This window comes from Poromitra crassiceps (genome assembly GCF_964638095.1).
Source record: "Poromitra crassiceps genome assembly, chromosome: 18".
Lineage (NCBI taxonomy): Eukaryota > Metazoa > Chordata > Actinopteri > Beryciformes > Melamphaidae > Poromitra > Poromitra crassiceps.
Window position 1 is genome coordinate 16155362 of NC_139636.1, and position 72089 is coordinate 16227450.

Here is a 72089-nt window from a genome sequence, read left to right on the forward strand (position 1 = left end):
TGCGTGTGCGTGTGCGTGTGCGTGTGTGTGTGTGTGTGTTGGAGAAGAGTATGGGGGAGGTCGGTCTGCAACCCCGTGTGTGATAGCTGCGGCAGTCGACAGAGGCGGTGTGGTCAACGCGAGGCGGTGACTGAAGCACATTTGTCAGCCTCCTCAATGTATTCACACTGCTAGAGGAGACCACTCTCTCTGTCTTGTATTTTGGAGGATGTGGAAATGAACGACATGCAGCAGCATGGCACACATGAACATCGCTCCCTATAACGGAGACTCCTACATCGCTAATTCTCACTAATTGCAGTATGGAGATAATAAGATCAGGAATTGAGTGAGAGGGGATCGACACAAGAAATACAATAACGCTGTCAGAGTGAGCATGTTCATGTGCCATTAAGCTGCTTGAGAGTATTTGAATTTGGAGTTTTTCTCTCCAAATCGTCTGTGATCGGGACTGGCTGGACGGGGAGGTCAGAGGTCGAGACTCTGTCAGGAGCATTTACGGTCCTAATGTCCCCACAATAGAGCTAGCTCGAGTAGTGGGATCTTAGTCTGAGGATGAACTTGAATAGCCATTCATCAATTTCCTGTACATGACATGACCAACATAGTGATGACGAGCTTCATGCTTCTTCTTCTTTCTGGGCTGAAGCAGTTTGGATGAGTGCTATTCATGATTCACTATTTCACTATATATACAGCGTTTAGTGTGATAGATGTTCAGTGTGACATGAGGAAGTGACAGTAGCCTCTGTTCCGTTCCCATTCTGCGTGAGTGAAGCGGCGTAGCCATAGTAGCGATAAAATGTTAATACGTATGGCTCCTGGGTTACCTCTTTGGATTCTCCTCACTCTGTGTGGACACTATGAATGTTTTAACTGACATATATATAAAGGCCGGCCCGTAGTCTTGGATGAGGTCCAACGTGGGTCAAGCAAGCCTCATCGGGGCTCTTTAATGCAACTTTGGCCAAGACTAATCTAGCGCAAAGCCCAACGTTAAGTATCTGAGAGGAGAAGTTTCTACATCCCGGGCTTTTCAGATTAGGTCTGTTGGCGGTGGCATCCCTGAGCAGGGGGTCCTGCGATGTCCTCCAATGAAAGTAGGGGGAGAATTAGCTGCCTGAGCCTTTAATACAGCAGTCCTTTGTCATATCAGGAGGAGATGAGGTTTTAGGGTGAGGAGAATCAGGTGGGGAATCCTTGGTGTGACCTTTTTTTTTCCCAGTTTTTTTTTTTTTACGGCACAGTAGACGTATTCAGCACTCGGTTATAGTATATACTCTTTGTGCTGGTTATAGTATATACTCTTTGTGCTGGTTGTCCTCGAACAACAGCTTTTTGAGACGAGAAATGGTGATTAGAAGCAAGAGAAAGAGAAGTTCAGAGGGGAAAACGAAAGGTTCCGACGTGATCCTGATCTTATCCTTATTATCACACACCGGCTCTGTGTCAGGAATCAGTCAAGTTCAAGTTCATGGCTGCAGCCGCTCTGTCTGTCTGTCTGTCTGTCTGTCTGTCTGTCTGTCTGTCTGTCTGTCTGTGTGTGTGTGTGTGTGTGTGTGTGTGTGTGTGTGTGTGTGTGTGTGTGTGTGTGTGTGTGTGTGTGTGTGCGTGTGCATGCATGTGTGTGCGTGTGTGTGCGTGTGCATGTGTGTGTCTGCGTGTGCGCGTGTGTGTGTGTGTGTATGTGTGCGTGTGTGTGCGTGTGTGTGTATTTGTGTGTGTGTCTGTCTGTGTGTCTGTGTGTCTGTCTGTCTGTCTGTCTGTCTGTCTCTCTGTCTGTCTGTCTGTCTGCCCGCGTCCGGGGAGCGGAGAGCGGCAAGCTGTGGCTGCCTCGGTGTACAGGAGGGGGGCACGTTACGTAGCCTTTGACCTCTGTTAGGGTTGCTAGGGGAAGGAGGCCGGCCCGCTCAGTAATGTACGAGTGAAAAGGCCGAACTGTCAGAGCTGTCCAACAGACATCAACCCCCCACCACACACACACACACAGTCTCGCACGCGCACGCACACACACACACACACACACACACACACACACACACACACACACACACACACACACACACACACACACACACACACACACACACACACACACACACACACACACATTCACAGATGGCACGGGCCAGGTTGGGAATGTTAGCACTGAGCATGCTTTATGTTCATCAGACCTATTTAATGTAACTCTCTAACCAGAGTTACATATAACCAGTCTACACACCACATATAACATATACCCTCTTCACAAAGAATACACCCCTCCTCAGTCTACCTACCCCCCCCCCCCGCGCCCCCCCACTACCCTTTTGGGCCATGTCTAGACTCCTTCTCAACCCAAGTCTATACCACAAAATGATACATTGTTATGTCTGTTGTCTGTTATATGAACTACCCGGCGCCCAGAGTTACTTACACCATATAGTTTGTTCATTGTACATGTGGCTGTGTTCGCTATTTTGCGTCATTGTTTGCCAGAGTGGGCATGCAAATCAACTGATTGTAATATGTGCATGTTTCCATGCCCCCCTCTGTAAATGTGTGCAAGTGTGGCCTCAGTTAAGGTTGCATTCATTCAGGGGCGGGGTCTTAAGAATGAAAGAGTGCGTATTTGCATACGCTGCGTGGCGTCTGCAGGGAGGGAGCAGTCCAAAAAAGATATCAGAGGTGGACAAAGGAGAACGGGGACAAATCCTTCATTGTGGGCTTGGTGGGAGAAAGGGCTGGTGTGAATTGGGGAGTGGGTGAAAATTGACAGAGAAAGAGGTTGGGCTGGTTCCCCGTGGGGATAAAAGCCTCGAGATCCCTCCATGCATACAACATGCAGAGCATAGGGGCCTGTCTCTACCGAGCATGAAAAGGAAGTTTGTATTTTGCAACATTGTCTCAAATGTTTTTTGTTGTTGTTTTTTTTGGATGTGTAAAGCTGAAACTTACTGCACGTCAAAATGTGTTGTACTTTTTACTCTCACCAACACACAGTTTACTCATCATCAGCATTGCACGGATGTTTGATCTATATACTTTTTGACACGTAAGACTAATTTACTTTTGCGCCATAAAGTCTAGTCTCCCTCAACTCCAAATATAATGAAAATGTCTTCAGAATAAATGTATATGAATGCAATGCAGTAACATGAAATGATCTGTCAGTTTACAGTAGACGGTGATATATGTTATCCTCCATGTATCCTCTTTCTATTTCTTTCTTTCTTTCTTTCTTTTTCTTTCTTTCTTTCTTTCTTTCTTTCTTTCTTTCTTTCTTTCTTTCTTTCTTTCTTTCTTTCTTTCTTTTTTCTTTAAATGTGAAATATTACAACTCTCCTGGGTGGAAGAGTTTATAGAGCCAAGCTTAATTCTCATGCTAATGATTCCCTCCCATCTTTTACCCTCAGGTCTGGATGGGACAGGGTCTGGATGGGACAGGGTCTGCACTCTTTAGGAACCCGCTTGGCACCAGGAGCGGATGTGGACTGCACCCAACAAAATGCCACATCAGACCGTTGAGACTCTTATGCGAACACAGGAGATTTCCATCCAGAATTTTCTCAACAAAACACTGCAGGAGAGGATTATATTATAAAAAATCCACAATGAGATATAAAATGTATGATTCAAGATGTATGTCTTTTATCTATGAAAATACTGTATCAGTGACGAACCCAGAGCATTTATGATTAAACCTGTTTCATGAATCTAAGTTTTTCTAAGGACAAAAAAAACAAGGCTTTTGTTTTCACTAAATACAGTAATGTGTGTTTTAATAATTTGCAAAAGAACAAATGTATGACTTGATCACTTCATTCTCATTGCAGTTATTTAACAATATCTTTGCCCCTCCCAGCTCTAAAGTGAAATATTGGCTATGATGCCAATGCATTACCTATACTGTACTGGAAAAGTTGCACTTGTGCTTTTATAAATTTGTCATTTACTGAAGTGAGACACTTTCTTTTGAATAAAAAAATAAATAAAAATATCTTCTTTGTATTTTTTCCCTGCTTGTGCAACTAGAGAAATAGAGTAGGCTATTTAAGTTTGTAATTCAAGAGTTAGGCAGATGAATGATGAACAGATTGTGACATTGGTCGTGTTTACTGCATCAGGACCTTGGACAGACCATCATAAGATGTTTAATAAAAGCATTGACTTTTTTTCTGGAAAATAATATAAAATATATTCAGACATTTGAGTCTCAGCGGTGTTTTGCCTTTGACCTAGACGGAATTAAAATAAGAAAAAAGTCATGGCTGTGTTTATAACCCAGAGCCTGCAGGCCAGTCTGGGTTTCTTGATAGATTCACATGCAGATGTGTGAGAAAGTGTATCGGTGACCCAGCATTAAGTTTTAATTAGGAGGAGCAGACGGAGGAACGTGTGTTGAATCAGTGTGAGAAAGTTCATCTTCCACACGGCTCAGTGAAGAAAATGACCCTTCTCACTATTAAAAAAATCTGAAAGGTTTTGTCCCTGAGCCTTCATATAATTAGCAGTGAAATGAAAATTGGGCGATTTAGTTTATTTTTGCATTTATTGTTACCGTATGTTCATGCAGACTTTTTGGTGTGCTTTGCAAATTTAAATAAAATAGACATACAAATAAAATAAAAAAACTATCATCAAATAAACGGATTGAAACAAAGAGATAGGTATTTGGAGATAATATAGCCTACCTACTTTTTTATACTGTTGTTTACCCCAAACTGAAGGCCTGCTTGACATTCAATCATGTTTCAAGATTACAATAAACTATCTGTCACCCTGGACCTCAATCAGTGTCTGTCTGATCTGCTGTCCGGAGTCAAACAACAGATGGACACGAGCAAGGTCGAGGGGATTATTCAGACTCTTTATATCGATGCAATCACAATGTTTAAGTGACAGGGAAACAGATATGATACTGATAGCCATAATATAGCCATAACAGACTGCTCATAATAGAGCTGGGTGCTGACCCATTCTACGCCTTGAATTTTATTTGCAATGGACTAAATAAAAGGAACAAACAATTCTAGTCTAAATTTAATTACAACCATTTATATTTAATGCTCAGATGGGTTCAGTTAGGCTATAACATTTGACCTTAATTCAGCATGAAAAACCCTTCATGCCTAGTATTATAGGCCTTGTGTTTTTTTAACCTTTTATTTATACAGGGGGAGTTTCACTGAGAGCAATGCTCTCTTTTTCAGGAGTGCCCTGTTCACATTCACACACACATTCATACCTGGAAGCTGCCCAGTACAACCACAGTCTGATCTGTTGGCCACTGAGCAGTTCCACTGGAGCGGTTGGGGTTAAGGGCCTTGCTCAAGGGCACCTCAGTGGTGGTAATGAGGGAGGGGGCAAGCGCTGCCTTTTCACTTTCCCCACCCAGATTTATCCTGCCGGTCCCGGGGATTGAACCGACGACCTTCTGGTCACAAGCTCGCTTCTCTAACCGTTGGGCCACCACTGCCAACCACTGCTAACTGTGTTAAGGTATGATAATAAACTTCTTAATACATAAGAAAACAGGCTGATAAATAATGATAACGTTGATTTTTTTTGTTTAAAATGTACAGTATTTTGTTCCATTTGAAATGAGTTAAATGCAAAAGCTTGGCCCTGTCCTCATGCGAGAGACATGATTCACTTAAATGTGAATGGAGTGTAAAATTGGTTGCACATTTCAAACAAAAATGAGACTTTACAGGACAGCAGTGGTTCTCCATCATCAGATCCTGCATGTTTTTATTCACACTACACCTGCTGATTCCACTGATTAGTCCCGCCTTCCTGCCTGAATGGGAGCCAATTAGTGAAATCAGCTTCTAGCTATAGTGGTTGGTTGGAAGTTGTTATGTTTTATAGCTACTGGAGTCTAGTTTTTAAATGTTTCAATTAATGTGTAAAAACGGAACTTCCACAGTGACGATATGACATTGATCATTAAAGAAAGTATTATAATTTATAGGCTGTATAATTATATGGTCTACAAGTGCCTATCTGTTTTTATGTTTTCATTTAAAAAAAAAGTCAAAGAGCACTAGACCTAATCATGACCTGACTTATACACGTGACAGCATGGTAAACTCACTAAGCCGTGGCTTCAGTGTGTTCAGTATCCTCTCATCCTCCCTCAGAAGTAATTGCCTGATGGGTTAGTTATGTGTGTGTTTTGAGGCGGGGCAGCTGGTCAGGGACCTGTTGGTCTAGCCCCTAGGTCAGGCGGGGTCAGAGAGGTCACGGTGCGGACAGTCCCCCAGAGGACAATAAACAGCCAGAGAGATGCCGAGGTCACGAGCCTTCTGAGCCAAAGGTCAAGGGCCACTAATTAAGTGGCTATTTCCTGCTATTCCCCGGTGACCAGTGGACTCAGAGATGGACGGGCAGAGGCATGGAGCAGTCTTTTTATGGCAGGTTAACACAGACTGGCTGCTAATAAAAAAGTACAAGTGGGTATTCAACACTATCAATAGACAATATGAGGGAAAAGGGTTACAGGCCGGTGTTTTCTATAAGAGGAAATGGTTAAAAAAAACAGATTGTAAAATGGCACAAGACAGTTTTTGTAGGATCATGCTTATAAAAAATAACCTATTGCCTGATTATTTATTTATTTATTTATTTATTTATTCATTTATTTATTTATTGCAAGGTTGGCTTTAGCAGGATAGGCCTATTTTCTAAACTTCCTCAGAATAATATATTACATACACAAATTGTCATTTTGGAGTCTGAGTGAAACGGAGAGGCAGAGCCTTTCTCCTGCATCTCAGCCGTGAAACCTAAATGTTTTGGAGGGAAAGTCAGAAGGAGCTGTTTATGCCTTTGCAGCCGTGTGTGTGTGTGTGTGTGTGTGTGTGTGTGTGTGTGTGTGTGTGTGTGTGTGTGTGTGTGTGTGCGTGCGCGCGCGCGTGTGTGTGTGTGTGTGATTTTGATCCTTAGCATAAGAATGGAGATGGGGCCTGTGAACTTCTCTGACACTGACCTTTCTCCCGGGATGTGAATAGTATCACTCAAGAGCTGCCCGGACGCCTTTCAGTCAGACCTGAGCCCTGGCCTTGCCTAAACTTCTAATCAGGCTGATTTAATGTATCCTATGGGCCCCTCCTCATCACCCACCCTTCAGCCATTTACTGAAGGCACACACACTCCACACACCCCTGCCACTGGGCCCCCACTCAGGGAAGTTAGAGGAGCTGGTCTAAAACAACAGGGGCCCCCCTTCTCTCTCCAAAGAGTCTGGGGTCTCTTTATAATCAATTGGTTCCTCCTCCAAGGAGCTGATGCTTAATCTAAACTATTTTGGTCAGATTTCTGAGATAGTAAGTCTAGGCTGAAGAGAGGGGGGAAAGGCTAATGTCTAAATGTTGGCATCAATTTAACTGACTCCCAAAGACAATATAGCCCATGGACATATGCAGAGAGAAATTTAAGGAGAGAAATATGCTTCTCAAGTGAGTGAATTGTTTGAAAGCGGTTTCACTTGTTATATAACTCATGATGGAGCTGGCTTTAGCAAAGTTATGGCCCAACGATGAAGTCAGCAGGACAAAGAAAGCAGTGCTGAAAGGACAGCGCCACGGGCACACTGACCCTGGGAGAAGTGGAAGAGAGTTTACAGCCAGGAGTTGAGGGGAAACACCTAAACTCACACCTAAACACACACACACACACACACACACACACACACACACACACACACACACACACACACACACACACACACACACACACACACACACACACACTCACACACGCACGCACGCACGCACGCACGCACGTATGGGACACGCACGCACGCACACGTACGCACGCACGCACGCACGCACGCACACACACACACAAACTTAAAATACAATAGTTTTTTGTTTAAATTGCGGTGGTTGTTTTTCTTAATATGTTCATTGGTCATATAGTTTACCAACCTTTTATTCTTTTTCTTTTTACCACTGTGTTTACAACAAAGCTATGCCTCCTTGATTGGTGCAATGCCAACAGTGTAGCCAATCCCGCCTGTGCCCCGCCTCTTATGGAGCTCGTTCTCTGGCTGTAACAGACAGCTGGTGGCGACCAGCTTTCTCTATTAAATCCTATAGCCTATTATATTATAGCCTATTATTAGCCTATAGGCTATATAGCACATGAATACATCACTGTCAGTTTATTCTGGTATAGCAATCTGAAATGAAAATAAAGAGAGATGTTTAAATGTTCCAACAAGAGTCTATTAGATTTCATTTTGCAACATTGACATGACATCTGCAGAAAAGACGTTGTATAAGCTTTCTAATAACTTTAAAATAATTGATCATTTGTAGCCTATCTTATATGACAAAGTAAGCTATATTGCCACAGATATTCGAGCATAGCTACTCAGCGGAAAAGAAGAAATTGGTGAGTGTGACAGACAGGCGGGCATATGTGACTGAGGCTTTCACGACAGCCCACTTCCCTTTGCATCTCGTTATACTGTAGCAACAGTTTTGAGAAAATCTAACATGCTTAATTGTTTATTAATTCGCCATCTGTTTCAATCCACATTCGTGAAATGTTCAAACTCAAACGAAAACTGTGGCGCAAACTTGCACGCTCCGTGTTGGAGACGACCCGCTGTGTGCCCAATTCCGCACATTATAAAAGACTAGCTCACATTATGGTAAGAATGACGGTGAGCTATTATCTTATCGGAATTAGCGGGGACATCATCTGCATCTGACTTTGTTTCTTCTAATAAAAAAAAGCAAGAAGCAGCGAAATAAAATAATAAATCAATAGGCCTACACTACAGTAGGCTAGGCTATACATGCATGTAGACAGTTATAGGAAAATATTCTCTATTCTCTTGTCTTGACATCTATTTCAATAAGAGCTGTTTCAGTTTCGAGCAAGGAGAAAATGTAGAAATTCTGAACAGAATTGTTCTCCACGCCAAAAGAACAGGTCGTTTTTGTTCAGAATCAGTAGGCTATATATAGGCCAAGAGAGGAATACAAAGATAATGTAAACGGGTGATATAAGCTGCATGCAGGTTTGGGTTATATAACCCAGTGATTCTCAAAGTGAGGTCCGGGGAGTCCCAGGGGTCCTTAAGGGGGTTCCAGGGGGTCCAAACAGTTTCAGGGGAGGTGCATTGAATGGAAGTGTAGCCTAATGTAAATCCTGTGTTAGTGAGACATGGTCCAAAATTAGCACGAGCCAAATGCACAGTCCTCTGAAAATGTGAAGGTGAGTGCCTTAATAACGGAGGTGATAGCCAGTCAAACTTATTGCTGGCATGCTGTGATAGGCTATATGTTGTTTTCCTAAACAGATCCATCAATTGTATTTTGATCATTTAAATGCACACAGCGGCATTTGCCAGTGCAGCTATTACCTCTGAATTATTTCAATAAAGGTTGTTCCTGAATATAATGTTTACTGATTTGTTTAGTGACCTTGAGGGGTAAATGTCAAATAATGAGATGTCAAACTCTTGCGACATATACATGTACAGTTTATAATTGGAAAACACTTTTTTGGAGGGGGAATCTGGGATGATGCACCAGAAACATTGGATTTGACCCCAAAATGACCTTTATGCTAACTTTGAGGGGTAAACCTGACCTCAAATCATTAGAATAATGATCGGAATCAGATTACCCGCCCCAGAAAACCCCATGGTATAATTTATGATTCTAGCCTTTTGAGTATTTTGGGGGTGTTACAGCCATGTTACATTTTGCCAATATGGCCACCCCATGGGGCGCCTATTTTGGTGCCCGTCAAAAATTGATAAAGTATGGACAGTATCTATGCCAAATCTGGTGCTTTTGGAAGTATCTGAACCAAAATATCGCTACCACCCTTCACTATGGACTATTAACAGCCCAGAGAGGATGTCCTGTAAATATCAATAGGACTAATTGTAATTCTTCTCACAAGGTCACTGAATTCACCATTATCTATTCACCTGGACATTTTATGATGCTGTATATGGTATCATTGTAGTCCATGACCATGAAAACATAGGGGTAGACATCACCTTTGATGTGTTATCATGTTTCCTTCAGCAAATATGATGCAAATCCATAATTATGTTATGGTGGAAAGTAAAATGGCTGCCATGGCATCCACGAGGCCTTTTTGTGATGCCTCCCGATCTGAAAATGTTCAGAACCCCAAACTGTACGAAAAAGTGAACCATTCACCACAGATTTGGCACATATCACCACTAAGCAATATTGGCACAGGAAGGCGCCTTGGTATCTGGACTAGTGGAAGCATTACTCTGCTTGTGTGGTCTTCTGTGTGTGTGTGTGTGTGTGTGTGTGTGTGTGTGTGTGTGTGTGTGTGTGTGTGTGTGTGTGATTGTTAACGACGTGCTGTTTGCCAGTGTGCATATGTTTGCCAGTGTGTCTGTGCATCACTGTCCATGCCTCTATCTGAGGACAGGACGTACAACAAAATAATCCTTTAATTCTACTGCGACTGCTGGCTTTGTCCCTGCCATCACCCTTCCCTTCCTGTGGTGCGGCGCCTTGCTCTGCTCATGTAGGCTGTGTGGTGGAGGAGCTCCAGAATATCATAGCAGCCACATAAGGACTCTTATGATGCAAAATGTCAGACAGTGGCTGCTTTGACATAGCTGCATATATGAGCAAACAGAATGATGAAGGCTTCAGCGAGAGAAAACCAGCAAGTTTATTTCAATAAGGAATTAATGCACACATGCAGTCTGTCCATTGGTGCAAACACAAAGGGGTAAAGAGAAAAGAGGGAAGGAGAGACAGAAGAAAGACAGATAGAGACAGCGAGAGAGAGAGAGAGAGAGAGAGAGAGAGGGAGATGGACTCATATTGAGACACAATCAAACCCATGCGCATGCCCAGAGTCAGGCGTAGAGCTGCACACTCTGTGGGCTGGCATTTTTCAAAAAGCCCATGTGAGGCTGAAGCCAGTCCCCTCTCTCACAGATCTGTCACGACACGCTGGCAGCTCCGCTGTGATTGGCTGAACGCCGTGAATCAGCGGTCAAAGGTAAAAGGTGAAATGTTTAGCATGGCTGCTCAGAAATAGGCATTGATTGTGACTTAGCTGGCAGCTCATTCTCTATAAGAACAGCTAAGGTCAAAGTAGGAGTTTGTGCTTTTGTGCATTTGTGCTTTAAACGTGAAATACAGGAAAACTATGGTAATTGTCGCTACCAAATTGCACACGGTACAAATTGCAAATGCATTATTATTTGTGACCTGCTCTGACAAAATCAGGCACATGTAGCACTTGGCCCCTTTCTGTAGAAATGTGATTTTATGAGAAAATATTGATTTTGGATGTTCTGGATTTGAGTAAAGTAAAGCCGTGGCTTTCATTCTGTGTAAAGATTCTTGTGAAATTCGAACATTAAATATAGTTTTGAAGCTCATAAGGGTAGGGTGACAAGCAGCAATTGCTTTGTCAAACTTTGACGCCTTTTTTCTCAGAAACATAGAGGTGCATCTCACCCAACTTTTGTGGTACAAATATAATGTTGATATCTTCAGAAAGCTTACATTCCCCTCGTTCCAACAGTGTATACAACTCAAAAGGTGGTTTGTCCGAGCAGGTCACATTTCTTTAACCAGGTTAGTCTGACTGAGATTACATTAAAAATCTCTTGTGAACCTTCATAATAGTAGAGAATTCATCAAATCATTATGTAGTGCACGTGGCAACCATTGACAAAGGGATTTTTTTATACTATATTTATTACATTTGACATCATGTCCATATTCTGGAAGCGGAATCTAAACAGTTGATTTGATCGTTTTCAGAGCTACTAACCACGCTCGCTAGCCGCCTCCCCGGGGTCTTTGGGTCCATCCCTACAGGAATTCAAAAAGCCACATTCCAACAGGCTGATTTTTAGGGTGATTTACCATTCAGCATTCACACACACAGACACACACACAGACACAGACACAGGGGACTCGAACCGTGTCTGATGTGTGGCTGCTGTGTTAGCCTTTGACCCCAGCCTGTCTGGAGGGCCACGATGACAGAGAGTCAAGGTCAAGGGGAAGGGGAAGGGGGGAAGGGCGCGGGCCACATCTGAGGCCTCCTGTCTGGGAGAGCAGAACTCAGACAGTCCCAGACGTCTAACCGAGGGGGAGACGGCGCTGTGTGTTGTACCCCTCAGATCCCCACCCGGTCCCCTGTCTGTCCCCGCTCACCTCCATGGCCTGGAGGGTTGGCGCAGACGAGTGGGTGGGTGGGGATCAGGGTGCACTGATGTCTGGGACTGGCAGGGCGTTGGTTCCCAGACACGAGGCATAGACGAGAGAGACACAAAGAATCAGAAATATCACAAATCCATCCCAATGGTTTGACTGATGATGAACCTGCAGCCTTAAATTCCCTTTATTATAATGCACTCTCTCTTTGCTTTGTTCATCCTAAAGCTCTAACCCTTACCCATATAGCACAGTATGGAAATAGACTGCTATGTTCATTTGAAATGTCAAAATATTGTCATGTAGCAGATGCTTGTGCCCGTTTATAATAAGTACATGTTGTCAACAGTAGTCAAACCGACTGCATATCACAGTCTTCATCAGCTAAGCCTTCAATAGGAATACATATTTTCAAGTGCTTTTTTTTTTTACAGTAAAAAGGGAAGAAGATAGATAGGTTAATTCAAGTAATAAGGTTATAAAGAGTATAAAAGATGGGAAAAGATCCAGCTGTTCTGACAGAAGGGGGGAGCTCGTTCCACCATTGTGGTGCCATTCCCCCCCAATTAAATTCAAAATGTACAACACATTGTTCAAGTTTATTGAGAAAAAACCCAAGGTGCATTCTGAGCTCAGGCCCAGAGAGAGACACACAGAGGGAGCTCTGTGAGGGCACCGGGTTACGGGGGGCACAGAGGGAGCTCTGTGAGGGCACCGGGTTACAGGGGGCACAGAGGGAGCTCTGTGAGGGCACCGGGTTACAGGGGGCACAGAGGGAGCTTTGTGAGGGCACCGGGTTACAGGGGGCACAGAGGGAGCTCTGTGAAGGCACCGGGTTACAGGGGGCACAGAGGGAGCTCTGTGAGGGCACCGGGTTACGGGGGACACAGAGGGAGCTCTGTGAGGGCACCAGGTTACAGCGGGCACAGAGGGAGCTCTGTGAAGGCACCGGGTTACAGGGGGCACAGAGGGAGCTCTGTGAGGGCACCAGGTTACAGCGGGCACAGAGGGAGCTCTGTGAGGGCACCGGGTTACAGCGGGCACAGAGGGAGCTCTGTGAGGGCACCGGGTTACGGCGGGCACAGAGGGAGCTCTGTGAGGGCACCAGGTTACGGGGGGCACAGAGGGAGCTCTGTGAGGGCACCGGGTTACGGGGGGCACAGAGGGAGCTCTGTGAGGGCACCGGGTTACGGGGGGCACAGAGGAAGCTCTGTGAGGGCACCGGGTTACGGGGGGCACAGAGGGAGCTCTGTGAGGGCACCGGGTTACGGCGGGCACAGAGGGAGCTCTGTGAGGGCACCAGGTTACGGGGGGCACAGAGGGAGCTCTGTGAAGGCACAGAGCGGTGCTGATGGTGATGGATGTCCTGGTCGGGGGCCCAGGCATGCAGGCAGACACATCAACACAGGAGTCCATCTGCAAATATGAAGCAGAGGGAGCTCCCCCTGCAGGTGATACACGGCACCAGCTCTCCAGCCTATACTGTATGTCCCCAACCCCTCCATTCACCCTGCTAACCCACATAACCTGCCGGCTACTCTTGCCGTTCTCCTCACACACACACACACACACACACACACACACACACACACACACACACACACACACACACACACACACACACACACACACACACACACACACACACACACACACACACACACAGACACACACACACACACACACACACACACACACACACACACACACACACACACACACACACACACACACACGGTCACAGATATAAGGCCCCTCAGACCTCCCGGGCGATCCGCACTGGAGCGTGTAGCCACCTGTCAGTCACCAGAGCCCGCCCGCCTTAAGAGAGACATTTCGTCTGGGACAACGGCAGCCCGTCCCTCCCCATACATTCGGCCTCCCCTAGCAACCGTGGCTGGATGACTGAGAGGCTTTGTCCCCATCACAACGGGAGTCCGCCATTGAACCCGGGAGCCCGTAGCAACCAGCAGAATTAGAGGGTGCCAGAAAGGGTCTTTTCTGTGAAACGGGTGAAAGCCCTGTTCTTGTCCCCTACGTCTGGGATTCATATCATGGGGCCTGAATGGCGTTCCCCTCCTCCTTTTAAACGCTGGTGTAACGGAGCGTATGAAGGGGCTAGCGGCGAGCGGATAGGATCATGGCTAATCTGCTGTTCCTCTCCACTGTGGTCCGATAGGGACACTTAAGCAGCCTCTGTGGACAGTTAGTGGCATGGGGAGGCCCAAGGATACCTGGGGTGGGCAGAGACGTGAGGCTCATCGTCCATGGGTTGCAAACATCGACATATAATAAAGATATATATATATCATATATCATATCTATATATATAGATATGATATCATATCATATATCTCAGTGGTTGCAAACAGAGCAGAAAAGGGACGCACTCATGAGTGCAAGGATTGGACCCACATTACCACAAAATATAGGCCAGATCTGAACTACGTGAAATGTTTCGGACGCCAGATGAACCTGCTATAAGAAATAACCTTTACATGTGCAGGACGTACAGAGGGAGAAGAGTCTGGCGCTTGAATAGTTTATGAACAGTTTTATGGACTTGTGGATGCTTTCAGGAGCAGCTTTTACAAGTCTCTTTATAAGGGAACGAACATGCGCCCCTGAATACTTTGTTAACCCCCGTGGATCCTCAAACACTCTCGGATACTTGTGAAGTGAACTCAGTGGAGTTTTATACAGGTTGTGTTACTCCCCTTGGTGCCCTAGGCGGGGTTTAGTAGTCGTAATTGACAAATACTGTATCAGTGAGTTTAGCAAGGTCTTATGAATAGGGAAGTCCTAGATCAGAAGCACTGTCAGACATATTATTTTGTTTCTTCTGACCAATTATGGTCAATAAATGGTTCCATCATAAATTGAGTTCTGTACAAATATTACAGACAAAAATCCAGATCCAGATCAACCAAGAGGTGCCAAAACACGACCTCCCAAGTAGCCGTTGGTCTTGCAGTGCTCTGTATATGCTGCTACCTCACGATGTACAGCAGATTACAAACTAATCTCAACTCACAAGCAGCATCACTGGCATGCAGAGAAAACATACAGTGGTCTGGTCTGTTCTTTATCATTAATGAGCGTCTCTCCGGCCCCCCTGTATGGCCGTATGTTTTCTATAGCTTCCATTCTGAGCTCTCATCCTGAAGCCTCGTTCCCAGCCTCTCCTTCCCTGAAGCTGTCAATCACCGGCCTTGATTGGGCCTGGATGGCAGGCAGTCAGTCATCAGCAAATGGAAGTGTGAGGCCTCACTCTGTGTCTGGCCCCTCCCTCTTTCATGCCCCCTTGCCTCCTCAAGTTCTCCGTCTCACCTTCTCCTCTTCGCTGTGGACTCTGTGCGCTCCACTCTGCTCTTTCTGTCGCACTAGAGCTGATCTCCCTCGAAATCCTGACCGCCACTTTGTTTTGGTTTTTTTCCTATGGAAGCCATAGCTGTGGTGCGTTCAAACACTTGCTCCTGAACCCAAGGTGTCATGTGTCATCATGTGTCATGTGTCTGGCTCCCTTGACTTCCAAGGGGAAGGAAGGCCTGCTATCATAAAAAAAAAGTCTGATTTAGTTTTAACAGGCCTCTGCATATGCCCTTTAAGTGGCTGATGAATAAACATGAGTAGAGTTGGGGCGGGAACTGGGGGGTTGGGTTGAGAAGGGGCCCGGTGTGTGTGTGTGTGTGTGTGTGTTGGGGGGGGGGGGGGGGGGGGGGTGGCAGGGAGGGGGACCCTTTCTTCCCAGCAGGGCTGCATCTCGTTTAATTGGAGCACTTGTGGCACCATTACCTCCTTTACTCAAACACGTTACTGATGACAAAAGAAAACAGCACTAAGCCTGCCTTTGTTAGACAGGAGACTAGATGAGGAGACGGATTCCTCGCTGCGACCCATGTGTGGGAATCACCCACACTCCCGCCATGAGCTGCCCTCTTAAACCAATGAAATGCCACGACCAGGTGAACTGGTGGTGCAGCCATCATCAGAAAATGATGGCTGGACTTAAGATATACAGAAATAAACCACATAATGAGATGGCATATTTATGGACAATTGGTTAATCCATCCTATCTGTTGGAGGGTTGTTTCACTTAAAATAATTATACTCTTCCATGTTTCTACCAATCCCTTCAAAGAAATCAAGTAGCCCAGTATATGTGAATGCACAGGAATTGATCATATCAGACAGTCTTCTCTCTCTCCGTGTGTGTTTTTGAAATGACAGACTGCAGCGTACGTGTGCAGCCCTGACAGTGACCTTGCTCTCTTCCTCCCCTTTGACCTGAGGTCATGATGATGAGGCCGGGCTGGAGTTTGCTTTTGGCCACACTGGTGTCCCGAGAGAGCCATGAGGCATGACCCTTCCCCTCGCTCTGACCCCTCTGGAGAGCGCACTGCGGAGGATTCTCAGCTGAACCAAATATGAAACTCTTTATTGCTTCTTATTTTGATTTGAATAAATCTTGTATTTGTGGTCCATCCCCCCCCTTTTCTTTTTTACAAAATTGTCATTATTCGCAATTAGACTTAATTAGGCAAAATAGACCTATAAATATTAAGAGAATCGAAAGAAAATGAACATAACAAATTCTGTAATAATTGCAATTTATTAATTTTCACAATTACATGCTCAACATTAATAAACTGATCAAGATCAATTTTCAAAATATTCCAAAAACATTCAGAATTTACAGATCCACTATTGACAAAATTATTAATTTTCAGATTGATCCGTCATATCTGGATAAAAAAATCTATTTTATGGCATAGCATAACGTAGTTTCAAACATCACAGTCCCCCCCTCCCCCCCATTCACATTCGTCTTAATGTAAAGGTTATCTTTGTTTCTCCATGAAGACACAAAATTAAATCACTGAAGTTGTTTTTCTCAATGTTTCACAATATGAGGAAAAGACAAACCAAACAAAAGTATGCAAATATACAGATAACAAAGGAAGTCAACATCTTATCATAATAATGTAGTTCATAATGGTAGAATTCACTTTTAACTTCACCTGCAGGTTAATTACTCCACACACACATTTTGACAGACACAAATCAAACAAGGTGGAAACAAACTATGCTCCATCAAAGCTCCATCTGAACATCCTTAAAGTGCAATTCAGATCAAATTAACACAAGCAAGTCTAAAACACAGTAAAACACAACCAGGGATCTAAATATTGTCTCTGACAACAAGTACGGTAAAAAGAATGTTGTTCTTGGTCTGACAATTACAATGAGACTGACTTTTTCCCCCTAACAGAATGTCATTTTTGTTATGTTATGGTGGATTCATTATGATTTTGTCTGATGAGTCTACACTGCACAAGATCCATCTGAACAAAATGTAGTTTTTCTATTCCAACAAGTGAAAAATTCTTCAAATGGGGTGAAATAATTTCCTACGCAGTTTCACCTGTATCACACAGAGGACAGTATGTTAAAATAAAGCAGATTACTATAGTATTAAAATAATGTCACTTGATTTTAAGAAAGTCTCTGCTAACATGGAGATTATCTAATTCTATTGTCAGATTATTTCACTTGAGTTAAGAAAAGAAAGATTTTAAGACTCAGCACTATAGACACACAACTTAACAGTGACCCCCCCCCCCCCCCCCCCATTCCTCCCCAGGTAGATACCATTTTTGATGGGTGTAGAATAATTGTAATGAATGGATATTTGTGTCCAGCAGGAGAATATACAAAACAGGGCCATGGGATTACAGAGGAAGATCCGTCAGGATCAGGACCTATAGCGTCAATTCTGCTCCACAGTGAAATTTGATTCCGCGCTGCCGGGGGGGGAGAGAAAAAAAATGAATACAAACAATGACACTGACACAACCATTAAATTGATAGACTAGAGGAAATTAGAAACATTCCAATATGTATACATTAAACATCTCTCAATAAACAGTGTGATGCCATGGTATAACTAAATTAACTTCAAATGTTGGTGGATAGGAGCCTGTGTTGATTCTGTGATAGCCTAGGTAGATAGCACTGAACACATTCTCTCATTGATTACACAATAAAGTATTGTGGAATCCCTCAATAAATGCATGAAATTCCCTTTTTCTAATAGTAACATTTCCATTTCCAGACCAAGCATGGTGTGTTGCTTAAGTCCAAGGTCACTTTGAATAGCCGCACATGCAGATCGGTGAAAACCCCCTATCAACAAACAGCACATGTGAGCTTCACGTGGAAACACGTTTCACCCTGGACGCTCACAGGCGTCCGTGACATTTCTGCCATGCTGACCGCAACCTCTTCTTCACAGTCAGTTCACACTGAATTCAACACTAGGAATGCATACATACATTCCCAACCAGCTACAAGAATGACAATGAGTCACATGCTGTCACACTGCAAATTGGCATCTGCTGCCACCTTGAGGACATTTATCAGAATACATATCATTTCATAACAACAAAAGGTCAGTCGCGTGGTGTGAGAAAATCATACCACCATGACCAGTTCCTGTTTTCACTATAGATCAGATAAGAAGAAGGGACACTTACACGTCTTTGTTCCGCATGTGGTTATTGTATTCCAGGATGGGAGGAATGCTCTCTTCATCCTCCGGTAGCTGTGAACAATTAAAATTCAACCCTCTTCATTGAGGAAAAAACACAGAACCAACAACAAAATGAAAGCATTGTGCTAAAATGTATTATAATTTGTGGTAACGTTACATATGATATAACATTCTATTCCCTAAAATAAATACAGGGAATCAGATGTTTCCTGTCTTGGATGGTGGTACAGCTTCCTGGCAGAAAGCCATACCACCATCCAAGACAGGAAAATTATGAACTGTTTCTTTGTAAATAGTGGTTGGCTGACGTGTGACTGTATGTCATTCAGTATTTTTCAAAATGTCATCCTTTTTGACAGGGCATTTCAGATGAAGTGGAAATGCTCCATTCTGTACGTTTACCTCATTTGAATTGAAATATTGAACTATTGTGATTGTTCTGCCTGTGAGGACTTAATGTCATAAATACCCTTCATGAACTAAAGTAATTTGCAAAACATCATGAAGAAAAGTATTCTATCTTGAGCCATTTTAAATTTGAAAGCAAAATGAGGAAAACAGAATAATCTGAGACCTTTAAGCAATCTACTAGTATTAATATAATTTTACAATGTTTCTGGGATGAAATAATGAAAGAAGGGTGAATTAATATTGATATTCCTTTTTCAAACTGTGTCTCACCTCCCAGTAGGGCTCATCATCAAAGCAATTATCATCAGCAGCATCTCCCCAGATAGGTAATCTTAGGATACAACCTGAGAAGAGTACAAACAAATCATAATGCCGTCAACCTAGTCTCTCCCCAGACTCAAATATTACGTTGAATCATGCAGTAACGTAGTGTATCAGCGTAAGAACTCTCATGGGTCTGGCGTTGAGACTACCCTCAACCCTACAGACAGACAGACGCACGCGCATACACACACACACACACACACACACGCACACGCACACATTCACGCACACGCGCACGCACACGCACACACACACACACACACACACACACACACACACACACACACACACACACACACACACACACACACAGAGAGAGAGTATTTATATGTATATCCTGTACATCCGTTGCCAGACACCAGATTCGACCCCAGGGCATCACATTCACCACACACGTTATGATAATTTACATGAGCAAACTGAATTGACAAGTACTTCATCAAAGCCGTTTTTAAACTTGTGTTTCTCACCGACCAAGATGCCTCCTCCGATACCAAAGCAGATGGCCACACAGAGCCCCGCGGCCTGGTGACCGCCCTGCTTCGTGGGCACCATGTTTTTCCAATCACCCTCAAAGTCAAAGGTGTTGATCAGCCTTCAAATCAAAGATTTGGCTCTTGTTAAAAAAAGGAAAGTACACAGTAGAAGAAAAGTTCACATTTGGCCACAAGAATACAAATATCACTAATTTAATCTTCTATCCACCATGTTTAGAACTTAAAAGCTATAATTAATTTAAATTTAATTAAGCTGTATTTAAAGGATAAGTTCACCCAAAAATGAAAATTCAGTCATAATCTACTCACTCCAATGCCGGTGGAAGGTTGGGCGAAGTTTTTTAGTTCACAAAACATTTGTGGAGTTCTCCAGGGAAATAGAGTTACAGCATTCTCCTAAACAATTGAATTGAATGGTGACCAACTGTCAAACATAAAAAAAAGAAAAAGAAAAGGGGAAAAAAGAAACATAAAATGCCTCCATACTGCATGTCTGGCATAATCCAAGTCTCCAGAAGCCCCGAGATGCGAAGTTGACTTGAAAAGATGCCATTTACACCCCGTTTTGAGCTGAAATCTTCACTGTAGCTGTGAGCTTAAACTTAAAGTGAAAACAGGACTTTCAGCTGGAAAACTCCACAAATGTTTTGTGGACTAAAAAACTTCACCCGACATAGGGGTGAGTAGACTGAATTTTCATTTTTGGGTGAACTTCACCTTTAAGATCTATTTAAGCTTACAGACCATCTACTGGAGGCCAGGTCATGCTGTGACCTCTGCGTCACTCACCCCTCACGGCCATAAACGGACTCAGAGGCAGCTGCCGCAGTGATGGCTCCCACGATGCCACCTATGACTCCTGGCATTGCATGTAGGTTATGGATCCCACATGTGTCCTGGATCTTCAGATACTTTTCCATGAATGGCTAAGAGACAACAGACACATGAACCAGCTTACTAACATTTTAATTGCACTTTTTTGATATACTCACTACTAGTGAGTATATCAAAAAAGTGCAATTAAAATGTTAGTAAGCTGACAGAACAGGAACAACAGAGAGAGACAAAAGGTTTGAATCAAGTGATGACTACGGTTGTAAACATGATACTTTCTTCCAGACAAGGGTCCATTTCAATTACCTTAACCCGGGTCAGGTAACCCAGGTTAACCCTTTTTATACTCAAAATCAACCTGGGAAGAATAACCCTGGAGGGACCCTTGGTGTGAAAGGGGTATTAGGTTGATAGCTGAATGTAAAAATTGAAGAGAAAAAAGGTTTAGCCTTTAATAGACCCTTCTCATGGGTAAACACAGGTCCAAGCAAAACACTAATATTTTGCTTGGACCTGTGTTTATTCTGCCTTTTCGACACAAAATGGCCCCCGTGAGAAGGGTCTACACTGGAACGGAAAAAGGGCAACGCTACCATACCGTGAGGTAGATGTATCCCAACGTGGAAATGATGCCACAGCAGAACCCGACTATCAGAGAGCCGTAAGGCATCAGCATGAACTCTGCTGCCGTTCCCACTGCAACTCCACCAGCCAACGTCGAATTCTGAATGTGAACCTGCGGCACAACATGTTTGTCAATAAGAGAAGAAATCCAGTGTATCAGTTTGATCTTTCTGAAGCATTGATTTGGTGAAGGATGTGTACATATCAGGTGAAATAGAAAAAGTACAGCTTCATATTGTAGTAGGAACACGTTGTGTTCATGTTAAAGGCGACATTCCCTCTGAGCTCTTGAATGCACCCCTATAGCATTAGGTTGACTCCTCCCTAGTCTCGCTGGCCAGCCTCCTCTCCCTTCCGTCCGAGGAGTCTGGCGCCACAGGTCTCCATAGGGGGATTGCGATGGGTGGCGCTTAGCGGCAGTGCCCTTGGAAAATAGTTTCAAACAATCCAACTTGCCGTTTTCAGCGTGTAGCAACGAGCTAGCGTGTAGGTTTCTGCCGTTAGCTTGCTAGCTAGTTAGGGTTGTTGTTTTCCCTGAGGCGGCAGGGGACTATTTACAGCAACACACAGGGAAGAGGGAGCGGAAGCCACTCTGATTGACATGGTCGGAGCCAATGACAGAGCTTCTTAAGCGGGGAGCGGACATCCGGCTGCCACTGAAACCGACGCCTCCAATGGGAGAGCAGAGTAGAGCAGGGGAGGGTTTATCCCAGTTATGGAGCCCCGCGGCGCCAGACTCCTCGGACGGAAGGGAGAGGAGGCTGGCCAGCGAGACTAACTCCTCCCTAGTCCAACCCCCTAATTAGCGTGAGGGTTGGCTAGCTGCGGTGGAGGCTAGGTACTCTAGTGTGGTTCCCTTCACCGGTTGTAGTGTTAAGAGCACTGGGACACCCTATTATTCACCTGTTTGCAGTGATTGCTGTTTGCAGTGTTGTGAGTACACAAGTGGTAGGTAAGTTGTGGCACTCTTGGAACACACCTTTATGTATGTTGCCTCCCCACTGCTGGTCTTCGCCCACATTCCCCCTCCCTTTTTATAGTTGGCTGTTTTAAGCACTGGAAGTGTTTTATTAAAAAAGTACATTTACTGTGTTAATTAAACTGAACCATTGTAATAAATATTTTGCTACAAATTCATAAACATTGGATTTTCTCTGCTTTAACATATTCCCTCCACAGACACGTCCAGTCATCATTTATTCAATAAATTTACATTTGCTTTTGTACCACGTCTCAATTGTTTAAGGTGTTGAACTTGTGTAGCCTATGTGGCAAAAGTGTTTCATTTAGCCTGGGTTTCTATGGTATAGTTCCTAGGGTGAAATTCCCCAGGTTCCCAATCTCAAGGCAAAATGATTAACAACACTACTGTCCAGTACCATGTCTAGTTTCCCATGCTTCTGGAAGAGGCTGGAGATGGCCACAGTGGTGAGCACAGTGGAGGCCAGAGCTAGGTAGGTGTTGATGGCGGCTCTGTGCTGGCCGTCCCCATGGTCTGTGATGGCTGAGTTGAAACTTGGCCAGAACATCCACAGGAAGAGGGTTCCTACACAGACAGGTGGGGGAGGGAGTGGCGAAAGGGCTTCATAAACATTATTTCATAATCACACAATTTGAAGCATTGAATTTTTGCCAAGAGCAGTTAATCAAAAGTGATTACTATAAATAACCAATGTGTAATTCTATATTCTTTAGTGTGAACCAGGCCCACCGATCATAGCAAAGACATCCGAGTGGTAGACCGAGGCCTGCAGGCGACTGCTCTGGTCCAGGTTAGGCCGATAAAGCATCCACGAGATGGAAAGCCCATAATAACCACCAAATGTGTGGATAATCATGGAGCCTCCAGCATCTTTGGCCTAAAGGAACAAAACATTTGTGGAGAAAACATGTGGGCTAGCTGTAAGCTAGCTACTGGAGATACTAGCAGTTGTAGTAGCAGCAGCAGCAGAATTAGTAATAGTGTAGTGTTAGTAGTAAAGGTTGCTAGGTGATTGAAACTACATGTTTACTAGTGGTTGCTAGGGTGTTACTAGCTAGTTTGTTACTACATGGTTGCTAAGTAGCTAGGTTATGACTACACTGGTGGCTGCTGGTTACTCAGTTGTATAAGGCAGTGATTCTCAACCTTGTTAATTTCAAGGACCCCTAATTTAGTCCACATAAGGCCATGGATCCCCTTTGTCTCTCGCGTGCAAATCTGAAAATATTTGTATTGTTGGATATGATTTTGTCCAGAATTCCATGACTATTTGTATTGTAGGTAGTTAGATAACAGTGAAGATATGACCAAAATAGTCATTCTTCTACATGCTTTAATCGTAAACTCGTAAACTAAGTGAAATAATTGTGAAGTTTAAAGGGATACTCCGCCAATTTTCAATGCTGATTTATTTTGCACATAATCTCACACATATCTGAAAAGTGTAAACCGTTTTGTAGGCATTCATTTATTTTGACAGTTATTGAGAGTTGATTTGTGTAAAGTTGTGGACCAGTGATTTCATTCATGCACAAATGACATCACCGGTCCACACCGTAACTCAAATCAACTCTCAATAACTGTTTAACTAAATGAATGCCTGCAAAACTGTTTACACTTTTCAGATATGTGTGAGATTATTAGGCCATTTACACCTGGCACTAACATGCGTTTTCTGTGATCAGATTGCAATCTGATAGTGCTTGACCACTTGAAAGTACAGGTGTAAACGCCCCCAAGACACATTGAAGACAGATTGCGACCTGCACTATCCGATTGAAATCTGATCACAGAAAACATGTTGGTGCCAGGTGTAAATGGCCTCAATGTGCAAAATAAATCAGCATTGAAAATCGGCGGTGAACCATTTTTGCAAGTGGCTGCTATAGGTCAGGGGTTTTCAAATGGGGGGCTCCAACAGTTTCAGGGGAGGCTCAGTGAATGGCAGTGAAAAAAAAATACATTATGTTTTCAATGTGTTAGAATAGCCTAAATGTGTGTGATTTGGTTAAAGAGATAGTTCAGAGATACAGTGGTTTGGGGGGGGGGTTACTGTTTCCCCCACTTTCCCAGAGTCAGAAGCAAATACAATGTCATAGAAAGTACCTGAACATTTTAAAGTTTGAGCAGAGTGATAGCTGAAGATAAGGAGTAGAGTCAAACTTACATGTATGAGATCAAGGATAATGTACTCCTCCACAGCGAACAAGGTAACCCCAAACAGAGTAAGAACCATCAGCTGGACTGGACTGACCTTCCCCAGCACTGCCCCGTAGGCAATTAAGCAGCCCGCCACACAGAAGTCTGCATTGATCAGGCTAAAAGCAAAACACACACAAGCCAGATTTTAGTATACGTAACAAGGTATCTGAGGAGAGATGTGTTTGAATCTGTATGAGCCAAATACAAGAGGAAAAATCTAACCAGTCTGAGGATGCACTGATTCAAGAACATTGATTCAATATGTCATTATGGGCACCGAGTACCTCTCTCTCTCTCTCTCTCTCTCTCTCACAAACACACACACACACACACACACACACACACACACACACACACACACACACACACACACACACACACACACACACCTATCATGTCTGTTGACACACAACATGGTGACGCTTCAACAGTTTTATAATGCTTAATTTGCACATAATGAGTTTCTGTTTACTATGCCACTGCTATGTAACCTGACACTGCCAGAACACAATACCGCCCCCATCTGGCAGAGTCAGGTTAACTGCTGTGTCCACAGACAAAATCAAGTCTCTTTTGCCTAGAAAAATCTATGCAGGATAATGTCAAGACTGGTTTCTCCACTTCCTGTCCTAAGGCTGTTTTTTTCATGCAGGTGGAGACATATTCCCATAAAACATGTTACTCAATGGTTACACAAAACAAAATCATGTTTTTTTTGTTTCTATTTCCTGTGGACAACTACGGTAAGTTAATTAGCACTTAGAAAATGTGTATGATATCAACTATAAATTGTGTTATTATTAATTAAGTTTAAATGTAAAATTTATGCTTTTGACAGCATGCAAATGTTAATAACTTTTGTGATTAGCACAATTCAGTAACATTACAGGTGAAATGCCACTTATATGTAATGTTGTAAAAAAAATTTGATCAGACTACAAAAAAAGTTGACAAAGAAAGTTTATAATAAAAAATAGAGTCACAAAAATAAAAACAATAGTCAAAAAAAAATAGAGCCCTTCCTCAGACAGGAAGGGCTTTGCCCGAAACGTCACACTTTTTGTGGTCTCAATTAAATATTTGGGAGCAGCTGCCAGTGTGCGGACTCTATTTTGTATTACTTACTTGCACTTCGGTCCTGCACCTGGTTTTAACCCTTCACTGCATGTGCGTGCCTTTTTGTACTTTTGACAAAGAAAGTTTACTCATGAAATGAAGAAGCGGGGATCATTTTAAAACACAGAACAAAATGTAACGTTTACTTTTCAACTCCAATCTTGATCTTTCCGTCGCTGTAGTCCAGTGAGTGGAACCAGCCCTGCATCAGCAGTGCCCATTGGAGGCCGAAGGCTGCGATGAGGAAGTTGAAACCCACGGCACCAAAGCTGTATCGCTTTAGGAAAGTCATCAGGAAGCCAAATCCCACAAAAATCATCACATGGACATCCTGGAAACCTAGGGCAAAAACAGAGGGAGAGAGAGAGAGGGAGGAGTTAGGACACAGAGTAGAAGAAGTAAAGAGAAAGGAGTAGATGGGAGGTAAGCCTGAGATGGAAGGACCAAAGACATACAAGTCAGGTGGATTGGAGACTCTCTAAATTGCTCATACGTGTGAATGCAATTATCTGTCTATCTGTGGTATCCCCAACCTGTCCATCACAGAGCTAACACACTGTCCATCACAGAGCTAACACACTGTCCATCACAGAGCTAACACACTGCCCATCACAGAGCTAACACACTGTCCATCACAGAGCTAACACACTGTCCATAACAGAGCTAACACACTGTCCATCACAGAGCTAACACACTGCCCATCACAGAGCTAACACACTGTCCATCACAGAGCTAACACACTGCCCATCACAGAGCTAACACACTGCCCACTGCATGCTGGGATTGGCCCCATGCCTCTTGTGACCCTGAATAAGAATAAGCGGAGAAATAACATTAATGAATGAATAAGTGTGAACAAAGGTGGGTGAGAGAGGTTTCTGAAATGAGTTGGCTTATTGTCCAAGTCCAATCACGTTAGAGGCCATTTAAATATAGTAATAAAATGTACAATTGTGACTAAAGATCCTGGGAATTATGAGAGGCATTCAGTTACCCATTGTCAGCGGGATACATTTTAATGGGCCAAGTTTTACTGGGGAATAAGGCTTCCATTCTATGTTCAGCTATCATGCATTCTCCTTCTATCATCTATTTAAGTATGTTGATGTTTCATCTCTTATTTAAGATGACAAGGCATCTCGCGCGCCATGCCCGCTCGATTCCTAGGCTCACCCGCTGCGCGGGCTCACCGAACATACTCAGCTCGCCCACTGCGCGCCACCACGCAGCCTCGCCTGCTCTATGACATCACTGATGACATCACTGATTACATCATCACTGAACTTATCCTCAGCCAGGAAGGATGACATCACTGATGACATCATCACTGATGACATCACACCATCATTAGATAATTAGAGAAATTACCTAATTAAAAAATCTGGCTCTGTCAGGTCACCCGCACAGGTGCTCTTTACACTTCCTGAAAGTTTCAGCCCGATCGCACGTAAAACGGCATAGCTGTTGCCGGCCAAATTCTTGAAACAAACAAACTTTGCCCACTTGCTCCCTTTTAATATAAGATGTGATTTGATGAGATGCTGTCTTTGTCATGATAACATCATCATGGCTCAAAGGAGCCAATTTGAAAGTAGATCATTTTCAAGTTAATCGTGGTGAAAAATATCAATCTCAGCCGCAACAGTTAACAATAAGCAGTCCCAACAGCCTACTGTAACCGTCTGACACGGCTCAGGGGACAATAGGCTCATATTACACTTTGAAACATTATCGGTTTTATAGGATATTATGCAACAATGTTATATCACAGAGTGAACAAATGCTTTGATCCACAGCCAAACTGACAAAAAGACAGAATGTACTGTCCTCACACAGATGATGCTCTCTGAAAAGTGAAACAGTTAAAGTGTTGGAGATAAGGTCCTGCTTTGTATGAGGCCTGATCTTGGTCTCCAGACAGTCAGGACCACTTCAGCAAAAAAGGGGGGGGGGGAAGCGATTTGCAGTAGTTATTTGGCAGCTCTGTTCTGGAGAGCAGCAGCAGCTTCTGGGAGCTCCCTGCCCTTCCATGTAAGCACATGGAAGATCCCCAGGTACAGAACTGAATGAAATCAGCTGAGCCATCAGTTGATGTACAGTAAGCTGGGCCCCCCCCCCCCAATATTTTATGTTCAGTTTTTCCTTATAACACAAACAACAAGTGTGTTGTGCTTACAAAAGAGGTTGTGCATGGGGTCTCACGCAAGGGGGCCATGGAAAATCAGCTAGGCGAGTCACTTGTCGTTTTTTAACCTCGTCAAAGTAGGCCAAGAACGGGGCACAGATATTTGAGAATCTTCTAAGCGAGTTGGCTCTCAGGAACCTGAGTCTCTCCATCCGACTGTATAACATAGATCATGTCACGCCAACCACAGCTGAAAGAAAAGTGGAGGGTTTCTTGGCGACAGTTGTCCCCTGTGTCAGAGACTGAGTAGGCTGGGTTTGTGAGCTGAGCTTGACCTGCTGGTGGCCTGCCTGAACTAACGCTATGCTCAATTTATTATCTGACATCCAACACCATAACAGAGATGGCTTCCAGATAGTCTGACATTGACACCGTGGGTTGTTCAACCACACCCATAGACATGCACGTATGCACGCATCATGCACAAACCTTAGACTAAAACCAACCCTAGATTAAAACTAGCGAGCAAATTCTTAAAACAATCCAAATGAAATAAATCTGTTTTCACCAGAACAAAAAGGTAGGTACACATGTATGGCCTGTATAGAGAAGATATGGTTAGGATAGGGGGGGAAATGAAGTGAATAAAAACCCAGGGGAAATGTGCACCTGTGTGTCAGAGCCTTGTCAGCAGTATGGAATAACTGCCGGACATATTCTGATAACTCATGGTGAAACAGTATTGATCAAAACAGCCCATTTATTGACACATATTTATAAAGCATCATATACAATGGAAAGAAAGTAGCCAAATACACATCTCTGTACTTTGTTATACTCATGTATAACAAAGGTTAAAATATGAAGATACAAGATATAGGGCTGGTTGCTCGAACATAGATAAAGCCTAGTTCTAATCTAGACTAAAAACCAATAGAGTATATTTGTATTGAAAATTAAATCTTATAGGCTTAATCCATGTCTGTCTCAACCAGCCCCATAAGGTGTAAAGATATACAAGTGATATAAAAGTGATCTTTGTTTTTCTAATTATCCATTTATAAAAGAGAATCTATACATGAGAAAAACAAAGAAAAAACAAAACAAAAACAAACAGAAAAAGGCAGTCACAACAGTTCACTTACTTGGATATCTGAAGTAGAAGTCGTTCTCAAGGTCGCTTGATATGTTCTTATCTTTCCTGTATTCTATCCAGTGTGTATCCGACTCCTCGTTATAACGAATGAAAACGCCAAACAAGATGATCATGGCAGTTTGCCACACAAAACAAACTGCTGGCAGACTGAACCGAACATTGGTGTTTTTTGGACGGTCACACAATTCCCTGAAGCTTTGAATGCAACCCATTGTGGATTCAATTAAAAAATAAATAAAGGAGGGGGTAAGAAGCTGAACTATTTCACTGTGTTCTGCATATGTGACAGAGAACCTTTGAGGGTCCTGAGCATCTCAGCCGCAGGTGAAGCTGAGCGGGAGGTGTGTTTAGACACTCCCCTGTCACTCCCTCCTCCACTACGGCACGTGGAACACACTAGAATCTGTTCAGGGAGTGATGCATCTTCAGTTAACAACAAGCTGCTCTATTTGCTCATAGGATACTAGATCAACTAAATCAGAAGACAATATCAAAAATACCACTGCATCTACAAATTATTCTACTACTAAAACTTGCAATAACAGGTGAACAGTGGCGCCTCGCATCCTGATTAAGGTGGAGGAAGATGATCATCATACATGTACACACTTCACGTCATGTTAAGGAGATTGTGTGAGTCAGTTACTTTACACAAAGGTTGTAAAACAATGCCAACTAATGTACTAAAAGAGGGATTACATGGCCTTAAGAAAATCTTGGAAACTCAACCCCCAAACTCCAAAGACAAACAGTTGTCACCTGGGAAGTTCATCCCTAAACACACATACACCCGCTCAACATAATAGAGGCATAGTATTACAGCACTGATTATTGCAGTATTAACTCCTTGGTTTGTAGTAGGGGAGATGGCCTCCTGGTCTGTATAGTGTTGAACCTGTGAAGCATCAACTGTAAATAATGTGCATCTGAGCTGGGCCTCCCAAGGCATTAGAAAGATGCACGACAGGTTTTACTCAGTCAAGCATCACAGAGGCAACAAGGGTCCAATTTATTTATAGTCATTCAGCCTATTTTAATAGCAAAGTATAGTGCATAACAGTGGCTAACAAATATGGAGTGATTGAATAATCAAATTCATAAAATGGTCTATAGGAGCAGTTCCTCACAGGAGGTCATAAAATTATGTTGTCCTGGTAAAATGCCAGACCTTTGTTCTTAGTCTTCATGAATGAGATAATTAACTTTAAGAAAGCATTGACATGCGTTAAAACCAAACAAGCATGGAGTGTGTACCAAAACATGCATATCTTGATTCCCGTTTAGAACTCTGACTTATTGTTTTTGTTTTATTTATTTGTTATTTGATTGTTTGATCCAATTTTGTAAATGCTCAGTCTGAATTTTTGTATACTGCAATGTTTATATTGCCAGACTTTGTTTATTGAAAAAAAGAAAAAAAGTGTATAGCACCATTTACCACTATGAGTTTTTTTTTTAAATATATATATAACACTGTGGTTTAGCAGATGCCTTGTTTAGATATCAGAGCTTGATAAAAACATGCAGAGCAACTCCATAGCAGCCTATTTCATAAGAGAGAACGTGATAGTTTTGCATTATGTACTTCTCAAGCCTGAGAAAGATAACAACTTTGAACGAAGGCGGTGGGTCGTTGTAAACGTGTCCAATGTAAGCAAAAAAAGCACCGGACAGAGTATCTCTGGCAGTTACTGACTACAGTCAGTGTGGGAAAACAGTAAATTTACCAACTGGCTATTGTATACAGTGAGGCCAGTGTGGAGCTTCCTGTCCCGTAGCTGTGTGTCATGATGTGGGTGAGCTCATGTACAAAGGACAATTGCTGCCCTTCTGATACACTAGTATGACTTAATATGATGATATATGATGGTGAGGGCAAATATATACAATGACTAGGCTAGTCTGGAACTAATACGGGGGAAAAGTTAAATATAAAATAGATTAAAACATGGGTTTTCAAAGTCTGAGACTGTGCCCCCCCCCCCGTTCAATTCCTGGCTGCCTATGGGATCATGATTATCCCATATTAGACACTCAACAATTGTGCCAGGATAGCCTGATATTGCTAGCCTGTGCCTGTGAGATTGCTGTTTGACATACTTCAGACTCATTTTGATAACTAATCATCCCACTCTACCACAATGAAAACATTCATCAAAACTTAGAGCTGCCATAAGAAACTTTGTATGATGATGGCGCCCCCAAATGGCAGCAAGCAATAACTGTTCGAATTTCAACTTCCAGTAATCACATATGATTTTTGTAAACTGCCCATGTAAACCGAGCAAAATATCTAATGCTATTGAATGCAGCTTTCTCTGAATGGAGCACAGGCTTAGTATAGCTTGTATTTCACTCTTAAGTTTAAATGTGTCACGTCCTCTGGGCAGAGAAGTGTACATACTGTACCCGTCTACCCGACACCTGGATTTCAGGGGTGGGCACTTTTCTGTTGTAGACTACACTGATGAAGGCCTAGCGCCGAAACTTGTTTGTGCTGTACCCCGGACTGAGGTAAATTAAATGAGAAAAAGGACATCTTGTGTGCTGGCTTGTTCTTCGTATTGATTCTGTGCTTGTGCCTTGCACCGGACCTTTCTGCTTTACTTTCCGAGTGTGCTCGTTTTTCCACTTTTTTCACTCTTCTGTTGTAGCCACACTGTGATTTAGGCTGAGAAAACAGGTGTGTGTTTACAGAAAGATCTTGTGCAGGTTTAATGGAAACAGCATGTTGAGAATTTAGACAGTCTGACTTCATCCTTCAGCCTTTGTTATACCTGCAACAGACATCAGTCCACTCATACTTGAGGTAATATTGATAAGCATGTAATACACTAAAATATAGACTAATTCCAAACATGCTGTTAGTCTTTTGCTCAGATGCTGTGTAGTGAGTGGCATGCTGTGCTTTTCACCGGCAACTTGTGGCCCTGACCAATGTGTGGCTGTGGGAGTATGAAGGTATTTTATAGCAAAACATCTAAGAGGTCATATGCTGGAATTTACACCCAGACAATATTTCTAACTAAGCAAACAAACTAAATATGAATATATTATGACAAATGTTGAAAGGTGATCAAACACATCACTAGGAACCATAAGGATGTGCATATTTCTAACATTGTTTAGTTTATGTCTTTTCTGATCTCTATAGGAGAAAACAGGGGGAAACTGCTTTAAACAGCTTATCTGATTAGCTACACAATTTCCAGGTTCATCCCAGAAAAAGCAAAAGGGAGAAGGTTGTGCGGGCAACCTGTATGGCCACTGACACACATGCACGCTATGCATGTATCCGAGTGTGTGTGTGTGTGTGTGTGTGTGTGTGTGTGTGCGCGCGCGCGTACGTGTGAGCATTGCATATACGTTTGTGTGAGTATTTCATATTCAGGCCAAGCTTAGCAGCGATCGATGAGTTTGTGAGAAACAAAATCAAAATCATAAAACTCTGCTAAATGTTTGTCATGACAACATTCCAGAAGGGAAAATTCAGAAAATCACTGTAGAAGATATATTCGTTTGATCAGATGTTTAATCTCAATAAGAGTCATGAATAATGTTAGCAGGTGAACGTACAGAAGATCACTGCTGTGGCCGTCTGCTCAGCCACCCACAAGGAGTCTCATTACAGTGAGTGAGCAGGCAGCCAGGCTTGGTATTCATTACCTTGGTGATGTCATTCTGGCAGATGATGTGCTCCTCCTCAGGATGCTGTGTGATGTTTCCCTTTGAGCTGTCAAAACACCAGTGTTTAGCTGAAATCTGCTGTTCAATTCACATTCAAGTCATGTGGTGCCCCATCAAGTGGTTTTTCTTCTTCTTCTTCTCAAATCTGACACAATTGCAGCAACCCTACAATACAATTTGCATGATTGTTACTTAGGTTATGAGTCCACCCTGGAGCTTTAACGAATATCAATTACTACATTCCAAGGGGTTCTCTACATTGTTGTCCATGGGTGGCAACAGCCTTTGCACTGTACTAATAGCAAAATACTTTGTCTTTTTTAAGGGGTGTTGCTGCACTGCTGCATCATCAGTGTTTTTCTGTTTACAGATATTTTATTTTTATTTATTTAATTTCACCTTTATTTAACCAGGTTCTTCTTCTTTCGTGTATCATCAGATGGCCAACTCCATGTCGTGCAGCCACGCCCTCGTCTCCGGTCCTAAGTTGAAGAGGCTGGCTTCTGAATAGGGGGCAGCCGGTGATTATGTGCTCGGCAGTCTGTTCAGGCTCGCCACACTCGCATGCCGCACTGACCGATAGGCCCCACTTCCTCAGGGATGACTTGAAGCGGCCGACCCCAGTGCGTAGGCGATTCAGCGAGGTCCATAGATGGCGTGGTAGGTCTTCTCCTTTTACACCGCCTCCTGGGTCCTGGATGTACCGGTGGATGCGGGAGGGCCCAACCGTCTCCCAGGTCTGTTTCCAGGATGCTGCCAGCCAGGCGTCTCCGGATAAATCCTCGGGAATAGACTTTAGCATCTCTTGAGCCGCCTTGTTGTAGGGATGGCGAGACTTGAGTCTGCATGGTGGAGCCGGTGTTGTTGTGGCTTTGTGCAGGATGTGCCAGTCGTACTTCTGGGCTTTTCTTGCCAGGGCGAGGAGAGCCGCATCCCTTCGGTGCCAGGTAAGTCATTAAGAACAAATTCTTAACTACAATGGCGACCTGGCAGAAGGCACAGCCTTTTGAGGGATGGGGGTAGGGGATAAAATAAAAAACAAAGTTACTTAGAACAAATTAAAACACAAGTTAAAACACAGTTAAAAACATAGCAGACAGAGCAAATAAAACAAAAAACAGTCGGAGCAGACAGGCAGGGGATAAGAGCTAGTCCAGGAAGCAGTTGCAGGTGTCAGTGAATAATGTCCATGATTTGATAGAGTCTTTGAAAGCTGACTTGGAGATGAAATTGTCCAGTTTTAGTGTGATATGAGGGCAGGTCTCTTTCATCTTCTCTCAGGTTCCACTGAACCATCCCATTCCTGCTACATTATATGGTCTTATTCTGAAGGCAACACATAATCTATCTCTATTTACCTGTTTGTTACAGTCACATTGGAAATTAATATATTTATTTGGGTGCCTTAAACTTTTTAGTGGAGGCTCTGAAACCACAATGTGTTCATTTTATTTATGTTTCATAAAACACTGACAACACAACTCAGTATTTGAGCATTGAAATGGCTTGATGCAGGACGTGTAGCCTAATTGACCAGCCTGACGGAGACAATTTAGCACAGGACTGAACAAAGACATAGGTTCACAGGTGCACATGCACAAGATGGCTTTGGCCACAGGTTATGAATCCATTAAATGAGCAGTGAGCTGCTGTTCCAACCTGAGAAACTCTTCATCAGGCAGCAGATAGCTCTGGATGATATCCATCACATCCTTTTCACTAATGTGATCATAGTCCTGCTTGTTCTTGAACGGTAAATGTCCAGCTAGCTCACAGAGAGCAACGTTGAAAGCAGATTCTTCTTTGGCACCAAAGCAGCACACTCTGGGCCATACAGCGATACGCACACCTTTTCTTGAGCTGCGCTCCTTTTCATTCTGTATGTTAGACGGCGGGCATCCTCTGGTCAAGAACAGGTTGTGAGCCGTATTACCGTCCACGAGGAAGTCTGTGACTCGACAAACGGCCCTGGAGACGTCCTCCAGACCCTCCGACTCTGCGTAAAACAAAAAACCTGCCGGAAAGCCCATCAAGCGATAAAATCCCTTTTCAGGAACCAATGGTTTAACTGGCATAGATTCGATCTTTAGCTCATGATCCAGGTAATATCCGTGTAGGTGTAAATGATTGACAGATGCAAACGCTCCCAGACTGTTGAATCCCATGCGAAAGCCGGCGTCCGAGCTCAGGAGCACAGATTCCATTCCGACCTGGATGGAATACTGGGTCAGGATCTGTGGAAAACAGCGTGAGGGATCGGGAACAAACAGGCAGTGTCCAAACTCCAAAGGACTAACATTCACCAACACGACCATCCTACTGTGTTGAGGTAACAGCTCATTCCCACATACAGCTGAGCCTCCTCCGGCATGCTTTATCATCTCAAATAGGATCTCTTCTGGGTTGATTTTGTTGAAATTGAACTGCTTGGCATTGAACTGTTGCTGAATGCTCAGTATCTCCTGAGGTTTTCTTCTCTCTATTCCTCTTTGGATATTCAGCTGGGCGACGTAGCCGTGTGGGCCGGGGAGCACGCGCGTCTGTAGGTCGCCCAGGTGGTAGCGGAGGAGCCCCTTGTGCACCCTGTCCGTCCAGCCGGCTTTTACTGTCTCGTCAAACGTTGTCGGCGGCGATGGCATCCCGGATCCGCTTCCACTAGGCTGACACAAGTCTGTGACAAAGTCCTGGGTGCTGTATGTAAACTGGAGTGCCATGGTTTGTTGATGTTGAAGCAATCCACCAGTACAACTCAGTGTGGTTGGTCACTGGTCAGTGTGGTACCATCCTGCTGAATCACCTGGAAATCATCTTGGTCACCTGAAGAGCCAGTGGACAGAAATGGACAAATCAGGGGTGTAGTGGAGGGTAGACCCACCTAAACTCAACTTTTAGGCTGAAGAATGTTCAATGACAGAAATTCATAATCTTCCTAATATAATAGGGCGGCATTCTGGCGGTGGCGCCACAATCCTTCAACTGAGCATGCTTAGAAGTGAACGTAGTAAACAGAACACTGCTCTCTTACAGTAGTAAGATTAGGCTCGTTTGAGATGAGCAAGTTCTGCGCAGATTGGACCAGCGACTTGCTTGGCCCGTTACATGATGGTTAGAAAAGTTGTCCAACTTGCTCCTCCTGTGTGAGCCACGGGACTCTCGTGAGGGCGAGGTGGGCGCAGATTTGGTGCAAGGCGCCGCAGTTGGTCTCCATCAACTGCACCTGACTGCATCAGACTCCTTAAACCCCATAGTTATACTATAACTACACTCCTTGTACCCTGTAGTTATACTATAACTACACTCCTTAAACCCCGTAGTTATACTATAACTACACTCCTTAAACCCCGTAGTTATACTATAACTACACTCCTTAAACCCCATAGTTATACTATAACTACACTCCTTGTACCCCGTAGTTAGACTATAAGTACAGTGTGGTACCCCGTAATTAGCCTATAAGTACAGAATTGGTCCCCTGCTTTAGAATACAGCCCGTGACCCCGTAGTTACCCTGTAAGTACAGTGTGGTACCCCGTAATTAGGCTATAAGTACAGAATTGGTCCCCTGCTTCAGAATACAGCCCGCGACCCCCTAGTTACCCTGTAAGTACAGTGTGGTACCCCATAGTTATACTATAAGTACAGATCTTGTTACCCTCTAGTTAAAGTCTAAATTCACTCCTTGTACCCCGTAGTTATACTATAACTACACTCCTTCTACCCCGTAGTTATACTATAAGTACAGATCTTGTTACCCTCTAGTTAAAGTCTAAATTCACTCCTTGTACCCCATAGTTATACTATAACTACACTCCTTGTACCCCGTAGTTATACTATAACTACATATCTTGTTGTTACCCTCTAGTTAAAGTTTAAATTCACTCCCTGTACCCCGTAGTTATACTATAACTACACTCCTTGTACCCCGTAGTTATACTATAACTACATGCTTATTTGCGGGCTGTATTCTAAAGCGTTACTTTTTTTTTCTTTAAATCTGACTGAATGGTAATTCTGAAAAAAAGCCACAATTCTAATGTTTACTGTTGTAACTGGGTTACTGTTCACTGTTCTTTTATGTTCAATATTGGATGTTTGGTAGAAGAAGTGAAAGGAATACTCCACCTGATTTTCAAACAGCTTTGTATCATTACAAAATCATTAGTAGGCTATATAGGAAAACTGTAAACAGTTCTGCAGACATTACTTTCGTTTGACAGTTATTGAGAGTTGATTTAAGTGGACCAGTGATGTCATTCATGCACAAATGACATCACTGGTCCACAATTTAACTCAAATAAACTCGCAATAACTGTCAAACTAAATGAATGTCTGCAGTTGAAAATGGAGTGTTCCTTGAAACTCTCTTCCTGGTTTAATCTCATGGAGTTCCCTAAACTTGCCGCTAGGTGTCCGTCTCTGTCTGGTCCACGGGCTGATGCTGCGATGCACCGGGCGGCCAGCAGGGCCGCTGCTGTCGCCTCTAGTCTGGCTCAAGATGACTAGAGGTAAAATGAGAGAAAACTCTCTTCTGGATGGATCATTATGACAGAGTGCATTAAAAATTGTACAATTAAACTTTGTCTTGCTATTGTCTGTTATTACCCCAATCTTCCACCAAAATACACAGTGGAGGAGTGAGCAGTGTGAACTAATTCTTAAAGTTGAAATTATATTTAAATAAAGTGTTAGTGAATATTATGTCGAATTTATACAGCGATGCGTAAACCTAATACTGTAGGCTATCACAATCAGTGTTGGGCAAGTTACTCTTAAAAGGTAATATACTACATATTAGTTACTTTCATTTGAAAGTGAGCGAAGTTTTATTGAGCGTGCAAAGCGCGTGAAACTAGAAATGAGCGTGCGAAGTGCGCAAAATGTCTAGTCACTTAACAGTATCAAACTGATGTAATTACATAAGCTAAAATTAATGACTTCCCACAGACAATATGGATGACTAGGCTACCCACCTGTTTATTCACCACGACATCACGTGAAAGTCGACATCTGGGTCTAATATAATAGATCCATGGACCAAACACACTTGGTTGTCCCAAGTCAAAGAAAATGTAGTTGAACTCGCTTTCACAGGCGTGCACGTTTGTTTTCAGCACCCCGGCGGCGTACTCTTCCGGTGGGCGTGGTCATCAGCTTGTGATTGGCTGTCTGTCAATGGTATGAAATTTCATTGGCTGACCAGTCTCCTAAGTGGTCGTAGCAGTGGCCAGAGCAGCAGTGGCCACCTCCGCGTGGCGATATTTCTTTTCCCATGATGGCGAAGGCTAGGCGAAGACCCGCCCCTCTCTGCCTCTGATTGGCTGACTGCACTCGGCTGCTCTCGCCTGCTTCCCAGTAGTGTCCTCTAGCGTCTTTCATTCAGGCTAGCAAGCAAAACTGCTGTCTGTCTGATTCACCAGTCTCACCCATTGATGTCGCACCACTTTATCGCACCACAGACAGTAGAAAGAGATGCAGGATAGCTAAGCGAATGTGATTGGATGAACATTTGACGCTAGGCCAATCAGAGGCAGAGAGGGGCGGGTCATGCCTTCGCCTAGCCTTCGCCATCATGGGAAACAAAATATTGCATGCAGGAAGTTGGGGTGTCGTAACCAAAGAACTTTTATGGAAAGAAATGACAGCTCCATATTGCCCCATTGCAACATCAGCGCCCAGCAGCCTCCACCATTTTTTATTTTTGGAAGCGTGACAGCGCCAAAAGAACCTCGCACAGGCTCGCAGTGGTCAGCTGCGGTAGCGCTGGCCCCTATAATCAGCCTCTCTAAACAGTAACTCAACGGGAGAACACTCTAAACTTTGGGGATTCACATCTTTTCCGGGCGTACTGCAAATCTTGATTGAAGTGGTGTAGTGCAGGGATGTAAAACAACAACCATATTGTGGAAACTAAGCAACATTTTTCGTTTTCTTTGGTTAGTTTTTTCAAGATAAATACCTAATAAAAAGGACCCGAGGTTCAACTCCCGTTGAGTTACTGTTTAGAGAGGCTGGGGCCAGCGCTACCGCAGCTGACCACTGCGAGGCGCATTCTGTTTCCAAAAATGGCCGGAGTGTCGTCTCTTTCCTTCCATGCTCTTTGTCGTAACTGAGAGACAAACCTTTGTTGCTGTAAAACTCAGTCTAAACAAAAACAATGAGCGCCATCCACTGACTTAATCTGTTACTGCAACTAAACATTGTTCCAAAAGCATGCATAGGCATAATGTTGAATTTGATAAGGCTTTTGTTTTCGAGAGAGAGACACATGCACGCGCACGCACGCACGCACGCACACACACACACACACACACACACACACACTGACACACGCACGCACACACACACACACACACACACACACACACACACACACACACACACACACACACACACACACACACACACACACACACACACACACACACACACACAGAGATGGGCAGTATTTTAAATACATGTATTTAAAATACGTATTTCAAATACATTTGTGTATTTTGTAATTTGTATTTGGCTGGACCGAGAAAAATAAGATGTAATTTGTATCAAGATACTTTCAGACCTTGTATTTTGTGTATTTTAAATACATAAAATACTTTTTTCTTTAATTTTATGTGATTTTATTCTCAAATTGACACATTCTAACCATTGACACAGGTTTAAACTGTGGAGAAAAAAAGTGTGACATGTCACTTCTACTCTACCTCTGATTGGCTTACCCTCAGAACAAACTCAACCACAAATCAGAGGCAGAGTAGGGTGGGTCTTGAGTCAGACTTCACATCACTTCTTCGTCTAGTATGAAGCCTTGTATTGGTGGAAATTCCTCCAGAGATAAATTACTAATATAAATTGATGATTAGATATTGCATGCACTGGCCTATCTGCAAATGAAACAGTTTACTGCATATTCAAACCAGTGTATCAAGAAACACACAACTAATTATCTTCTTAATTAAAATTGGAAAAGTGGGTGGCGGCAGTGTGGGTCATGATTGTGATGTCATCAGTGATGTCACTCGGACAATTGTGATGTCATCAGTGATGTCACTCGAGCAAGTGATTGCTCAACTGTGATGTCACTCAGGCAGTTGTGATGTCATCAGTGATGTCACTCGAGCAACTCTGATGTAGTATGAGCCGATGGCGCACATTTGCACCATGGCACCAAGGTGGGTGGGCTGTGTCTGTCTGTCTGTCAGTCATGATTTTGGGAGCCCGTGGAGCCGGTGATTTCCATAACTGCAGCCATGGCATATCATCTCCAGGGATACTGTTATGATGTCAGATATCTAGGGCTAACATCGTCAAAGTTCCAAAACTTGAGGTTAACATGTAGAAATGCTGCCTGTAAGTCAAAAGCCCTCACAGAAGGTGATTAACAGCTGAAGTGAGGGAGAAATTAGCGGTGCTGAAAAACAGCTAAAACTGAAATGAAGGAACTGTAATGTGTTAGAGGGTACACAAAGGAGAATACTGTCACAGAGGACTAAGAGATGATTTACCATCTAAGGAAACCAGAACCAAAATTTCACATTTGAGAAGCTGGAATCAGAGAATTAGGACATGGCTCAAAATGATGAATAGATGATCAAAATAGGCAATGAATGTAATATTTGGCAATGAATTGATGGATTGACTAATTGTTGCAGCTCTTTATCAGTTTTTATAAAATGTATTTTTATGTATTTTCAAAATACAAAATACGTATTTGTATCTCAAATACATTTTTCAGACCAGTATTTTGTATTTGTATTGTGATACATTTTTTGATACAAGTAATTTGTATCAAAATACTTTATGATGTATTTTCGCCCATCTCTGCACACACACACACACACACACACACACACACACACACACACACACACACACACACACACACACACACACACACACACACACACACACACACACACACACACAATAAGTCTTATTTTTGAGAGAGAAAGAGAGAGTAGCCTATTTTGTCAATCCCTCTCAATTATTATCAGTAGCAAACTATTAATATTATTATTGTTGTACAAAATCCCCCCACTAGCTCAGTCCTCCTCACCTAACTAGCCACACCTGGGGCCCTGATTGGGCCTCTGCCAGCTGCACCTGGGCTCAATAAAGGAATTAGGTGAAGCTCGTGTCCATGGAGAAAGCTGCTTTTCCCATTCCCTCTTGATTGTCCATGTGCAGATGCAATGAATGTTAAGTGTTAGTTTTGTTATAGTTATTTCATGAGTATTTATTTATCATATTACTTTGATCGTTAAAGTTGTTTTCCCTTGAATCCTTTGTTAATACCTTCTTTGTGTTTAGGCAAAATCATCTGTCCGACATGTGCCAAGCTACCAACAACAATCAAGGGATCTGGTTCAATAAACACCCTTGCATTTGGGTCCTCTGAGTCCTCCTCATTCTTACCGATGCCCCACTTGCTGCTGTAACCTACCCACTAGCAGTTTTTATTATTATTATTAGGCTAGTAATGGGATATTATTATTCATTTATTTGAGTTATTTCTGGCTGAGCATAAATGTTTGCACATGACACCCAAATTATAAAGTGACATAGCAAGTCACCTGTAAATGGAGTGACAGCCTATGTGTACAATATGTGACAGTAGGCTGAGTAAGTTCCCAGTTCTTCCAAGCTGACTTAAGCCAACTTTGCAAGACTGACCAGTTAGCCAATCAGCCATCATGGTTATTTTAGTCACTGCATGCCTTTCAAGATAAAACAGGCAGTGACTGGCAGAGCTGTGTATTTGCCACTGAGCTTTGCTTCTCACTGCAGTAGCTGCATCTTGAATCCACATTAATAAAGACGGACAGGCAAGACAAAGGATGGAAGCAAGCAATAATAAAGTAAGTAAGGCTATATTTCAAATTTAATAGTTCAAAAAAATATTTTTAGAGTTTACTTAGGCTAGGTATAGAAAATATTAGGCTAATTATGACTCCTCACATTTTTTATTCTTATATTTTCCCTCTTTGGGTCTTTTTAGAGAAGTTTTGTAAATGTATCAGCCACCATGACTCTTAACATCGGAGTGTAATGTTTGGCAGAACAGTTGACAGTCATGCCTTTCTGAAGTTATTTTTAACACCAAGAGTTAGGCTACTACCAATAGACCGCACTCACTAGAATGTACAGCTTCTAAAGCAGACTAAACACTAAAGTTATAGTCTTCTAGTTACATTTTTGTCAAGATCTTTTATGTATAATCACATTTTTATAGCAAATATTACTATGGCAAGGCAATAAACGTATACCTCCCAACAGCAAAACATTCACATCCGTCACAGTACAATAAGGGAGAAACATGTTTGCCCTAATAAGTGGCTATACTCTGTTTGATTTTCTAGTCTCTGACACTTTCTTTCTGTTCTTATTTTTCTAGACGGGAACTACAGCTGAGGATAAAGCTCACCCTCTAAATATAAATGTGACACCAGATCATGAGGTAGAGCTCACCCCAAAGGCTTCCCAGTCACCCTCTAAACTCATTGTCCATGGTATGTCATACACTCCTCTCTGTCTAGCCTGTAGAAATTGCGCTGCTTTAAAAAATAAATAAATGTGGTCTAAATTGCAACAATTAAAACAATAGAAATGCCAGTTTAACAATAGTTACAAAAAGCATTATAGTATTTTTGAACCAAAATAATGTCCTCAGAAGTAGCCTACCTTCTTGTGAATTACAGTACATGATATATATTTTTCTCGAGATGAACTACAGAATACACCAAATTAATTAAAACATTTCAACTACACGAAGAGCAAATAAAAAAATAAAAAAATAAAAAATAATAATTTAATATGTAGCCAAACTATTCATAACATCCATGTGTCCAGACAAGGACATTTAAAAAATCACATAGATGTATTTGGTTTACCATGAAACATATGAATCTTATATACAGTATTATTATTGTTATAGTATATTATTATAGTTTCCACACAGCAAGCAATTAAAAGCACAAACACAGAAACATACAGCTCTCCGAATCAATATGCCTAAGAGACAACAGAACAGAACAGAGAACAGGAGTACTCAGGCAACATACAAGCAGATAATAAACAATAAAAGCACATAGCAAAGCATACAGTGGCAGCTCATAAATCCATATGCCTGAAGAGAGACAGAGGACAAACAGATCTAGCTACAGGAGCAATTACAAACCCTGATTGAATTTGCCTCCAAACCCTTCAATACGTTTTTGAAAGTAATTATCTAGTATTCATTATTGTACACTGTACAGTATTTAGTCTGTAGACTGCGCTCATGCTTGGTTACACTGATTCAATGTTTTGTGTCTTCACACAGGTCAGCTTGCCAGTTCTCTTGAGAAGGGCAAGTGCAAACCTAAGCTCCTAGCTGACCCTGTGACAGATATGGAAAACGCTGTTAAGCCAAAACTCCAGATAAGTTTGAGCACATTCACTGTCAAGTGTGGTGAAGATCTGACGGTAGAGATCCCAGTGACTGGTCTCCCAGCACCAAAGATTGAATGGAAAAAAGATGGTCAGACAATTAAAGAGACATCAAGGCTGGAAGTTTCAAATACATCGTCATCAACAGTTCTTCGTATCAGATATGCGAACAGGGAGAATTCTGGCCAGTACTCTATCACAGCAACCAACAGTGCTGGAGCAGTTCCGGGAGAAATCACTGTGGTTATTCTTGAAAAGCCTGACCCACCCACAGCGCCTGTGAGGATCGATGAGGTCAGTTCCGACTTTGTCACCATTTCCTGGGAGCCACCAGGATACACAGGAGGCTGCCAGCTAGACAACTACATAGTGGAGAAACGTGACACTGCAACTACAGAATGGCAGATTGTGTCAGCAACTACAGTGAGAACCACGATCAAAGTCACCAAGCTGAAGACAGGTAGTGAATACCAGTTCAGGGTTTTTGCCGAAAACAGATATGGAAAGAGCACTGCAATCACCTCCCCTACTGTTATGGCACAGTATCCTTTCACTGAGCCCTCGGCTCCTGGCACCCCCTTTGTGTCCACAGTGTCAAAGTACAGCATGGTGGTTGAATGGAAACCTCCTGCCGAAGACGGAGGCAGCCCCATCATCGGCTATCACCTTGAACGCAAAGAGAAGAACAGCATTCTATGGACCAAGCTGAACAAGCTTGTTATAACGGACACTCGCTTCAAAACATCCGGACTGGCGGAAGGCATTGAGTATGAATTCAGAGTGTTTGCTGAGAATATTGCTGGAGTCAGCCCGTTTAGCAAGATATCTGAATGCTATGTGGCGAGAGACCCCTGTGACCCACCTGGGAAACCTGAAGCTATTGTCATCACTAGGGAGAATGTCACCCTCCAGTGGGCAAAACCCCAATATGATGGAGGAAGCACCATCACAGGCTACGTTGTTGAAAAGAAGGAGCTGCCCGATGGCAGGTGGATGAAGGCAAACTTCACCAATGTTATTGAAACTCAGTTCACAGTCACAGGCCTGACAGAAGGCGAGAGTTACGAGTTTAGAGTAACTGCCAGGAATGGTGCTGGTGTTTGGAGCGCACCCTCTGAGAGTACAACGATCACCGCTCAGGATGTTATTGAACCACCAACCGCATCCATGGATCCTAAATTCAAGAGTGTAACTGTTATTCCGGCTGGTGAGACATTTACTATTGATGCTGATTACTTGGGGAAGCCCCTCCCTCAGATCAAGTGGTTGAAGGATGGAAAGGAAATTGACAAAAGTACACCCAGAATGGAGGCCAAAGCCACACTCACTCATACAGCTCTTACGGTCAGGGATTGTACACGAGTGGATGGGGGACACTTTGTCTTGAGCCTCAGTAACATTGGTGGAACTACATCTCTCCCAGTTCATGTGAAGGTCCTGGATAGACCTGGTCCTCCAGATGGACAACTGAAGGTGAAAGTTGTCAGTGCAGAGAAGTGCCACCTTCAATGGAACCACCCCTTGATTGATGGAGGTGCCAGTGTTTCCCACTACATCATTGAGAAAAGGGAGACTAGCCGCGTCTCGTGGACCATGGTTGAGCCTCAAATCCAAGCTGTGAGCTACAAAGTGACAAAACTGGTGCCTGGCAAAGAATATATCTTCAGAATTGCTGCAGTGAATAAATTTGGTGTTGGTGAACCTCTGGAGTCAGACCCCTTTATTGCGCAAAATCCTTTTACAACACCGAGTGCACCTTCAACTCCTCAAGCCAGTGCTGTGACTGGAGATTCCATACTGCTAACGTGGGAAAGGCCTGAGAGTGACGGAGGCTCAGAAATTGATGGCTACATCTTGGAGAAACGTGACAAAGATGGCGTCAGGTGGACTAAATGCAACAAGAGAAGACTAAACGACCTGCGTTTCCGATGCACAGGGCTTACTGAAGGACATAATTATGAGTTTAGAGTATCAGCAGAGAATGCTGCCGGGGTTGGTGCACCTAGTGAGCCAAGTGAGTATATTAAGGCCTGTGAAGCTACTTACCCACCAGGCCCTCCTACCAACCCCAAAGTTACTGACCATTCCAGCACTGCTGTGTCTCTGGCTTGGTCAAAGCCCATCTATGATGGTGGAGCAACCGTCAGTGGGTTCGTAGTTGAGATGAGAGAAGCAGCAGAGGATGAGTGGACCACATGTACACCAAGCACAGGTGTAGAGGACACAAACTACACTGTGAGGAGACTGAGAGAGAATGCTGTGTACAACTTCCGTATACGTGCAATGAACATTGCTGGACTTGGAGAGCATGTGGATTTACCCAGGTCTGTGACTGCAGCTGAGAAACTGGAGGCACCTGAGATTGAGTTGGATGCAGCCTTGAGAAAGATTGTGAATGTTCGGGCCTGTTCCACACTGCGTCTGCTTGTCACCATCAGAGGGCGGCCAGAGCCAGAGGTCAAATGGACAAAGGAAGGTGGTGCTCTCAGTGGACGTGCTCAGATTGAGGTAACAAGCTCCTACACAGTGTTATTGATTGAAAATGTCAATAGACTTGACACAGGAAAGTATGAGTTGACTGTTGAGAACTGCAATGGCGCCAAATCGGCATTCATCAATGTTCGAGTGCTGGACTCGCCCAGTGCACCAACCAACTTTGAAGTGAAGGACGTGAAGAGAGACTCTGTATCGATCTCATGGGAGGCACCTCTCATCGATGGCGGTGCAAAGATTTCACACTACATAGTGGAGAAGAGAGAGGAGGCCAGAATGGCATTCGCAAGTGTCTGTAGCAACTGTGTGAGAAACTCGTATAAGATTGACAATCTCCAGGAAGGATGCTTCTATTATTTCCGTGTCCTGGCTGTGAACGAGTTTGGCGATGGACAGCCAGTGGAGACAACTGAGGCAGTCAAGGTTGCCGAGCCTCCTCTGCCCCCTGGAAAAATCACTCTCAGCGACGTTACTTGCAAGAGTGCAACACTCTCATGGGAGAAGCCTGATCATGATGGAGGAAGCAAACTCACAGGCTACATTGTAGAGATGCAGGAGAAGGAGGATGACAAGTGGACAATATGTTCAGAGATTAAAGCACTGGAAGCAACTATGAATGGGCTGACGAAAGGAAAAGAGTATTTCTTTAGAGTGACAGCCGTGAATGACAAGGGAAAGAGTGAAGCCAAGTCCCTATTGGCACCGGTTACTGTAAAGGACATTACTGCTGAACCCATCATTAATTTGCTGTGCAACACATTCAGCGTAAAGGCAGGAAATGATTTGAAGATTGATATTCCATTCAAGGCTACACCACAGCTTGAAGTAACCTGGAAAAAAGATGGCAACATACTGAAGGAGACAAGTCGGGTAAATGTGCACACATCTGACACATCGTCTCAGATCGTTATCAAAGATGCCACCAGGGTGGATGTTGGAGACTACGAGGTGACTTTGACCAACTCAGCTGGAACCAAATCTGCTGAGATCTTTGTTAATGTCTTTGACAGACCCGGACCGCCGAGTGACATCACTGTGGATGAAGTGAGCTCTGACTTTGTGTCTCTGTCATGGCCGCCCCCAAATTATAACGGCGGATGTCAGATCAACAATTATGTGGTTGAGAAGAGAGACACATCCAGCACAATATGGCAGACTGTTTCAGCTACAGTTGCCAGAACATCAATCAAAATTTCTCGCCTGACACAGGGCACGGAATATCAGTTTCGCATTGCTGCAGAGAATCGCTATGGCAAGAGCCACTTTGTTGACTGTGAACCCGTTGTTGCCCAGTATCCGTTCAAGCCCCCTGGTCCACCAACCAACCTCCACATTGCCCATGCCTCAAAGTCTGTCATGCTGGCTGCATGGAGCAAGCCAGACAGTGATGGTGGCAGCCCTATAATTGGTTATCACATTGAATGCAAAGATCAAAGCAGTATTCTGTGGACAAAGTTAAATAGAACGCCAGTGACCGAGAACCGGTTCAAGGTAACGAGCGTCGAGGAGGGCCTGATATACGAGTTCCGTGTCAGTGCTGAGAACATGGCTGGTGTTGGACCCTGCAGTAAGGCATCTGAGCCTGTAGCAGCCAGAGACCAGTGTGATCCTCCACGCAACCTCACGGTCACCAATATAACTAATAGCTCAGTTTCTCTCTCCTGGGACAAACCAGAATATGATGGCGGAGCCAAAATAACAGGTTACATAGTTGAGCGGAAAGAGCTCCCAGATAGCTGCTGGCTTAAGTGCAACTTCACCAATTTGCTGGACACCTACTTGGATGTGACAGGCCTCACAGAGGATGCTCAATATGATTTCCGTGTCATTGCGAAGAACGCAGCCGAACTCTTCAGCGCACCCTCTGAGGGCACCGGGGCTGTCACAGTAAAGCATGATGTGGATCCACCCATCATTAGCTTGGAGGATAGATTTAGACAGACAGTAGTTGTCAAAGCAGGAGACCTCCTGAGAATAGATGCAGATATCACTGGCCGTCCCCACCCTACAGTGTCCTGGTCGAAGAATGGTAGAAAGATTGACACCAAGGGGAGGGTGGAGGTAACGTCAACAAAGACGCACACGTCTCTCCTTATCAAAGAAAGCTTCAGGAAAGACTCGGGACAGTACATTCTGACACTACAGAACACAGGTGGCACCAGATGTCAGGCTATCACCTGCAAGGTGCTGGACAGGCCTGGCCCACCGGCTGGACCTCTTGAAGTGTCTGGACTCTCAGCAGAGAAATGCGCCCTGAAATGGGGCCCCCCGCAGGAGACTGGTGGTGCTGAGATCATGTACTACATTGTTGAGAAGTGTGAAACCAGCCGTGTAGCCTGGACCCTGGTGTACGGAGACATGATGGCAACCACATGCAAAATCACCAAGCTGCTCAAAGGAAATGAATACCTCTTTAGGGTGAGGGCAGTGAACAAATATGGTGATGGGGAGCTCCTGGAAAGTGAGCCCACCAAGGCCGTGGATCCCTTTACTGTCCCATCTGCTCCTACTGACGTTGAGGTCACAAGTGCAACCGGCGAGGCTATGACCATCTGCTGGAAGAGACCCGAATCTGATGGTGGCAGCAGCATCAGCGGCTACATCATCGAAAAGAGGGAGAAGCAGGGCCTGCGTTGGGTCCGCGTCAATAAGAAGCCTGTCTATGACCTGCGAGTCAAAGCCTCCAGCCTGCGCGAGGGATGCGAGTATGAATTCAGAGTCTTCGCTGAGAACACCGCTGGATTAAGTGATCCCAGTGTCCCATGCCCACTTACCCTGGCAGAAGATCCCACGTTTCTACCTTCTCCTCCAGCAAAGCCCACTGTGATTGACACTACCAGGTCCTCCATCACTCTGACATGGAACAAGCCACTGTTTGACGGCGGAGCAGCTGTAACTGGGTACAGAGTCGAATACAGAAAAACATCAGAGGAAGATAGGACTGTTGCCGTTATGAACACAGATAAAACAGAGTTTGCAGTTTTTGGACTCACATCAGGGGCGGAGTATGTATTTGTTGTCAGATCCATAAACAAGATTGGCGTCAGCGAGCCCAGCCCTGAGACCGATCCTGAAGTGGCCATGGAACGAGAGGAGGCGCCTGTGTTTGACATTAGCCACGAGATGAGGAAGACGCTCCTTGTTAAAGATGGCAGCTCCTTCACTTTGACTGTTCCCTACAGTGGCAAACCTGTTCCCAGTGTGATGTGGGACAAAGCTGATGTAGATCTGAGAGTCAGAGGAATGATCAACACCACCAGCAGCGTCACCTCGATCACAGTTGAACGGGCAACACGTGATGACTCCGGTAAATACACAGTGAAAGTGGAGAATACCGCTGGGAAAGCCAGTTTGACCCTAAACGTGAGGGTTTTGGATTCCCCTGGTCCTCCAACTCGTGTTGCGGTTAAAGATGTGACCACGACCTCTGCTACTGTTACCTGGGACACCCCAGAGAACGAGGGAGGAGCCCCTGTTAAGAACTACTTTGTGGACATGCGGGAGATCAGCATGAAAGGATGGACCAAGCTCACGGACACCTGCCACCGACTGTCCTATAAGGTGTCTGACCTGGATGTGGGAGGAGTCTACTTCTTCAGAGTCACCGGTGAAAATGAGTACGGCATTGGTGTTCCAGCTGAGACCAAGGAGGGAACAAAGATGACAGGTACATCAATCTGAAAGAATGTCATAATAACTTTATGAAAAGGTTCAGTGTCAATTACTAATAAATAAGATAATGGGAGTGATGGGATTAGTGTCGTAATGTGAATCGCTGGAGAGAATAGTTAGATGTAAAGCACTATTCATTGCTTCAATGCACATTATGCTGTTTGAGTAACAACGTTTTGTTTTTCATTTCAGATCCAACAAATTGGGAGTTAGAACTGTTGGCTTAGCAAAGTCAAAAAGCTAAAGTCTCCACCATCTCTTCCTGTCAAGGCTTGGATCCTCATCTATTAATCTTCATCCAGTTTTCTTCTGTTAGATGCATTATACGCATTTGTGAAGAGTGTTCTTGAGATCAATTACAAGATGACTGTCAATTTATGCACTTTGATTATAATCTTTGGATACATTGCCAGATAAAGGCAATTATGCTAGCCTATATTGTAGCCTTTTTAATATAGCTTTTTTGATTTGAGAAGAAATTTGCATTATTCTAAGTTTTTTCTGGTTTTACATACCTTTTGTAAACAAATAGCCTAATCTACAATGAAGTGAAACTAATTAAAAATAAAAATGCTATTACTGGGTGTGTTGTAAGGTAGCCTCTCTAGCTACAAATAAACCAACGACACGACAGCCTAGTGAGTGACAGTCATTATGAACAATGGAGTATCTCACTCTGTTGACCAAACTGGTCACAGAAACTCAAGCTAACACCCAGGCTGCAGCCAAGTTGTCGGTCCAAGGTCAAAATGTCCAAACCTGTATCCTGACTCCAGACCTTCTAAGCCACGCCCACTCAACAGTTGTGGATTTGGCTCTTCTTGAAGATGTGTGTAGAACAGTGTTGGGGTAACTCATTCCAAAAGTAACATATTACATGTAATATATTACTTTTAGCAGTAACTCAGTAATATAACTTATTACCAATAGGATTTCAGTCATATATTATTAATTAATTATTAATTAATTATACCAGTTACTTTGTCAAGTAACTCAAGTTACAAATTGAGTATTCTTTTTAAATCAAAGCACATATTTAAATAAAGATACAATAATTTACTAATCAAACTGTTTTTATGCAAATACCCACTATAGATGGTAATAACAAAGGAAAAGAATAACATGTCGAATTTTGGATTGTTTACACTGACTTCAAGGCAGTCGAAATTATTTTTTGAGATGGTTCCGGGGCAGCGTTGTCATTCTGCTGATGCTGTTGTTTTTGTGAAAGTAGCCTAATGCAAAAGTAGTGTAATAAGTAACGAGTTACTCTTCACAGACAGTAATATTGTAACTAACTAGTAATATGTAGTATATACGAAGGATCAGCCGAGCAGCGTTTTGGTAAACAAACTGCGTCACTGGGTGGCAACGGCAATGGAACCCTATGGAGCCCAAGTGGCGCGAGGCTTGAGTGGCTGACTCTAGCCAGTTAACTCTGTTTACATTTTAAAAACTGCAACAGTTCACACAACTTTAACCCGACATGCATATCTAATTACGTAGGCTGAGACACAGGGAAACTAACAGGGGTGACAATATAACACATAGGCCTATGACAACTGAATGTCCCTTTTTCTTCAGTGTGAAGATGTCATGTTGCACAAGTAATGTACTACCGTATATTACGTTTTTTTAAGTTGATATTGTATGCTCAGTTGTTCTTTCTGAGTGCTATCATTGCAGTATAGAGACCCTTTTCACGGGGGCCATTTTGTGTCAAAAAAGGCAGGGTAAACACAGGTGCAAGCAAAACACTAATGAGGGTTTGGAAGTTGGAAACCCTCATTACTCTTTTGCTTGCACCTGTGTTTACCCTCCCTTTTTGACACAAAATGGCTCCCGTGAAAAGGGTCTATTGTTTTCTTACTAATGTGCTGTGCTGACCTGTACCTGCGTACAGCTTTTGTCTGTCTGTTATAGATACTGTGGTAGGAAACGGAAAGAAGACATCCGAGTAATAAGGAGAGGTTTGAACTGTTTGTTCTGGATGCAGGGATTCTTTTCAAATATATATGAAACTAGAGACCATCTTGAGAGTGAGATCCTTCTTTGCTGAAACTATCTTGCCTTTCTGCCCATGTTCTGAACTCGACTGTGGATTCTCCATTGCGCTGTTGGCTCTTTCATATCAATGGTAAGGCTTGTCGCCTGAGTGTGTCTGTCTCTGTGTGGGTATCATCCACTTTATTAAAGGAGAACTTTAAAGGGGTAGTTCACATTTTTTAAAGTCTAGCCCAGGGGTGGGCAACTGGCGGCCCGTGGTGTGTAGCCCGCGCTGGAATTGCATTTTTTTTTTTACAGTGCACCTGAACGCCACATGCAGCATACCCACTGAATAAGTGTCCAAATGTTCATGTCATTCTGGCCAATACTCCACTTCTGTTATCATTTCAGTCTGGAATATGGGATATCTTTCAATAATCTTTATGACTAAAAGTTGGGATGTCACAATATATCGTCCCACAATATATCGCGATATCAAAACATGACAATATGTATCGTTGAGATGAAATCTCATATCGCGAGAAGAAGAAGCTGAACATGGTGGCACTGATCTGCATCTGATTGCATGCTCGCTCTCCTTTTCATTGCTTTGTTTGAACAGACGAGGGACGTTACAGACACGGAGGATGAAAATGGTGAAATTACTCAAATTAGCGTGGAGGATGCCCCCTCAATTTACAAATCGATCGCAAAAAAATATTGTTAAAATATCGTATCGTATCGTTATGGTGGATCGTGGATGCTGCCCTCAACACCGCCCTACGGACTGTCTCTGGATGTCTACGAGCCACTCCAACAAACCAACTACCTGTCCTCGCTGGAATCGCTCCACCAGAGATTAGACGAGAAGCAGCCACGCTGGCCCTTGCTCGGAAAGCAAAGATGAGTGAATCCCACCTCCTCCACAAGGTCGTCACGGAGACACCACAGCGAACACGCCTCAAGTCCCGGCGCCCCTTTGCCACCCAGGCCCAGGAACTGCTCCGCATAACACCAGCTGACACCTCCAAGGCTGGATGGGTGAAGGCAAGATGGAGGGACCAGTGGAAGGCAGCAGAACCATCCAGGCTTCACCACTACATCAACGATCCCACAGACGTTCCTGGCCAGCACCTCCCCCGTAAGGAGTGGACAACCCTCAACCGCCTGAGGACAGGTGTGGGTCGTTTCGCTGCATCAATGCAGAAGTGGGGTCTCACAGACAGTGCCCACTGCGAATGTGGGGACCCATCACAGACTGTGGAACATGTGATGACCAGCTGCCCCAAATACCGGCCACCGAATGGTGATCGTGGGCTAATTGACCTAGACAATGACACACTGGACTGGCTTGCTGCAACGGAGCTGAAGGTCTAAGGACATACGACAGAAGAAGTTATCGTGAACCCAAAATCGTGTATCGTATCGTATCGTGAATTGAGTGTATCGTGACACCCCTAACTAAAAGTCATAAAGTCATAACTTAAATAATTAACTCGGTTTTGGATTTATTTAGCTTCAAGAGTGCATTTCTGTTCTTGTGTGACCCTCAACACAGGCTTTGAGAATCCTGGGCCACTTACTGATACTTATGCTTAAATTAACCCACTCATATTCTGGTTTATTTAAAGAAAAACGTTTTGGCTAGTGGAAATTCTAATTCGCTGGTAACTTTAAAATCTAGCAGCCATATTGGCAGGTGGTTAAAAAAGTTGACATAAACAATGACATAAATCCCTTACTTAGAGCTGCATGGCTTTAATAAGAAATTAAAACTATAGTAAAACAAAAAAACGTCTCAGCCTAAAGCTGAGGTTACTACAAGACTTCCCCCTCAATTTTACACAGGATTTCCAGTTGGTTCAGTTGCTGTGACAAGTCGTGTAGTGTATGCTCCCTCGTCTGAGGCAGTCGTGTACTGTAGTGTATGACCCCCAGTTTTTCAGTCGTCATAAAAAATCTTCAGGAACCAGTCGGGTAGCCTAGTGTATACTCCCCAGTCTTTTCATAATCGGTGAAGATTTTGAAAGTTGTGTCAAGTCTAGTGTATCCTAGGCTAGTAAGAAAGTGGGGCTGCACTGCAACAGTGACGAGGGTCCCAAAGTGATGTTAGCCGCCGGTGTCAAATTCGATTTCATCCCGGGCCACATCAGCATTATGGTTGCCCAAAGGGCTTGTTGTAAATGTAACACGATATAAATGTATCTAGCCTACTTGTTCTCATATTACATTACAACATACTTGCCTCTGATTCGGAAAATTACTGGTTTTGAGTAATAATAACTTTATAATTAATAACTCTGAAAGCAGAATTACAGGAGAAATCATGGCAAACAGACAACTAGTAGCCTACAACTATTAGAACTAACTAGAATTAGAATTGAATTGCACAAATTGTATTCTTTGCTAGCTCTCGCGGGCCACATAAAATGAGGTGCCAGCCGGGCCGGATTTGGCCCCCGGGCCTTGAGTTTAACACATGTAGCCTACAGTACACCATTCAATCAGTTCATAATGAAAGTTTATATTGCTGTTCTAGTGTCGGTCTTTCCCAGGAAAAATCATTTGAAGTTTCAGCCAGCAACAGCAGTTTGTTCTTCCCACAAACCTACTGGCAGTGGCAGATGAAAGTTATTAAAACGGTATTCAATTGTAATACTTTGTTGCTCTATAAGATACTCACTTCCTGGTAAGCAGAAACGAGAGGGAATATTCAGCCATGATTTCTTTTGTGATTGTCCTTTGAAAATTATGCGTCCCATTTTCGCATCGTTTCTATTCTCAAGTTTGCCAGGATTCCTTGTTAGCTTAATTAATATTTTGCAGGCTGTACCATGCTCAGACTTTTTCCAAGCTGCTGCTACACATAAAGACCAAAAAACATCCACGTCACCCTTCCCTCGGCTCCGAGTTTCACCTCCAGTTGATTGGACCCGTCTGCTCCTAGAGAATGAGAAAGAAAGGAAAGTGGTTTTAAAAGTTGGCTCTCTGGGCTTTAAACAATAGTGGAACTGTCCTGGCCGACAGGCCATTGTGTTGGCTAAGCCTGGAAGGAACTAGGCCTCAGTCAGACCTCTGCACCAACCCTCACCATTCCTCATCATAGAAACATTTTACAACATCATCATAGCTTATCAAACAACATTGCTTTGCTTGAGTGACCTAAGACTTATCTTTGAACCACTGAACCAGTGATAAATAATGTCTCAGACTATACAAATTGAGAATAAAAGTTTCATCACTGAGAATCACAATTTCACTCCGACACTGTGAGCCTCCTCTGCAGGTCCTGAAGAGGATGATCAAGTGCTCCTCGATGATGAACTGCCACACACAGATCAGAGCGTCCACTTCCCTGTCTGAATTCAGTGCACCTGCTGGATTTGATGGTTTTCTGCTGACAAAAATGTATGCATTGTCTCATTTTCACTCTCACTCTTTCTTATCAGGTTGCGGTCCTCTGCCAGTTTCTCAGAGAGATGGACTACATGACGGCGTTCAAACTCTCCAGGAACAGAACAGGTAAGGCTCGGTATGACACACGAAACAATAAAGAGTAACTTGAAAACCTTGAAAGTTTGTGAATTTGAAAAATAAAATTCAAGGCATTAATTAATTCGTTTTTGAAAATAGACATCACACACACACACACACACACACACACACACACACACACACACACACACACGTTCTGACTATGCACATTCCTTTGCTTGTTTACAGTGACCTCTGGTGGCGGAATATGAGGCCTGACATGCTGTTCATGACTGTTCCTTATCTACCAGCCATCTAAAACACAACAGAAGAGTGATGTCATGCGTGCAGGTGCATACCAGTGATGGAGAGGCGTAGATAAAAAGTTAGAACCATGGTGATTTATGTGAGCCTAAATATCAAGTTCACGTTTTTATTGACTTTCATTTCCCCTTATTGATTCAGAATTTTCCCTCTCCATGAAAATGTATTATTTTGCTTTTTTCTTACACTTCTACCAAAGCAAAATGCTGTCCATCAATTTGATCCCAATACTGCAAAATCACATATTCATAAATCTGTTTTCCTATCATAAACTTTTTTAAGAAATCAATTAAAAAACAACAACCCTATATTCTAAAAATAAAGCTATTCAAATCATAAAGATAGTAGGCATAGTCTGTATTCACCTTATTCAGAAGAGACCGTCTGGCTTGAGAGACTAACAATACAATCGGAGGTTCCGAATGTATTTACTTCCTGTGACTCATAAACCTAGTCTGACACATAATTGTGAGTTAAACTAGGTTTGGCCAGGTGAGTCAGACTAGTTTGAGCAGGTAATAAATCTCCATCTCTCTATATAATCTCCTAAAATAACTAGCTTGCATCAACCTCGGAGATGGCTGGGGCTTTCTAAAAAAGCTGGGGGGCACGTGCCCCCCATCTTGAATGAGCATGACACCACTGACCCCATCTGCCCTTTGCTGATTAGATCTGTGCTGCGAGGAGTTAAAGTGTCTCTACTTAAGGAAAATGTCCATAAAACTCTCATACTCATAGGCCTACTCTCTCTCCTTTGAGAGAGAACTTGCTGCTGACGAGAGGTTACCTAGGTGCCACAAAAATAGGTCTCCAACGTTTTATAATTATTATTTTTTTTACTTGCGTGTACCACATCCACAAGTGTAAATTAAATGGTTGTAAACCATTCTTTCCCGTATTTAAGAATGATCTCAGTGAATATATGGACACCATCAAATATAGCCTACTCAAAGAACTCTAAAGCAATTCAGACTGTGACCTCATGAAGTGCCTTAGTTGTAGGCTATGTAAATTTATGTTTGTATGCAGTGTTGGGGGTAACTCATTACAAAAGTAATATATTACATGTAATAGGCTATAGGCTATTACTTTTAGCAGTAACTCAGTATATAACTTATTACCAATATGATTTCAGTAATATTATAGGCTACCAGTTACTCTGTCAAGTAACACAAGTTAAATATTGAGTTAAAAATATATTTATCAAAGCACATATTTAAATAAAGATAGCCTACAATCATTTCCTAATCAAAATGTGTGTTTTCATGTAAATAACCACTATAGATGACATGACAATAACAAAGGAAAAGGATAACATTTAGAATTTTGGACTGTTTATAGCCCGGGAGCCAAAGGCTGTTTTTTTGATGAACCTTGTTTCGTCGGATAAAGTTTTTTTCTCTGCTGATTCTTGTAGTTTGGGGGTACCTATTCAAAATACAGGAGGGTGCCCGGTGAGCACCCTTAAGCATTTTTTTTTTAGATATTAACCCCTAAAGTGCCAAAATCCCATAAAAATCCTCAAATCAAATTTGCTTTCTCCAATGTTTATTCATAAAGGAGGAATTTTATTTTATTTTATTTAACCTTTATTTATACAGGTGAATCACCTTGAGACCTGGATGTCATTTTCAAGTGTGACCTGTTCAAGCAGCATCCAGACAGAAAGTTACAGTAACAAAAGTTGACAGACAATGAGGTCATGTATAATGTAGCCTATTTGATTCCCCCGCCATGTGCCCCCCCCATCCCCAATAAAAACATGAAATTAGCAGAGGACTTTTAATCTGATAAATCAATCCTAGATGTTGAAGCGATGCAGGTTTGCGCAAGTCAGACCCTTCTCCCCCACTCCTCTCTCTGGCACTGTGTGTGTGCGTGCATGTGCGCACATGTGTGTGCGTGCATGTGCGCGTGCGTGCATGTTTCACCGGCTTTGAGCCGTGGCACTTTCTGTCTCCACTCTCAATTCCTTGTACAGCCGGGGGGGAGGGGTCTAGGTGCACTGTTGAAATCCTGTGCACACATCTCGGCAGGGGATTTCTAGGGAGTGGCCTTGGCCACCCCAAAATCCTGAGGGTGCTGGCCAACAATATCGTCTTTCAGAGGCTGTACCGGGCTAATTTTTAAGCTAGAGTGACGTTAGGCTAGATTTTGGCGAGGGAAAACCTTTCTACATCCTTCCTAAATGCCGCAATCAGTGCCACCCTTGCTTGAGTCTGTGCCCCACCTGGGCCACCCCACTCAAAATGGCTGGGACACTGCATCTCGGCTCACGCACATCTTGCCTCAAACAAACACACATGTCACTTATAGATGTGGCTGCGCTGCTTAAAGCGTCTTGGGGGTATGCACGCATTGATGAGTTTTGTTGGGGCTTTATGTTCACTGATGGCTGATAGTGGGCTCTCTGGAGTTCCGGTATGACATTTCCAGAAAGCAGATGACCTGATGAGAGCCTTATGGATCAGATTGTGAGTCAGACCAGAACAGCCAAACTTTGGGTTTAGGTCTTGGTGAAACCAATGATGCTGATGCTGATGTCATACATCTGGGCTGAACGTGAGGGTGACTGGCTTCTCCATCTGACCACATTCCAGAAGATGCTTACCTACTACTTTGCAGCTGGCCATGTTAACCATGTCTGCTATGGCCTCTACTATCTTCATTCCATGGAGAAGCTTCCTCCACAAAGGAATTTTCTCCAGGGGCAGCATGTGATGTGACACATTAGTGGAATATGGAATGGCCTGTGGATCAACCAGTTCATGACTACTTTCGTGAGGTACGGCCACAGTGATGGAGGGATCATTGGAATAACCATGAAGCCAGAGGCACTGAAGATTTGGGCCCTGAGCCACCACATATGCTGCAAGATTGAGTCAGACATGAAGGAGATGGAAGAGGATGAGACAGATACTACAAAGGTTCATCTCTATCACAAGGAGGAGGCTAAAGCCATGGGTTAAGCAGATGCCAAAGTCAAGGACAGGGCTGGACTTTGTCAGAAACTGGAAACCTGCCTCCATCCATTGGATCCTAATGAACATCCAGGGGCAAAAGCATCGTGAACATCAAGATCCCCCCACCAGTGACAGTGCCGTAAAGATTGGGGAGGCAATGTTAGAAGATTTTGAGAAGACCTGGCCAGAGGGATTTTACAACACCATCTCAAACAAAGTAAAGACAATGACAACAACCAAATCAATCCAATTTGACAACTCCACAATTTATGACCTAAATGCCATCGATTCAACGGTAATCACACTGTTGTCTAGGGAGGACGAGGACGGAATGCAAATTTGTAAAGTCTACACTGAAGAAGTCATTCCAAGTCAAAATCTCCAGGAGGAATGCCAGTGTCATTGATGGATCAGCCCTTCTTTGGACATCCACTGGCCAGCTGATGGCACCATAGCCGATTTTATCAAAAATGGCTGAATTCATACCTATCAGACAGTGATGTGTACCTCATCTTCGGCAGCTATTCTGATTACAGTACTGTATCAAGTCCATCACCTGAGATGTCACAGAGACAGGGGTCAGCTAGAAACACCATCTCTTAGCTCTTATGTGACGAACTGACCCAGGAAGGATCAGCTTTTCCATCTACAGAGGACAAGCAAACACAAGTTGGTGGTGACAGGGGAGGAGCCATGTGACAGGGGAGGAGCCATGCCCCATTGAGATCAGGTTGGAAGAAAGGAGCCAATATGATATAGAAAATCAACAGGAAGAAACTGACACCATCATTGTCCAAAAGGTCCTGAGGTGTGCTGGAGAAGCCCATCAAATCTCGGTGGTTTCTAATGACACAGATGTGTTCATCCTACTCCTTCACCATTACCATCAGGAAGAACTGGATACACCACACATTATTGAATCGCCCCACAAGGAAAGGGCAATAGTGGACATCAAGTCAACACTGGCCAAGCCTTCACAAATTGTGAAAAACCTTTTACCAGCCCATGCCATATTGGGATGTGACACTGTAGTGTCTTACTATGGGTTGGGAAAAGGCTCTGTCATCAAAGTCCTCAAAACTTTACAAACTATCTGCCATTAGCAATCTGGATGCACCGTTCCAGCAGGTCCCCGAACAAGCCACTGCCTTCATCTCAGCCTGTTCTGGTATAAAGGAGAGCACAGACATGTCACACACAAGGCTACTTGTCTGGGAGGAAAAGAATGGGAAAGGACACATGTCTGCTCCAAACTTAGCTGCTCTACCGCCAGTGAATGAAGCATTCATTGAGAATGTTAAGAGGGCCCACTTTCAAGCAATATATTGAAATATCAATGTAAATCTGCCACTAGCATTGAACACTGAGGAATTTGGATGGGGAAAAAAAACATGCAACAGGTCACTGAGCCCACCCACTCTACTGGAAGATTGCAAACTTGTCCCAGACTACATTTTGGAGATGATGCAGGTGTGGCTACAAAACCCTTTTAACTCCAATAAGTGCAACTGTGGAGTGCCTGGTTTGCCATGCACAATGTTCTGTGCATGTTTCAGGGTAGGATGCACAATACCCAAATAGGCTTAACTACCATCAGACCATCAGCAGCAAAATGTGTCCTTCACACCTCCCAGTGTGTATCATCTACTCTGAATCTCTACATGCCAATGAGCAAAGGCTCAATGGATGTTCTCATCCAGCACGGCCCCTATAGTCATAAACAGTTTGTTTTGCTGACATGGCTTAAAAGGGTTAATATTATGTAATGTGGAATGAAATACATTGTACATGACCTCCTTTATGAATAGACATTGGAGAAAACAAATAGGATGCATTTGATTTGAGTATTTTGCATGAAATCCCATAAAATCCCATATTTTTCTGGAATTTTGGCAATTAAGGGGTTAATATCTGAAAATGCTCAAGGGTGCTCACCGGGCACCCTCCTGTATTTTGAATAGGTACCCCCAAACTACAAGAATCAGCAGAGAAAAAAACTTTATCCGACGAAGCGAGGTTCAACCCCATGGCTCCCGGACTAAAGTAACTAGTAATATGGTAAATGGTAAATGGACTGTATTTATAGAGCGCATTTTATATAGTCTATCGACTACCCTAAGCACTTTTACATGAATACCCAAGGCAAAAGCATCTGCTAAATGACATAATGTAGTTTAATGTAATGGCTGAAGAACAAGATATAGAAAATTTTAAATGGCCTAGGGCTAGGCTATATTCAAAGTTCAGACCTTAAAAACAACAGTTCTTCATGGAAGAGCAGGGCAAACTTCCTCCACTGCGCTCAGAGAGTGATCTTACACCAGGAAGCATCTGGTTCTAGTTATGTAAGGGTTAATGCACGACGAGGTGTCAATTATCACTTCTTAAGGGACGACGTGGAGGCGTGAACCGTCCGAGGCGAAGCTAATAAAACTGCTTGTTTTGCCATCTGCGGGAAGGCTCAAACTGTCAATAGTGTTTGGCAACATGGAAACGACTCTATACATGAGTATTATTCTCCGGGGTTTACTGTGGGACAGAGAAAATGTGCGTATGAAGAGGCGAGAGGAGAGAGAGTTATGGCTCAATCCCACCACACTTAACAGCCCTGCACAGCTCGTCCCCACTCGGCTCCACTCGTCTCTACTCGATGGATGTTTTGCTTCGACCGGCGCTCGATCGGCCCCCACCCACCCCCGCCCACAGCTGGTCGTCTAAAAATAGCGACCGCATATCTGTCCTTCGGCTATAACATAACGTTACAATTAAATCCATCCACAGAACTTTTAAACTGTTTATGAAATACTGGTGCCTCTAAATGACCTACAGTGTACATGGGCAAATGTGACAATCGGCCAAGAGAATGATATCACAGGCATGCTGCGCTGTGCGGGGACGGGAGAGGCGCAACAGAGTGAAGCCTCTACCCCGCAGCCTCTCACCAGGCAAGACCGGGGCTTCCAAAAACCCGCTGCTGCCTAGCGGAGCGCTGCAGCCTCCACTCAGCTACAGAGCTGCCTGAGCGAGCAGCAGACTTTTTTCTCAGACAATTGAACACCCGCCACGATTTTATTTCACCGGAGGTGAAGGCAGCGACACAAAATACTGATGGAAATATACATAACAGAAGATAAGGTAAGACCACTAAACTGGTATGCAGCCGCCAGCATTGCATTGACAGTCAGTAGACAGAGTAAACACGATTCTCTCTGACCAATCAGTAGCCATCAGAGTTTTACGTCACCATTTGGGACCTACTCGCCAGCCCGAAGTACCCCGACGAGGCAGGGACCAAAAGTAGCACGACTCGGCCTTAAATCAAACCGAGCTGGGCCGGTTTTTGATGGTGGGATGAGACCAAAAGTCGAGTCGAGCGGAGCGGGACCGCGCTACTAGCTGCTGTGGAATTGGGCCAATAAAGGAGGACAGCACAGCGCTGTTGACACAGTGCAAGCTTCCCTGCTTCTCTCTCTCCCTCTCTCTCTCTCTTTCCTCACCTGTTCACGCCCATTTTCTCTGTCCGGAGAGTCGTGTCCATGTTGCCAAACACTATTGACAGTGGCTCTGGCTCAGAGCCGGCTTCTGTCAGGGGAGGGAAATCTCCGAAACGAAAATCAAAATTGTAAATAAGTTATTTTTGATAAACTGAGCACACAGGGGTGATTTAAATAGTTACTTTGACCGACTAAATTTTTTTCTCAACTTAGAAAAGTGCCCTATTAACCCTTAACGGGGGTATAGAGCTCAAACTGCTCTCTTGATAACTCTGTTGAAACTATGGTGCATTGATATGAATGGTGAACAGACCATTTGGCTGAACGACTTTACCAACTGTACATTATCACTTTTTAATGGACACCTTGCAGCCAATCACCTTGCAGGCTAGTCAGACAGCAGAGAGAAAGCGGAAGAGCACAGCTCGGCACAGCTGAGGAATCTCGCGATGTAACCACGCGTCACCCTGCCTGCTTCCGGTCTAGAGCCCGCCCTAGACAGGAAACAACAGCGGAAATAGCTTGTTAACTTGACACAACGAATCAGAAAATAAAACGGCAAACAACAAAACAAAAGACACTGGAGAGAGAAAGAGAGGCACAGCATGTTAACCTGTGTCTGATATACATTAGTGTCTCCTGCTCACAGGATCACTGGAGAGAGAAAGAGAGGCACAGCATGTTAACCTGTTGATGACCAAAATCATGTTGCATACACCTTAGTGTTTCCTGCTCACAGGATCACTGGAGAGAGAAAGAGAGAGACAGCATGTTAATCTGTCTCTGATACACGTTAGTGTCTCCTGCTCACAGGATCACTGGAGAGAGAAAGAGAGACACATCATGTTAATCTGTATCTGATACACATTAGTGTCTCCTGCTCACAGGATCACTGGAGAGAGAAAGAGAGACACATCATGTTAATCTGTATCTGATACACCTTAGTGTCTCCTGCTCACAGGATCACTGGAGAGAGAAAGAGAGACAGCATGTTAACCTGTGTCTGATACACCTTAGTGTCTCCTGCTCACAGATTCACTGGAGAGAGAAAGAGAGACACAGCATGTTAACCTGTGCCTGATACACATTAGTGTCTCCTGCTCACAGGATCACTGGAGAGAGAAAGAGAGACACATCATGTTAATCTGTATCTGATACACCTTAGTGTCTCCTGCTCAAAGGATCACTGGAGAGAGAAAGAGAAACACAGCATGTTAACCTGTGTCTGATACCCCTTACGGTCTCCTGCTCACAGGATCACTGGAGAGAGACAGAGAGAGATGTAATGTTAACCTGTGTCTGATACACCTTAGTGTCTCCTGCTCACAGGATCACTGGAGAGAGAAAGAGAGACACATCATGTTAACCTGTGTCTGATACACGTTAGTGTCTCCTGCTCACAGGATCACTGGAGAGAGAAAGAGAGACACATCATGTTAATCTGTATCTGATACACCTTAGTGTCTCCTGCTCACAGGATCACTGGAAGAGAAAGACAGAGATGTAATGTTAACCTGTGTCACATTAGGACACCACCTCAAATACAAACGCTCTTTCCTCTGTACTGAGGTGAGATAAGAGGGAGTTACATTAGTACACCACCTCAAATACAAACGCTCTTTCCTCTGTACTGAGGTGAGATAAGAGGGAGTTACATTAGTACACCACCTCAAATACAAACGCTCTTTCCTCTGTACTGAGGTGAGATAAGAGGAAGTTACATTAGTACACCACCTCAAATACAAACGCTCTTCCCTCTGTACTGAGGTGAGATAAGAGGGAGTTACATTAGTACACCACCTCAAATACAAACGCTCTTTCCTCTGTACTGAGGTGAGATAAGAGGGAGTTACATTAGGACACCACCTCAAATACAAACGCTCTTTCCTCTGTACTGAGGTGAGATAAGAGGGAGTTACATTAGTACACCACCTCAAATACAAACGCTCTTCCCTCTGTACTGAGGTGAGATAAGAGGGAGTTACATTAGGACACCACCCCAAATACAAACGCTCTTTCCTCTGTACTGAGGTGAGATAAGAGGGAGTTACATTAGGACACCACCTCAAATACAAACGCTCTTTCCTCTGTACTGAGGTGAGATAAGAGGGAGTTACATTAGGACACCACCCCAAATACAAACGCTCTTTCCTCTGTACTGAGGTGAGATAAGAGGGAGTTACATTAGGACACCACCTCAAATACAAACGCTCTTCCCTCTGTACTGAGGTGAGATAAGAGGGAGTTACATTAGTACACCACCTCAAATACAAACGCTCTTCCCTCTGTACTGAGGTGAGATAAGAGGGAGTTACATTAGGACACCACCTCAAATACAAACGCTCTTCCCTCTGTACTGAGGTGAGATAAGAGGGAGTCCAAAGGAGACCAAAATCCATTGAAGAGATCATGCAGGAGTGCACAGGAGCATGTCAGCCGGATGAGTTGGAATCTGTGGGAGAAGCGCTGAAAATGTCAAGGAGAGGAGAAATAGACTGGATATCAGCAGTGACATGCAACATGGATGCACTGCCTGAAGAGAACAGTGTCGGAGACCCAATTCAACCTTTGACAGTGGAGAGCATCAGAAATGCACAAAACACAGATCCAGTAATTAGCAGAGTGATGACCCTGAAAAGAAATCACAATCGTTTGAGACACAAAGATAAGCTAATGGAGTCAGTAACTGTCAGACAACTCCTCTGAGAATGGCCCCGCTTAAAGATAGATGGAGATGGAATCCTACGGAGAGAAGCAGCATCGAGAAACCAGTTAGTGATTCCTGAGTCACCCAAACATGTCATCTACACACACCTGCATGAGGAAATGGGACACCTAGGTGCTAATCGAATGATTAACCTCGCCCGGAAGCGTTTCTTCTGGCCCAAAATGGGTGCGGAAATGGAGCACTATGTAACCAAGGTGTGTCGCTGTGTTAAACAAAAGAAACCCAACCGTGTCACCAGAACACCTATACAGAGCATTGAGACATCAGTCCTAGAGTTACATTAGGACACCACCCCAAATACAAACGCTCTTCCCTCTGTACTGAGGTGAGATAAGAGGAAGTTACATTAGGACACCACCCCAAATACAAACGCTCTTCCCTCTGTAGTGAGGTGAGATAAGAGGGAGTTACATTAGTACACCACCTCAAATACAAACGCTCTTTCCTCTGTACTGAGGTGAGATAAGAGGGAGTTACATTAGTACACCACCTCAAATACAAACGCTCTTTCCTCTGTACTGAGGTGAGATAAGAGGGCAGCACATGGTTGACCAGAACACTTGCGAAACGTTAGTGATAGGGCACTCTGAACACGGCTGAAACGTTAAGTGTCAGGTCACTCTGAACACGGCTGGATCGTTAGTGTTGAGTCACTCTGAACACGGCTGGATCGTTAGTGTTGAGTCACTCTGAACACGGCTGGATCGTTAGTGTTGCGGCTCTCTGAACATGGCTGGATCGTTCGTGTTAGGTCCCATTTCACATGGCTGACCAGAACACGCGCAAAACAGTGTCTTTTGCTCACAGGATCACTGGAGAGAGAAAGAGAGACACAGCATGTTAACCTGTGTCTGATACACCTTAGTGTCTCCTGCTCACAGGATCACTGGAGAGAGAGAGACACAGCATGTTAACCTGTGTCTGATACACATTAGTGTCTCCTGCTCACAGGATCACTGGAGAGAGAGAGGCACAGCATGTTAACCTGTGTCTGATACACATTAGTGTCTCCTGCTCACAGGATCACTGGAGAGAGAAAGAGAGACACAGCATGTTAACCTGTGTCTGATACACATTAGTGTCTCCTGCTCACATGATCACTGGAGAGAGAAAGAGAGACACAGCATGTTAACCTGTGTCTGATACACATTAGTGTCTCCTGCTCACAGCCGTCACAGGATCACTGGAGAGAGAAAGAGAGACACAGCATGTTAACCTGTGTCTGATACACATTAGTGTCTCCTGCTCACAGCCGTCACAGGATCACTGGAGAGAGAAAGAGAGACACAGCATGTTAACCTGTGTCTGATACACATTAGTGTCTCCTGCTCACAGGATCACTGGAGAGAGAAAGAGAGAGACAGCATGTTAACCTGTTGACGACCAAAATCATGTTACCTCGCCCTAAATCAAACGCCTTGAAAAAAACAGTCATCTATCGTGCCATCAGTCATTGGAACAGCTGCCCCCATCACATACATCAATCAAACAATAAGTCCTCTTTCAAATTCCATTTAAGAACCCATTACTTAACAGGTGATCAATAGTCCAGCTGGTCACGAGCAACTCCATTTTTGTATTCTCACAAATGTATGTACAATGTAACTTGTAACTTGTAACCCACCCAAAATGCAAATGTGTTATATTACACATATCTGATATATATCATGTATTATAACTTGTAAACATCACACAAATGTGATTGTATATATGTATAAGACTTGTATTGTATTGCATTATTGTATTGTATTTGGACCCCAGGAAGATTAGCTGGTGCCACAGGCATCAGCTAATGGGGATGCTTTTTAAATAAATAAATACATAAATAAATAACCTGTGTCTGATACACCTTAGTGTTTCCTGCTCACAGGATCACTGGAGAGAGAAAGAGAGAGATGTAATGTTAACCTGTGTCTGATACACCTTAGTGTCTCCTGCTCACAGGATCACTGGAGAGAGAAAGAGAGACACATCATGTTAACCTGTCTCTGATACACCTTAGTGTCTCCTGCTCACACTGGAAGAGAAAGAGAGAGATGTAATGTTAACCTGTGTCACATTAGGACACCACCTCAAATACAAACGCTCTTTCCTCTGTACTGAGGTGAGATAAGAGGACGTTACATTAGGACACCACCTCAAATACAAACGCTCTTCCCTCTGTACTGAGGTGAGATAAGAGGGAGTTACATTAGTACACCACCTCAAATACAAACGCTCTTCCCTCTGTACTGAGGTGAGATAAGAGGGGGTTACATTAGGACACCACCTCAAATACAAACGCTCTTCCCTCTGTACTGAGGTGAGATAAGAGGGAGTTACATTAGTACACCACCTCAAATACAAACGCTCTTCCCTCTGTACTGAGGTGAGATAAGAGGGGGTTACATTAGGACACCACCTCAAATACAAACGCTCTTTCCTCTGTACTGAGGTGAGATAAGAGTAAGTTACATTAGGACACCACCCCAAATACAAACGCTCTTCCCTCTGTACTGAGGTGAGATAAGAGGGAGTTACATTAGTACACCACCTCAAATACAAATGCTCTTCCCTCTGTACTGAGGTGAGATAAGAGGGAGTTACATTAGTACACCACCCCAAATACAAACGCTCTTCCCTCTGTACTGAGGTGAGATAAGAGGAAGTTACATTAGGACACCACCTCAAATACAAACGCTCTTTCCTCTGTACTGAGGTGAGATAAGAGGGAGTTACATTAGTACACCACCTCAAATACAAACGCTCTTTCCTCTGTACTGAGGTGAGATAAGAGGGAGATACATTAGTACACCACCTCAAATACAAACGCTCTTCCCTCTGTACTGAGGTGAGATAAGAGGGAGTTACTGTACATTAGTACACCACCTCAAATACAAACGCTCTTTCCTCTGTACTGAGGTGAGATAAGAGGGAGTTACATTAGTACACCACCTCAAATACAAACGCTCTTCCCTCTGTACTGAGGTGAGAAAAGAGGGAGTTACATTAGGACACCACCTCAAATACAAACGCTCTTCCCTCTGTACTGAGGTGAGATAAGAGGGAGTTACATTAGGACACCACCTCAAATACAAACGCTCTTTCCTCTGTACTGAGGTGAGATAAGAGGGAGTTACATTAGTACACCACCTCAAATACAAACACTCTTTCCTCTGTACTGAGGTGAGATAAGAGGGAGTTACATTAGTACACCACCTCAAATACAAACGCTCTTCCCTCTGTACTGAGGTGAGATAAGAGGGAGTTACATTAGTACACCACCTCAAATACAAACACTCTTCCCTCTGTACTGAGGTGAGATAAGAGGGAGTTACATTAGTACACCACCTCAAATACAAACACTCTTTCCTCTGTACTGAGGTGAGATAAGAAGGAGTTACATTAGTACACCACCTCAAATACAAACGCTCTTTCCTCTGTACTGAGGTGAGATAAGAGGGCGGCACATGGTTGACCAGAACACTTGCGAAACGTTAGTGATAGGGCACTCTGAACACGGCTGAAACGTTAGTGTCAGGTCACTCTGAACACGGCTGAATCGTTAGTGTCAGGTCACTCTGAACACGGCTGGATCGTTAGTGTTAGGTCACTGTGAACATGGCTGGATCGTTAGTGTTACGTCACTCTGAACACGGCTGGATCGTTAGTGTTAAGTCACTCTGAACACGGCTGGATCGTTAGTGTTAAGTCACTCTGAACACGGTTGGGTCATTAGTGTTGAGTCACTCTGAATACGGCTAGATCGTTAGTGTTAAGTCACTCTGACCACGGATGGATCGTTAGTGTTAAGTCACTCTGAACACGGCTGGGTCATTAGTGTTGAGTCACTCTGAACACGGCTGGATCGTTCGTGTTAAGTCACTCTGAACACGGCTGGATCATTAGTGTTGAGTCACTCTGAACACGGCTGGATCGTTTGTGTAGAGCCACTTTGAACACGGCTGGATCGTTCGTGTTAGGCGCCATTTCAAATAGCTGACCAGAACACGCGCGAAACGTTAGTGATAGGGAACTCTGAACACGGTTGAAACATTAGTGTCAGGTCACTCTGAACACGGCTGAAGCGTTAGTGTCAGGTCACTCTGAACACGGCTAGATCGTTAGTGTTAAGTCACTCTGACCACGGATGGATCGTTAGTGTTAAGTCACTCTGAACACGGCTGGGTCATTAGTGTTGAGTCACTCTGAACACGGCTGGATCGTTTGTGTTGAGTCACTCTGAACACGGCTGGATCGTTCGTGTTAGGCGCCATTTCAAATAGCTGACCAGAACACGCGCGAAACGTTAGTGATAGGGAACTCTGAACACGGTTGAAACATTAGTGTCAGGTCACTCTGAACACAGCTGAAGCGTTAGTGTCAGGTCACTCTGAACACGGCTGGATCGTTAGTGTCAGGTCACTCTGACAACGTCCTGGATCGTTAGTGTTAGGTCACTGTGAACACGGCTGGATCGTTAGTGTTAAGTCACTCTGACCACGGATGGATCGTTAGTGTTAAGTCACTCTGAACACGGCTGGGTCATTAGTGTTGAGTCACTCTGAACACGGCTGGATCGTTTGTGTTGAGTCACTCTGAACACGGCTGGATCGTTCGTGTTAGGCGCCATTTCAAATAGCTGACCAGAACACGCGCGAAACGTTAGTGATAAGGGAACTCTGAACACGGTTGAAACATTAGTGTCAGGTCACTCTGAACACGGCTGAAGCGTTAGTGTCAGGTCACTCTGAACACGGCTGGATCTTTAGTGTCAGGTCACTCTGACAACGTCCTGGATCGTTAGTGTTAAGTCACTCTGAACACGGCTGGATTGTTAGTGTTAAGTCATTCTGAACACGGCTGGGTCATTAGTGTTGAGTCACTCTGAACACGGCTGGATCGTTAGTGTTGAGTCACTCTGAACACGGCTGATCGTTCGTGTTAGGGGCCATTTCACATGGCTGACCAGAATACGCGCGAAACGTTAGTGATAGGGCACTCTGAACACAGCTGAAACGTTAGTGTCAGGTCACTCTGAACACGGCTGGATCGTTAGTGTTAGGTCACTCTGAACACGGCTGGATCGTTAGTGTTAGGTCACTGTGAACACGGCTGGATCGTTAGTGTTACGTGACTCTGAATACGGCTGGATCGTTAGTGTTAAGTCACTCTGAATACGGCTGGATCGTTAGTGTTAAGTCACTCTGAACACGGCTGGATCATTAGTGTTGAGTCACTCTGAACACGGCTGGATCGGCTGTGTTGAGTCCCTCTGAACACGGCTGGATCGTTAGTGTTGAGTCACTCTGAACACGGCTGGATCGTTAGTGTTAGGTCCCATTTCATATGGCTGACCAGAACACGCGCAAAACAGTGTCTTTTGCTCACAGGATCACTGGAGAGAGAAAGAGAGACACAGCATGTTAACCTGTGTCTGATACACATTAGTGTCTCCTGCTCACAGGATCACTGGAGAGAGAAAGAGAGACACAGCATGTTAACCTGTGTCTGATACACATTAGTGTCTCCTGCTCACAGGATCACTGGAGAGAGAAAGAGAGAGACAGCATGTTAACCTGTTGACGACCAAAATCATGTTACCTCGCCCTAAATCAAACGCCTTGAAAAAAACAGTCATCTATCGTGCCATCAGTCATTGGAACAGCTGCCCCCATCACATACGTCAATCAAACAATATAAGTCCTCTTTCAAATTCCATTTAAGAACCCATTACTTAACAGGTGATCAATAGTCCAGCTGGTCACGAGCAACTCCATTTTTGTACGTACAATGTAACTTGTAACTTGTAACCCACCCAAAATGCAAATGTGTTATATTACACATATCTGATATATATCATGTATTATAACTTGTAAACATCACACAAATGTGATTGTATATATGTGTAAGACTTGTATTGTATTGCATTATTGTATTGTATTTGGACCCCAGGAAGATTAGCTGGTGCCACAGGCATCAGCTAATGGGGATGCTTTTTAAATAAATAAATACATAAATAAATAACCTGTGTCTGATACACCTTAGTGTTTCCTGCTCACAGGATCACTGGAGAGAGAAAGAGAGAGATGTAATGTTAACCTGTGTCTGATACACCTTAGTGTCTCCTGCTCACAGGATCACTGGATAGAGAAAGAGAGACACATCATGTTAACCTGTCTCTGATACACGTTAGTGTCTCCTGCTCACAGGATCACTGGAAGAGAAAGAGAGAGATGTAATGTTAACCTGTGTCTGATACACCTTAGTGTCTCCTGCTCACAGGATCACTGGAAGAGAAAGAGAGAGATGTAATGTTAACCTGTGTCACATTAGGACACCACCTCAAATACAAACACTCTTTCCTCTGTACTGAGGTGAGATAAGAGGAAGTTACATTAGGACATCACCTCAAATACAAACGCTCTTTCCTCTGTACTGAGGTGAGATAAGAGGGAGTTACATTAGTACACCACCTCAAATACAAACGCTCTTCCCTCTGTACTGAGGTGAGATAAGAGGGAGTTACATTAGGACACCACCTCAAATACAAACGCTCTTTCCTCTGTACTGAGGTGAGATAAGAGTAAGTTACATTAGGACACCACCCCAAATACAAACACTCTTCCCTCTGTACTGAGGTGAGATAAGAGGGAGTTACATTAGTGCACCACCTCAAATACAAACGCTCTTTCCTCTGTACTGAGGTGAGATAAGAGGGAGTTACATTAGTGCACCACCTCACATACAAACGCTCTTTCCTCTGTACTGAGGTGAGATAAGAGGGAGTTACATTAGTACACCACCTCAAATACAAACGCTCTTTCCTCTGTACTGAGGTGAGATAAGAGGGAGTTACATTAGTACACCACCTCAAATACAAACACTCTTCCCTCTGTACTGAGGTGAGATAAGAGGGAGTTACATTAGGACACCACCTCAAATACAAACACTCTTTCCTCTGTACTGAGGTGAGATAAGAGGAAGTTACATTAGGACACCACCTCAAATACAAACGCTCTTTCCTCTCTACTGAGGTGAGATAAGAGGGAGTTACATTAGTACACCACCTCAAATACAAACGCTCTTTCCTCTGTACTGAGGTGAGATAAGAGGGAGTTACATTAGTACACCACCTCAAATACAAACGCTCTTTCCTCTGTACTGAGGTGAGATAAGACCTACCTGTCTCTACCCGCACATTATTCTGTTGTTTTCCTTTTGTCTGCTTCTGTTTTTAAATATGTGCAATTATGTGTAAAAAAAGTAATAAAAAGCCTTTACCTTGTCTTCATGTTTTCCTGCACAGAGAGCTCTGCAGTTGATTCCAGCACTTCCTGTACAGAATGATGCAAAATGCATCATTCTGTACATTCTGCACGCGGAAGTGAACAGATGTTGCTTGTGGGGCGGCTTCCAGGACGGTTGTTATCGTTGCTTTTTTTTTTTCTGTATGCGCACATCCACAGAGAATCGCATGGAGAGCCTTAACGAGCGTTAATGACCCATACTGTACCAACTGGCGGGGGCGGAGTTTCTGCAGGCAGTTAAACGTGAATTACTCGATGCAGAAAACATATAGTGAAGGTAAGCACTGTCCATCTGCTTTATATGACCGAGATTATAATGATACAATCGAAAATCGGCAAAGCCTTCCTTTAATTTGATGCTATTCAACTGGCTGGGTGGTTTAATTGATGACTGCTCCAGTACACAATAGGGGATTGCCAGGCTGATTTGCATTAGTCCATCCCTATAATTAAAGGGGAAATATCGATCGGAGCTTTAGACGGGACCGATGGTAGGCACAGATTATCTGTGAGTGGTTCCAGCGATCTGATTGATCTGAGTCGTGTCGATATA

General features: G+C 43.7%; 2 protein-coding genes across 3 annotated transcripts; both read right to left on the reverse strand.

Moving 5' to 3' along the window:
- Positions 1-17010: 17010 nt before the first annotated feature.
- On the reverse strand, positions 17011-29205 carry rhcgb (Rh family, C glycoprotein b). Of its 2 annotated transcripts, XR_014553503.1 has the most exons (12): positions 28991-29205; positions 25867-26059; positions 24570-24720; positions 23132-23279; positions 22800-22966; positions 21395-21532; positions 20752-20888; positions 19936-20060; positions 19412-19485; positions 18714-18781; positions 17830-17981; positions 17011-17602 (listed from the first exon to the last, which is right to left on the reverse strand). XR_014553503.1 is itself a non-coding variant. In XM_083654623.1 (11 exons), the coding sequence occupies exons 1-11, from the start codon at positions 29112-29114 to the stop codon at positions 17948-17950; spliced, it is 1359 nt and encodes a 452-aa protein (XP_083510749.1). In that variant the 5' UTR covers positions 29115-29205; the 3' UTR covers positions 17827-17947. The 2 variants fall into 2 exon arrangements, 1 of the variants encoding a protein (XP_083510749.1); XM_083654623.1 differs by lacking the exon at positions 17011-17602 and having other exon boundaries at positions 17827-17981.
- A 4993-nt stretch (positions 29206-34198) lies between these two features.
- gdpgp1 (GDP-D-glucose phosphorylase 1) lies at positions 34199-37788 on the reverse strand. The gene is made up of 2 exons (XM_083654285.1): positions 37659-37788; positions 34199-35505 (listed from the first exon to the last, which is right to left on the reverse strand). The coding sequence occupies exon 2, from the start codon at positions 35400-35402 to the stop codon at positions 34308-34310; it is 1095 nt and encodes a 364-aa protein (XP_083510411.1). The 5' UTR covers positions 35403-35505; positions 37659-37788; the 3' UTR covers positions 34199-34307.
- Positions 37789-72089: the final 34301 nt, after the last annotated feature.

Excerpts from the sequence above, each read along its gene's own strand:
- rhcgb (XM_083654623.1), bottom strand. The coding sequence starts at position 29,114 with ATGATCATCTTGTTTGGCGTTTTCATTCGTTATAACGAGGAGTCGGAT. Across the intron at positions 24,721-25,866 it reads ATCAAGATTGGAGTTGAAAA|CCTGATCAATGCAGACTTCT; the intron begins GTAAACGTTACA and ends TTTTGCTTTTAG. Across the intron at positions 17,982-18,713 it reads CACATGCGGAACAAAGACGT|CGCGGAATCAAATTTCACTG; the intron begins GTAAGTGTCCCT and ends CCCCCCCGGCAG.
- gdpgp1 (XM_083654285.1), bottom strand. The coding sequence starts at position 35,402 with ATGGCACTCCAGTTTACATACAGCACCCAGGACTTTGTCACAGACTTG.